Raw genomic sequence first — 65,813 nt, 5'->3', positions numbered from 1 at the left:
TATACAGTGTGTGGTGTGTGTGTGTGTGTGTGTGTGTGTGTGTGTGTGTGTGTGTGTGTGTGTGTGTGTGTGTGTGTCTGTGTATATGTGTGTATGCGCATGTTTGTGCTTGTGTGTTCTTGTCTCCTTTTTGTGAACACATAACTTTAAAAATTGTTCTAACTAGTACCAGATAGGGTTTCTTTGGTTCAATAAAGAACAACCCTTTTTGGGGTATGTAGAACCCTTTTCTATGGTTCTTTATAGAACCTTTATGGAGAATGGTTCTATAAAGAACCTGTCTCAATCTGCAAGGTTGTTTGTAGATCCTTTTGAAGAATCGTACAGGGTTTTTTAATCTGGTGAGCCATATTATAAAAATTCCATAGGTGGTATTGTGTTCATTGACGAGTTGAATCAAGTGAGCTACCTCTGAAACAGCTGGTGTCCCTGAGGAGGGGAATTGAGAACCACTGACTGATTTAGTCAACCATCCTCATTGATACAAGACTGACCAGAATAAATGGTGAGTCTTTCACAAGACACTATCACTGGCTATAGTCATATATAATATGCAATAAAATAACACAACACATTAGATAAACTGGAATGACACTCTCACTCGGTTGAACAAAAAGAGCTGTGAGCAAACCACGCACCCAAAAAATGTGAGGAACCCTCTTTTCTTAGTGTGTATCTGACTGTGTATATCAGTATCCTCTTCTCTCCTTTCTCTTTCTCTTCCTCGACTCTCTCCTCTCTCTCTCTCTCTCTCTCTCTCTCTTCTCTCTCTCTCTCTCTCTCTACTCTCTCTCTCTCTCTCTCTCTCTCTCTCTCCTCTCTCTCTCTCTCTCTCTCTCTCTCTCTCTCTGGCTTTGTGCGTGGGTCTGATTGAATGGGGCAGTGAGGCTGATTTACATATGTTACCATTGTTAGTGGGTTAGTAGATATCATGTAGCAGGTCTAGAGGGAGACGTCAGCGGCCCAGGACGAGAGCAGAATCACAAGTAGCTGCACTCTGCTCCTACTTTCATCTCTCTCTCTCTCTCTCTCTCTCTCTCTCTCTCTCTCTCTCTCTCTTTCTCTCTCTCTCTCTCTCTGTCGCTCTCTCTCTTTCTCTGTCTCTGTCTCTTCTCTCTCTCCTCTCTCTCTCTCTCTCTCCTCTCTCTCTCTCTCTCTCTCTCTCTCTCTCTCTCTCTCTCTCTCTCTCTCTCTCTCTCTCTCTCTCTCTCTATTTTCCTATCGTTCTCTGTTTTTCTCACCTTCCCTCCAGCCATCTTATTTACCCTGTCCCCATCTATCCTTTCCCAAGGCAGGTGTTGTTTAGTCTAGTCACTACACTCTTGGGTCCCAGGGTCCGGAAAACACACACACACTCACACACACACACACTGATGGGTTAGGGTTGTCCCTGCTTGGCCGGTGAGTGTCTGGGAGTGTTGGCCAATATCTGCTCAGTCAAGTGTTAAATTAGATTCCCCTGCCTCTCTGTCAGATCAGTGTGTGTGTGTGTGTGTGTGTGTTTGTGATGCATGTGTGAGCACATGCGCAGACATGTGCACACACACACACACGCTTACAGCACTCAACACACACACACAAAGAGACTAACACTGGATCACAGTTACACACAGAGCTCACAAGTGGACAATATTTATGCACTTTCATGGAGCTTCATTGAATGTTGCAGAGCCATTTCAGCCACTGCACAATGTTGGGTTAAAAAACAACCCAGCTCTGGGTAAATAGTGGACAGAACACACAATGGGTTATTTTCACCCAGCCAGTTGAGTCACTTAGGGCTCTATTCAGTCTGTATCGCTGAAGCGCTACAGATAGCATGCTAGAATTGTAAAGGTAATTTCCTATTGAGCCGACATCTGCACCGCTGTCTCCGCTAACGCGGGAACATTGCCTTTCAATTTCAATCACGCTGTAACACTGAACTTCCACGATAAGCATTGAAAAGAGCCCTTAGTTGGGTTTTCTTTGAAGACTGGAGGCGTGGCTTTCAGACATTTCTTTTTTTGCCACCTATGAGAGTAAATGTCATTCCAGTTCGTCTGTTCTGTTGTATTGTCATCATATGTTGAGGTCGAGCAAAGACTTTGTAGCATTATTGAGACTTACACAAGCGTATGAGTTTTTCAAGACTTTGTAGCATTAATGACATTACACAAGCATATGAGTTTTTCAAGACTTTGTAGCATTAATGATATTACACAAGCGTATGAGTTTTTCAAGACTTTGTAGCATTAATGACATTACACAAGCATATGAGTTTTTCAAGACTTTGTAGCATTAATCAGACTTACACAAGCGTATTAGTTTTTCAAGACTTTGTAACATTAATGAGATTACACAAGCGTATGAGTTTTTCAAGACTTTGTAGCATGAATCAGACTTACACAAGCATATTAGTTTTTCAAGACTTTGTAGCATTAATGACATTACACAAGCGTATGAGTTTTTCAAGACTTTGTAGCATTAATGAGACTTACACAAGCATATGAGTTTTTCAAGACTTTGTAGCATTAATCAGACTTACACAAGCGTATTAGTTTTTCAAGACTTTGTAACATTAATGAGATTACACAAGCGTATGAGTTTTTCAAGACTTTGTAGCATTAATGAGACTTACACAAGCGTATTTTTTTATTTTTTTTATTTGTATTATTTTTTTTGGGGGGGGAATGGATCAGCTTAATATTGCAGATAAATTGTATCTTCTATCAATGTAATTGTCTGCATCACTTCCAATCCCCCATGTTTTTTTTATTTTTTTTATTTTTTATTTTTATATATATACTCCCCGTTATTACTTTTCAACCCCACCATCCTTTCCCTACTTGGAGTAAATTAGTGAACAACAATGCCCAGGCCTCTACTTCCGGTCTATACTTACTATCTACATCTGATGGACATAGTTAATTTTACAATAATTCTATTATATTTATATATATATATATTTTTTTTGCTCCTGAACTTCTTCTACTCTCAACCTCTCCGATCATTTTCATGATGTCCATCCGGTTTGCTTCTATATGCCATATCTTTCTAACTGTGCTCTTTCCCAAAAGCTCCCAACATACAACCTATATACTTATTATGGACACAGTATGCTTACATTATTAGCTATCTTTGTTATTATTTGTTGTTATTTGTTATTAGTCCCATCCTTCAACTCTATTCAATACCTCCCATCTATCTCTTAACACCATCCATATAGGATTTCTATTTGCCATATATATTTCAACCGTACTGTGATGTTTTACAAAAGTTCTGAACCTTTCTATTCTCATTGCTTCTACAGATTGTGAATTAAAAATAAACATTTTTGCTAAAAGTATTATTATATTATTGATTGATTGACTATGACTTTTCAGATCACCCAGTAATGCTATCTGCAAGGTTAGTTCCAGGTAAATATTGCAATCCTTTAGCCATTCCTGGACCTGTGTCCAAAAACAAGCTACAAATGGACAGAACCAAAACAAATGATCTAATGATTCTGTCTCTTCACAGCAAAATCTGCAGAGCTGGGAAGATTGTATCCCCCATATAAATAACATTCTATTGGTAGCAATAATTTTATATAATAATTTAAATTGAAAGATTCTAATTTTTGAATCCGGTGTCGTTTTGCGTGTCAGTTCATAAACACTATGCCATGGGATCGGTACGTCAAAGATCTCTTCCCAACTATTTTGCAATCTATATGGGACGGCTGTCAATCCTTTGGTCCTTAAGTGAAACTGATATACTTGTTTTTCAAGACTTTGTAGCATTAATGAGACTTACACAAGCGTATGAGTTTTTCAAGACTTTGTAGCATTAATGACATTACACAAGCATATGAGTTTTTCAAGACTTTGTAGCATTCATGACATTACACAAGCATATTAGTTTTTCAAGACTTTGTAGCATTAATCAGACTTACACAAGCGTATTAGTTTTTCAAGACATTGTAACATTAATGAGATTACACAAGCGTATGAGTTTTTCAAGACTTTGTAGCATGAATGAAACTTACACAAGCATATGAGTTTTTCAAGACTTTGTAGCATTAATGACACTTACACAAGCATATGAGTTTTTCAAGACTTTGTAGCATTAATGACATTACACAAGCGTATGAGTTTTTCAAGACTTTGTAGCATTAATGACATTACACAAGCGTATGAGTTTTTCAAGACTTTGTAGCATTAATGAGACTTACACAAGCATATGAGTTTTTCAAGACTTTGTAGCATTAATCAGACTTACACAAGCGTATTAGTTTTTCAAGACTTTGTAACATTAATGAGATTACACAAGCGTATGAGTTTTTCAAGACTTTGTAGCATTAATGAGACTTACACAAGCGTATGAGTTTTTCAAGTGCCTATACATATCCCAATTAACCGTAATGACATTTACACTCACAGGTGACCAAAAATAACTAACTGAAAACCATGGCCCTACTAAGCTACGTCTCCAGGCTGCTGATCTGACCCAGTGGGTCATAGCTCAATAACCCAGCATAAATAACCTAACAACCCAACAGAGTGACCCAACTGGCTCGGACAAAATAACCCAATATGTGGTCTGTCCAATATTCACACAAATTGGGTTGTTGTTAACCCAGATTTTTTTTTGTAGTCTCACCAAGTCTTCTGGAGTTTAACAGTGATTCTAACCCAGAGCAGTTTCACAAAGTCCACCAAGTCATAGTCTAAGGCTGCGTCCTAAATAGCACCATATTCTCTTTATAGTACTTTTGAGAGTTGGTTAATGCAACCCCTTTGCTTCCTCAAATCCTGCATTGGTCACATAGCCTATAACATGCATTCATGACATGATACCGGGCTCCTAGTAACCACAGGAATTAGAATAATCTTCTCATTTTGTGTTTATTAGCTTGTTGATTTGTGCAGCCTTTCTCTCTTTCACTTTCCATTTGTTTTCTCCTCCCCTCTCTGTTTATTTAGCTGCTCATTTCCGCCATAATTACTGCAAATGGAGAATTAGCGTATTTTCATCAAGGGAGGGTTTAATTTCATGACTTTATTATGCCAGTAACAGATGGGGGCTATTTTACAGTACATAATATATTATAAAACAGAATATATGTGTGTGTGTCGACCCGTGTAGCTCAGTTGGTAGAGCATGGCGCTTGCAACGCCAGGGTTGTGGGTTCGATTCCCACGGGGGACCAGTATGAAAAATGTATGCACTCACTAACTGTAAGTCGCTCTGGATAAGAGCATCTGCTAAATGACTAAAATGTCAATGTAAAAAATGTGTGTGTGTAATGGGGGCAACCCTGTATTCAGGTGGTTACACACCATATAGGGTTCTTCGGTTTCCCATAGGCGAACCCAGTTTGGTGCTCTTCCTAGAACCCTCTATATCTTTGAAAGGTTCTTCCTATATCCCTCCATGAACGGTTCTACCAAGAACCAAACGGAAAATTCATACAAACTTCTTCACATCATTGATAGTCAGGAGTTATGAACATTGTCTGACAGTCTATATATTTCATGAAAAGTACAGAGACCTCACCCTGTAAAGTCTCAACTGAAATTGTCCATGATGAACTAGCTAGCTAGCTTGATAAGCAGTGCTGACAATTCCATTTGGGCTAGCTAGCTAAATTATACAGCTACCATGTTGCCTACATTGATGCTATTACAATAACCGAACAGTTGGATAAACAAATCATTTGTGAAACTATGATGTGGTGTATGACAGGAATGGATGTTGGATGCAATTTCAATGTTGTTTGAGTTGCTTAATCAGCAAATTTGCTTGAGATAATCTCACTGCAACACTGCATCCATGTTGCTTGACATAGGCTTTTTCAAAGAACCATCAGTCAAGGTGAGCTCCCGTCAACTCAGCATACTAGCTCCCTGCCCACTCTGTCTGTCTTTAAGATTTACTGATAGTTTGACATGAGAGAAACATTTATTTTTCTCACATTTTGAGTATTTTTTATCAGGAAAATATATTATGAGTTAAATTTCAGTCACTCAAAAGGCTATTTGACATTTTGCCATGTTCTTTTGGTCTGTTTTGCCCTGTAGTCGCTGTCAGTTTGGAAGCCTTTGTTATGGCCTCTAGAAGTGCAAGTGATATAAAACACCAAATATTCATTAATATGCTGTAATGTCTGTAAACACTTTAGCTAGCAGCCAACCTGCTTGCACCAATCCCTTAGAATTACAGTGAAATACTGTGAAATACAAACCCCTCCCCTCAACAAATTTCATTCATCCATCCATTAATTCATTAATTCCGAGCTGCCTGTAAGCTATTGTCAAAATCACTGTATCCCACTGACAGTGTGATGTTGTTGTCTTTTGCAAACCTTTTAGTGAAAGTGTGTAAACATGCAAGAAAGTTTCTGCATCTTTTGGAGATGATTAATATTGATGTGTACTGCAGATTTCAGACAGCCATGAAAGAGGGATAAAGACAGAGAGAGAGAGAGAACACCATTGTAAATACAACCCATATTTATTTATTTTCCCATTTGTAATTTAACTATTTGCACATTGTTACAACACTGTATATATACATAATATGACATTTGAAATGTCTTTATTCTTTTGAAACTTCTGAGTGTAATGTTTACTGTTAATATTTATTGTTTATTTCACTTTTGTTTACTATCTACTTCACTTGCTTTGGCAATGTTAACACACGTTTCCCATGCCAATAAAGCCCTTAAATTGAATTGAAATTGAAATTGAATTGAATTGAATTGAAATTGAAATTGAATTGAAATTGAATTGAGAGAGAGAGAGAGCGAGAGAGAGAGAGAGAGAGAGAGAGAGAGAGAGAGAGAGAGAGAGGTGGGGGGGGGTGATATCCAAAAACACTGCAGACATTTTGTCACTAAAAACAAAGTAAACAGCGTTAGTCTAGCTGGATCTATTTCAATTAGACAAATCTACAATTTTCCCTCCCTCTCCCTCCCTTTCTGTCTCTCTCCTTCTCTCTCTCTCCCTCTCTTCTTTGTCCTCATTTCTACTTGAAAAGTTACAGCATACACTAATTAAAACCCCAAAACACAGTTCCTCCACCTCTACCCCCACCTCACAAATAAGTGAGGAACAAATAGAACAGAGAGAGAAAGAAATAAAATATGAAAAATATTCTTTCTCTCTCATGATTAAGTCCAGCTTCAACAGTTGCAGCTATTCTCAATCCCGACAACTAATTAAAAAATGTTAAGCATATTAGTGACAACTGAAAGACAGATAGAGTGAGGGAGAGAGAGAGAGAAAAGCAGAATAGAACAAAAGAGTGGGATAAGCAGGGAAAAATCTGGTAGACAAAAAGGTAGTGTCCTTTCTTATTTACGCCCTTTGTTTTCAACACACTCCCTGTCTTCTTACTCTTTCTTTCTCTAGCATACGTACTTCCCTCTCTCTCCTTCTCACTGTCTTTCTCTAACAGACTTCCCCCCCGCTCTTCTTCTCACTGTCTTTCTCTAACGGACTTCCCCCCCTCTCTCCTTCTCACTGTCTTTCTCTAACAGACTTCCCCCCCTCTCTCCTTCTCAATGTCTTTCTCTAACGGACTCCCCCCCCCCTCTCCTTCTCACTGTCTTTCTCTAACAGACTTCCCCCCCTCTCTCCTTCTCACTGACTTTCTCTAACATACTTCCCCCCCTCTCTCCTTCTCACTGTCTTTCTCTAACTGACTTCCACCCCTCTCTCCTTCTCACTGTCTTTCTCTAACAGACTTCCACCCCTCTCTCCTTCTCACTGTCTTTCTCTAACATACTCCCCCCCCCCTCTCTCCTTCTCACTGTCTTTCTCTAATGGACTTCCCCCCTCTCTCCTTCCCACTGTCTTTCTCTAACAGACTTCCACCCCTCTCTCCTTCTCACTGTCTTTCTCTAACAGACTTACCTCTCTCCTTCTCACTGTCTTTCTCTAACAGACTTCCCCCCCTCTTTCCTTCTCACTGTCTTTCTCTAACGGACTTCCCCCCTCTCTCCTTCTCACTGTCTTTCTCTAACAGACTTCCACCCCTCTCTCCTTCTCACTGTCTTTCTCTAACAGACTTCCCCCCTCTCTCCTTCTCACTGTCTTTCTCTAACGGACTCCACCCCTCTCTCCTTCTCACTGTCTTTCTCTAACAGACTTCCCCCTCTCTCCTTCTCACTGTCTTTCTCTAACATACTTCCCCCTCTCTCCTTCTCACTGTCTTTCTCTAACGGACTTCCCCCCCTCTCTCCTTCTCACTGTCTTTCTCTAACAAACTTCCCCCCCTCCTTCTCACTGTCTTTCTCTAACAGACTCCCCCCCTCTCTCCTTCTCACTGTCTTTCTATAACAGAATTCCCCTCTCTCTCCTTCTCAATGTCTTTCTCTAACGGACTCCCCCCCCACTCTCTACTTCTCACTGTCTTTCTCTAACAGACTTCCCCCCTCTCTCCTTCTCACTGTCTGTCTCTAACAGACTTCCCCCCTCTCTCCTTCTCACTGTCTTTCTCGAACAGACTCCCCCCTCTCCTTCTCACTGTCTTTCTCTAACGGACTTCCCCCCTCTCTCCTTCTCACTGTCTTTCTCTAACAGACTCCCCCCCTCTCTCCTTCTCACTGTCTTTCTCTAACAGACTTCCCCACTCTCTCCTTCTCACTGTCTTTCTCTAACGGACTTCCCCCCCTCTCTCCTTCTCACTGTCTTTCTCAAACAGACTTCCCCCCTCTCTACTTCTCACTGTCTTTATCTAACAGACTCCCCCCTCTCTCCTTCTCACTGTCTTTCTCTAACAGACTCCCAACCCTCTCTCCTCTCACTGTCTTTCTCTAACAGACTCCCAACCCTCTCTCCTTCTCACTGTCTTTCTCTAACAGACTTCCCCCCTCTCTCCTCTCACTGTCTTTCTCTAACAGACTCCCAACCCTCTCTCCTTCTCACTGTCTTTCTCTAACAGACTTCCCTCACTCTCTCCTTCTCACTGTCTTTCTCTAACAGACTTCCCGCCTCCTTCTCACTGTCTTTCTCTAACAGACTTCCCCCTCTCTCCTTCTCACCGTCTTTCTCTAACAGACTTACCCCCCTCTCTCCTTCTCACTGTCTTTCTCTAACAGACTTCCCCCCTCTCTCCTTCTCACTGTCTTTCTCTAACAGACTCCCCCCCTCTCTACTTCTCACTGTCTTTCTATAACAGACTTCCCCACTCGCTCCTTCTGCTTTCTTTCTCTAACAGACTTCCCCCCTCTCCTTCCCACTGTCTTTCTCTAACAGACTTCCCCCCTCTCTCCTTCTCACTGTCTTTCTCTGACAGACTTCCCCCCTCTCTCCTTCTCAATGTCTTTCTCTAACATACTTCCCCCCCTCTCTCCTTCTCACTGTCTTTCTCTAACTGACTTCCACCCCTCTCTCCTTCTCACTTTCTTTCTCTAACAGACTTCCACCCCTCTCTCCTTCTCACTGTCTTTCTCTAACATACTCCCCCCCCCCTCTCTCCTTCTCACTGTCTTTCTCTAATGGACTTCCCCCCTCTCTCCTTCCCACTGTCTTTCTCTAACAGACTTCCACCCCTCTCTCCTTCTCACTGTCTTTCTCTAACAGACTTACCTCTCTCCTTCTCACTGTCTTTCTCTAACAGACTTCCCCCCCTCTATTCTTCTCACTGTCTTTCTCTAACGGACTTCCCCCCTCTCTCCTTCTCACTGTCTTTCTCTAACAGACTTCCACCCCTCTCTCCTTCTCACTGTCTTTCTCTAACAGACTTCCCCCCTCTCTCCTTCTCACTGTCTTTCTCTAACGGACTCCACCCCTCTCTCCTTCTCACTGTCTTTCTCTAACAGACTTCCCCCTCTCTCCTTCTCACTGTCTTTCTCTAACATACTTCCCCCTCTCTCCTTCTCACTGTCTTTCTCTAACGGACTTCCCCCCCTCTCTCCTTCTCACTGTCTTTCTCTAACAAACTTCCCCCCCTCCTTCTCACTGTCTTTCTCTAACAGACTCCCCCCCTCTCTCCTTCTCACTGTCTTTCTATAACAGAATTCCCCTCTCTCTCCTTCTCAATGTCTTTCTCTAACGGACTCCCCCCCACTCTCTACTTCTCACTGTCTTTCTCTAACAGACTTCCCCCCTCTCTCCTTCTCACTGTCTGTCTCTAACAGACTTCCCCCCTCTCTCCTTCTCACTGTCTTTCTCTAACAGACTCCCCCCTCTCCTTCTCACTGTCTTTCTCTAACGGACTTCCCCCCTCTCTCCTTCTCACTGTCTTTCTCTAACAGACTCCCCCCCTCTCTCCTTCTCACTGTCTTTCTCTAACAGACTTCCCCCCTCTCTCCTTCTCACTGTCTTTCTCTAACGGACTTCCCCCCCTCTCTCCTTCTCACTGTCTTTCTCAAACAGACTTCCCCCCTCTCTACTTCTCACTGTCTTTATCTAACAGACTCCCCCCCTCTCTCCTTCTCACTGTCTTTCTCTAACAGACTCCCAACCCTCCTTCCTCTCACTGTCTTTCTCTAACAGACTCCCAACCCTCTCTCCTTCTCACTGTCTTTCTCTAACAGACTTCCCCCCTCTCTCCTCTCACTGTCTTTCTCTAAGAGACTCCCAACCCTCTCTCCTTCTCACTGTCTTTCTCTAACAGACTTCCCTCACTCTCTCCTTCTCACTGTCTTTCTCTAACAGACTTCCCGCCTCCTTCTCACTGTCTTTCTCTAACAGACTTCCCCCTCTCTCCTTCTCACCGTCTTTCTCTAACAGACTTACCCCCCTCTCTCCTTCTCACTGTCTTTCTCTAACAGACTTCCCCCCTCTCTCCTTCTCACTGTCTTTCTCTAACAGACTCCCCCCCTCTCTACTTCTCACTGTCTTTCTATAACAGACATCCCCACTCGCTCCTTCTGCTTTCTTTCTCTAACAGACTTCCCCCCTCTCCTTCCCACTGTCTTTCTCTAACAGACTTCCCCCTCTCTCCTTCTCACTGTCTTCCTCTGACAGACTTCCCCCCTCTCTCCTTCTCAATGTCTTTCTCTAACATACTTCCCCCCTCTCTCCTTCTCACTGTCTTTCTCTAACAGACTCCCAACCCTCTCTCCTTCTCACTGTCTTTCTCTAACAGACTTCCCTCACTCTTTCCTTCTCACTGTCTTTCTCTAACAGACTTCCCCGCCTCCTTCTCACTGTCTTTCTCTAACAGACATCCCCCTCTCTCCTTCTCACTGTCTTTCTCTAACAGACTCCAACCCACTCTCCTTCTCACTGTCTTTCTCTAACAGACTTCCCCCCTCTCTCTTTCTCACTGTCTTTCTCTAACAGACTCCCCCCCCCCCTCTCCTTCTCACTGTCTTTCTCTAACGGACTCCACCCCCCCTCTCCTTCTCACTGTCTTTCTCTAACAGACTTCGGCTCTATCTCCTTCTCACTGTCTTTCTCTAACAGACTTCCCTCACACTCTCCTTCTCACTGTCTTTCTCTAACAGACTTCCCCACCTCCTTCTCACTGTCTTTCAATAAACAGACTTCCCCCTCTCTACTTCTCACTGTCTTTCTCTAACAGACTTCCCCCCTCTCTCCTTCTCACTGTCTTTCTCTAACAGACTTCCCCCTCTCTCCTTCTCACTGTCTTCCTCTGACAGACTTCCCCCCTCTCTCCTTCTCAATGTCTTTCTCTAACATACTTCCCCCCTCTCTCCTTCTCACTGTCTTTCTCTAACAGACTCCCAACCCTCTCTCCTTCTCACTGTCTTTCTCTAACAGACTTCCCTCACTCTTTCCTTCTCACTGTCTTTCTCTAACAGACTTCCCCGCCTCCTTCTCACTGTCTTTCTCTAACAGACATCCCCCTCTCTCCTTCTCACTGTCTTTCTCTAACAGACTCCAACCCACTCTCCTTCTCACTGTCTTTCTCTAACAGACTTCCCCCCTCTCTCTTTCTCACTGTCTTTCTCTAACAGACTCCCCCCCCCCCTCTCCTTCTCACTGTCTTTCTCTAACGGACTCCACCCCCCCTCTCCTTCTCACTGTCTTTCTCTAACAGACTTCGGCTCTATCTCCTTCTCACTGTCTTTCTCTAACAGACTTCCCTCACACTCTCCTTCTCACTGTCTTTCTCTAACAGACTTCCCCACCTCCTTCTCACTGTCTTTCAATAAACAGACTTCCCCCTCTCTACTTCTCACTGTCTTTCTCTAACAGACTTCCCCCCTCTCTCCTTCTCACTGTCTTTCTCTAACAGACTTCCCCCCTGTCTCCTTCTCACTGTCTTTCTCTAACAGACTCCCCCCCCTCCTTCTCAATGTCTTTCTCTAACATACTTCCCCCCTCTCTCCTTCTCACTGTCTTTCTCTAACATACTTCCCCCCCTCTCTCCTTCTCACTGTCTTTCTCTAACAGACTTCCCCCTCTCTCCTTCTCACTGTCTTTCTGTAACAGACTCCCCCCTCTCCTTCTCACTGTCTTTCTCTAACAGACTCCCAACCCTCTCTCCTTCTCACTGTCTTTCTCTAACAGACTTCCCTCACTCTTTCCTTCTCACTGTCTTTCTCTAACAGACTTCCCCCTCTCTCCTTCTCACTGTCTTTCTCTAACAGACTCCCAACCCTCTCTCCTTCTCACTGTCTTTCTCTAACAGACTTCCCTCACTCTTTCCTTCTCACTGTCTTTCTCTAACAGACTTCCCTGCCTCCTTCTCACTGTCTTTCTCTAACAGACTCCCCCCCTCTCCTTCTCACTGTCTTTCTCTAACAGACTTCCCCCACTCTCCTTCTCACTGTCTTTCTCTAACATACTTCCCCCCCTCTCCTTCTCACTGTCTTTCTCTAACATACTTCCCCCCTCTCTCCTTCTCACTGTCTTTCTCTAACATACTTCCCCTCCTCTTTCCTACTCACTGTCTTTCTCTAACAGACTTCCCCCTCTCTCCTTCTCACTGTCTTTCTCTAACGGACTTCCCTCACTCTCTCCTTCTCACTGTCTTTCTCTAACAGACTTCCCTGCCTCCTTCTCACTGTCTTTCTCTAACAGACTTCCCCCCTCTTTCCTTCTCACTGTCTTTCTCTAACATACTCCCAACCCTCTCTCCATCTCACTCTCTTTCTCTAACAGACTTCCCTCACCCTCTCCTTCTCACTGTCTTTCTCTAACAGACTTCCCTGCCTCCTTCTCAATGTCTTTCTCTAACAGACTTCCCCCCTCTCTCCTTCTCACTGTCTTTCTCTAACATACTTAAACCCCTCTCTCCTTCTCACTGTCTTTCTCTAACAGACTTTCCCCCCTCTCTCCTTCTCACTGTCTTTCTCTAACAGACTTAAACCCCTCTCTCCTTCTTACTGTCTTTCTCTTACAGACTCCCAACCCTCTCTCCTTCTCACTGTCTTTCTCTAACAGACTTCCCCCCTCTCTCCTTCTCACTGTCTTTCTCTAACAGACTTCCCCCCTCTCTCCTTCTCACTGTCTTTCTCTAAAAGACTTCCCCCTCTCTCCTTCTCACTGTCTTTCTCTAACAGACTTCCCCCCTCTCTCCTTCTCACTGTCTTTCTCTAACAGACTTCCCCCCCTTTCTCCTTCTCACTGTCTTTCTCTAACATACTTCCCTCACTCTCTCCTTCTCACTGTCTTTCTCTAACGGACTTACCCCACTCTCTCCTTCGCTCTGTCTTTCTCTAACGGACTTCCCCTCTCTCTCCTTCTCACTGTCTTTCTCTAACAGACTTCCCTCACTCTTTCCTTCTCACTGTCTTTCTCTAACAGACTTCCCCGCCTCCTTCTCACTGTCTTTCTCTAACAGACTTCCCCCTCTCTCCTTCTCACTGTCTTTCTCTAACAGACTTCCCCCCCTCTCTCTCCTTCTCACTGTCTTTCTCTAACGGACTTCCCCCCCCCTCTCTCCTTCTCACTGTCTTTCTCTAACGGACTTCCCCCCATCTCTCCTTCTCACTGTCTTTCTCTAACAGACTTCCCCCCTCTCTCCTTCTCACTGTCTTTCTCTAACTGACTCCCCCCCTCTCTCCTTCTCACTGTCTTTCTCTAACAGACTTCCCTCACTCTCTCCTTCTCACTGTCTTTCTCTAACAGACTTCCCCACCTCCTTATCACTGTCTTTCTCTAACAGACTTCCCCCTCTCTCCTTCTCACTGTCTTTTTCTAACACTTACCCCCCTCTCTCCTTCTCACTGTCTTTCTCTAACAGACTTCCCCCCTCTCTCTTTCTCACTGTCTTTCTCTAACAGACTTCCCCCCTCTCTCCTTCTCACTGTCTTTCTCTAAAAGACTTCCCCCTCTCTCCTTCTCACTGTCTTTCTCTGACAGACTTCCCCCCTCTCTCCTTCTTACTGTCTTTCTCTAACAGACTTCCCCCCCTTTCTCCTTCTCACTGTCTTTCTCTAACAGACTTCCCTCACTCTCTCCTTCTCACTGTCTTTCTCTAACGGACTTACCCCACTGTCTCCTTCGTTCTGTCTTTCTCTAACGGACTTCCCCTCTCTCTCCTTCTCACTGTCTTTCTCTAACAGACTTCCCTCACTCTTTCCTTCTCACTGTCTTTCTCTAACAGACTTCCCCGCCTTCTTCTCACTGTCTTTCTCTAACAGACTTCCCCCTCTCTCCTTCTCACTGTCTTTCTCTAACAGACTTCCCCCCCTCTCTCTCCTTCTCACTGTCTTTCTCTAACGGACTCCCCCCCCCCTCTCTCCTTCTCACTGTCTTTCTCTAACGGACTTCCCCCCATCTCTCCTTCTCACTGTCTTTCTCTAACAGACTTCCCCCCTCTCTCCTTCTCACTGTCTTTCTCTAACTGACTCCCCCCCTCTCTCCTTCTCACTGTCTTTCTCTAACAGACTTCCCTCACTCTCTCCTTCTCACTGTCTTTCTCTAACAGACTTCCCCACCTCCTTATTACTGTCTTTCTCTAACAGACTTCCCCCTCTCTCCTTCTCACTGTCTTTTTCTAACACTTACCCCCCTCTCTCCTTCTCACTGTCTTTCTCTAACAGACTTCCCCCCTCTCTCTTTCTCACTGTCTTTCTCTAACAGACTTCCCCCTCTCTCCTTCTCGCTGTCTTTCTCTAACAGACTTCCTCCCCTCTCTCCTTCTCAATGTCTTTCTCTAACATACTTCCTCCTTCTCTCATTCTCACTGTCTTTCTCTAACAGACTCCCCCCCCCCCTCTCCTTCTCACTGTCTTTCTCTAACGGACTCCACCCCCCCTCTCCTTCTCACTGTCTTTCTCTAACAGACTTCCCCTCTCTCTCCTTCTCACTGTCTTTCTCTAACAGACTTCCCTCACACTCTCATTCTCACTGTCTTTCTCTAACAGACTTCCCCACCTCCTTCTCACTGTCTTTCAATAAACAGACTTCCCCCTCTCTCCTTCTCACTGTCTTTCTCTAACATACTTCCCCCCTCTCTCCTTCTCACTGTCTTTCTCTAACAGACTTCCCCCCTGTCTCCTTCTCACTGTCTTTCTCTAACAGACTTCCCCCCTCTCCTTCTCAATGTCTTTCTCTAACATACTTCCCCCCTCTCTCCTTCTCACTGTCTTTCTCTAACATACTTCCCCCCCTCTCTCCTTCTCACTGTCTTTCTCTAACAGACTTCCCCCCTCTCTCCTTCTCACTGTCTTTCTCTAACGGACTTCCCCCCCCCCCTCTCTCCTTCTCACTATCTTTCTCTAACGGACTTCCCCCCATCTCTCCTTCTCACTGTCTTTCTCTAACAGACTTCCCCCCTCTCTCCTTCTCACTGTCTTTCTCTAACAGACTTCCCTCACACTCTCATTCTCACTGTCTTTCTCTAACAGACTTCCCCACCTCCTTCTCACTGTCTTTCAATAAACAGACTTCCCCCTCTCTCCTTCTCACTGTCTTTCTCTAACAAACTTCCCCCCCTCCTTCTCACTGTCTTTCTCTAACAGACTCCCCCCCTCTCTCCTTCTCACTGTCTTTCTATAACAGAATTCCCCTCTCTCTCCTTCTCAATGTCTTTCTCTAACGGACTCCCCCCCACTCTCTACTTCTCACTGTCTTTCTCTAACAGACTTCCCCCCTCTCTCCTTCTCACTGTCTTTCTCTAACAGACTTCCCCCCTGTCTCCTTCTCACTGTCTTTCTCTAACAGACTTCCCCCCTCTCCTTCTCACTGTCTTTCTCTAACATACTTCCCCCCTCTCTCCTTCTCACTGTCTTTCTCTAACATACTTCCCCGCCTCTCTCCTTCTCACTGTCTTTCTCTAACAGACTTCCCCCCTCTCTCCTTCTCACTGTCTTTCTCTAACAGACTTCCCCCCCTTTCTCCTTCTCACTGTCTTTCTCTAACAGACTTCCCTCACTCTCTCCTTCTCACTGTCTTTCTCTAACGGACTTACCCCACTCTCTCCTTCGCTCTGTCTTTCTCTAACGGACTTCCCCTCTCTCTCCTTCTCACTGTCTTTCTCTAACAGACTTCCCTCACTCTTTCCTTCTCACTGTCTTTCTCTAACAGACTTCCCTGCCTCCTTCTCACTGTCTTTCTCTAACAGACTTCCCCCTCTCTCCTTCTCACTGTCTTTCTCTAACAGACTTCCCCCCCTCTCTCTCCTTCTCACTGTCTTTCTCTAACGGACTTCCCCCCCCCTCTCTCCTTCTCACTGTCTTTCTCTAACGGACTTCCCCCCATCTCTCCTTCTACTGTCTTTCTCTAACAGACTTCCCCCCTCTCTCCTTCTCACTGTCTTTCTCTAACTGACTCCCCCCCTCTCTCCTTCTCACTGTCTTTCTCTAACAGACTTCCCTCACTCTCTCCTTCTCACTGTCTTTCTCTAACAGACTTCCCCACCTCCTTATCACTGTCTTTCTCTAACAGACTTCCCCCTCTCTCCTTCTCACTGTCTTTTTCTAACACTTAACCCCCTCTCTCCTTCTCACTGTCTTTCTCTAACAGACTTCCCCCCTCTCTCTTTCTCACTGTCTTTCTCTAACAGACTTCCCTCTCTCTCCTTCTCGCTGTCTTTCTCTAACAGACTTCCTCCCCTCTCTCCTTCTCAATGTCTTTCTCTAACATACTTCCTCCTTCTCTCATTCTCACTGTCTTTCTCTAACAGACTCCCCCCCCCTCTCCTTCTCACTGTCTTTCTCTAACGGACTCCACCCCCCCTCTCCTTCTCACTGTCTTTCTCTAACAGACTTCCCCTCTCTCTCCTTCTCACTGTCTTTCTCTAACAGACTTTCCTCACACTCTCATTCTCACTGTCTTTCTCTAACAGACTTCCCCACCTCCTTCTCACTGTCTTTCAATAAACAGACTTCCCCCTCTCTCCTTCTCACTGTCTTTCTCTAACATACTTCCCCCCTCTCTCCTTCTCACTGTCTTTCTCTAACAGACTTCCCCCCTGTCTCCTTCTCACTGTCTTTCTCTAACAGACTTCCCCCCTCTCCTTCTCACTGTCTTTCTCTAACATATTTCCCCCCTCTCTCCTTCTCACTGTCTTTCTCTAACATACTTCCCCCCCTCTCTCCTTCTCACTGTCTTTCTCTAACAGACTTCCGCCTCTCTCCTTCTCACTGTCTTTCTGTAACAGACTCCCCCTCTCTCCTTCTCACTGTCTTTCTCTAACAGACTTCCCTCCCCCCTCTCCTTCTCACTGTCTTTCTCTAACAGACTCCACCCCCCCTCTCCTTCTCACTGTCTTTCTCTAACAGACTTCCCTCACACTCTCCTTCTCACTGTCTTTCTCTAACAGACTTCCCCACCTCCTTCTCACTGTCTTCCAATAAACAGACTTCCCCCTCTCTCCTTCTCACTGTCTTTCTCTAACATACTTCCCCCCTCTCTCCTTCTCACTGTCTTTCTCTAACAGACTTCCCCCCTGTCTCCTTCTCACTGTCTTTCTCTAACAGACTTCCCCCCTCTCCTTCTCACTGTCTTTCTCTAACATACTTCCCCCCTCTCTCCTTCTCACTGTCTTTCTCTAACATACTTCCCCCCTCTCTCCTTCTCACTGTCTTTCTCTAACAGACTTCCCCCTCTCTCCTTCTCACTGTATTTCTGTAACATACTCCCCCTCTCTCCTTCTCACTGTCTTTCTCTAACAGACTCCCAACCCTCTCTCCTTCTCACTGTCTTTCTCTAACAGACTTCCCTCACTCTTTCCTTCTCACTGTCTTTCTCTAACAGACTTCCCTGCCTCCTTCTCACTGTCTTTCTCTAACAGACTTCCCCCCTCTCTCCTTCTCAATGTCTTTCTCTAACATACTTCCCCCCTCTTTCCTTCTCACTGTCTTTCTCTAACAGACTCCCCCCCTCTCCTTCTCACTGTCTTTCTCTAACAGACTTCCCCCCTTTCTCCTTCTCACTGTCTTTCTCTAACAGACTTCCCCCCATCTCCTTCTCACTGTCTTTCTCTAACATACTTCCCCCATCTCTCCTTCTCACTGTCTTTCTCTAACATACTTCCCCCCCTCTTTCCTTCTCACTGTCTTTCTCTAACAGACTTCCCCCCTCTCTCCTTCTCACTGTCTTTCTCTAACAGACTTCCCCCCTCCTTCTCACAGTCTTTCTCTAACAGACTCCCAACCCTCTCTCCTTCTCACTGTCTTTCTCTAATAGACTTCCCTCACTCTCTCCTTCTCACTGTCTTTCTCTAACAGACTTCCCTGCCTCCTTCTCACTGTCTTTCTCTAACAGACTTCCCCCCTCTCTCCTTCTCACTGTCTTTCTCGAACAGACTTAAACCCCTCTCTCCTTCTCACTGTCTTTCTCTAACAGACTTCCCCCCCTCTCTCCTTCTCACTGTCTTTCTCTAACAGACTTAAACCCCTCTCTCCTTCTCACTGTCTTTCTCTAACAGACTTAAACCCCTCTCTCCTTCTCACTGTCTTTCTGTAACAGACTCCCCCTCTCTCCTTCTCACTGTCTTTCTCTAACAGACTTCCCTCCCCCCTCTCCTTCTCACTGTCTTTCTCTAACAGACTCCACCCCCCCCTCTCCTTCTCACTGTCTTTCTCTAACAGACTTCCCTCACACTCTCCTTCTCACTGTCTTTCTCTAACAGACTTCCCCACCTCCTTCTCACTGTCTTCCAATAAACAGACTTCCCCCTCTCTCCTTCTCACTGTCTTTCTCTAACATACTTCCCCCCTCTCTCCTTCTCACTGTCTTTCTCTAACAGACTTCCCCCCTGTCTCCTTCTCACTGTCTTTCTCTAACAGACTTCCCCCCTCTCCTTCTCACTGTCTTTCTCTAACATACTTCCCCCCTCTCTCCTTCTCACTGTCTTTCTCTAACATACTTCCCCCCTCTCTCCTTCTCACTGTCTTTCTCTAACAGACTTCCCCCTCTCTCCTTCTCACTGTCTTTCTGTAACATACTCCCCCTCTCTCCTTCTCACTGTCTTTCTCTAACAGACTCCCAACCCTCTCTCCTTCTCACTGTCTTTCTCTAACAGACTTCCCTCACTCTTTCCTTCTCACTGTCTTTCTCTAACAGACTTCCCTGCCTCCTTCTCACTGTCTTTCTCTAACAGACTTCCCCCCTCTCTCCTTCTCAATGTCTTTCTCTAACATACTTCCCCCCTCTTTCCTTCTCACTGTCTTTCTCTAACAGACTCCCCCCCTCTCCTTCTCACTGTCTTTCTCTAACAGACTTCCCCCCTTTCTCCTTCTCACTGTCTTTCTCTAACAGACTTCCCCCCCTCTCCTTCTCACTGTCTTTCTCTAACATACTTCCCCCATCTCTCCTTCTCACTGTCTTTCTCTAACATACTTCCCCCCCTCTTTCCTTCTCACTGTCTTTCTCTAACAGACTTCCCCCCTCTCTCCTTCTCACTGTCTTTCTCTAACAGACTTCCCCCCTCCTTCTCACAGTCTTTCTCTAACAGACTCCCAACCCTCTCTCCTTCTCACTGTCTTTCTCTAATATACTTCCCTCACTCTCTCCTTCTCACTGTCTTTCTCTAACAGACTTCCCTGCCTCCTTCTCACTGTCTTTCTCTAACAGACTTCCCCCCTCTCTCCTTCTCACTGTCTTTCTCGAACAGACTTAAACCCCTCTCTCCTTCTCACTGTCTTTCTCTAACAGACTTCCCCCCCTCTCTCCTTCTCACTGTCTTTCTCTAACAGACTTAAACCCCTCTCTCCTTCTCACTGTCTTTCTCTAACAGACTTAAACCCCTCTCTCCTTCTCACTGTCTTTCTCTAACAGACTTCCCTCACACTCTCCTTCTCACTGTCTTTCTCTAACAGACTTCCCCACCTCCTTCTCACTGTCTTCCAATAAACAGACTTCCCCCTCTCTCCTTCTCACTGTCTTTCTCTAACATACTTCCCCCCTCTCTCCTTCTCACTGTCTTTCTCTAACAGACTTCCCCCCTGTCTCCTTCTCACTGTCTTTCTCTAACAGACTTCCCCCCTCTCCTTCTCACTGTCTTTCTCTAACATACTTCCCCCCTCTCTCCTTCTCACTGTCTTTCTCTAACATACTTCCCCCCTCTCTCCTTCTCACTGTCTTTCTCTAACAGACTTCCCCCTCTCTCCTTCTCACTGTCTTTCTGTAACATACTCCCCCTCTCTCCTTCTCACTGTCTTTCTCTAACAGACTCCCAACCCTCTCTCCTTCTCACTGTCTTTCTCTAACAGACTTCCCTCACTCTTTCCTTCTCACTGTCTTTCTCTAACAGACTTCCCTGCCTCCTTCTCACTGTCTTTCTCTAACAGACTTCCCCCCTCTCTCCTTCTCAATGTCTTTCTCTAACATACTTCCCCCCTCTTTCCTTCTCACTGTCTTTCTCTAACAGACTCCCCCCCTCTCCTTCTCACTGTCTTTCTCTAACAGACTTCCCCCCTTTCTCCTTCTCACTGTCTTTCTCTAACAGACTTCCCCCCCTCTCCTTCTCACTGTCTTTCTCTAACATACTTCCCCCATCTCTCCTTCTCACTGTCTTTCTCTAACATACTTCCCCCCCTCTTTCCTTCTCACTGTCTTTCTCTAACAGACTTCCCCCCTCTCTCCTTCTCACTGTCTTTCTCTAACAGACTTCCCCCCTCCTTCTCACAGTCTTTCTCTAACAGACTCCCAACCCTCTCTCCTTCTCACTGTCTTTCTCTAATAGACTTCCCTCACTCTCTCCTTCTCACTGTCTTTCTCTAACAGACTTCCCTGCCTCCTTCTCACTGTCTTTCTCTAACAGACTTCCCCCCTCTCTCCTTCTCACTGTCTTTCTCGAACAGACTTAAACCCCTCTCTCCTTCTCACTGTCTTTCTCTAACAGACTTCCCCCCCTCTCTCCTTCTCACTGTCTTTCTCTAACAGACTTAAACCCCTCTCTCCTTCTCACTGTCTTTCTCTAACAGACTTAAACCCCTCTCTCCTTCTCACTGTCTTTCTCTAACAGACTTCCCCCCTCTCTCCTTCTCACTGTCTTTCTCTAACAGACTTCCCTCCCTCTCTCCTTCTCACTGTCTTTCTCTAACAGACTTCCCCCCCCTCTCTCCTTCTCACTGTCTTTCTCTAACAGACTTCCCCCCCTCTCCTTCTTACTGTCTTTCTCTTACAGACTCCCAACCCTCTCTCCTTTGCACTGTCTTTCTCTAACGGACTTCCCCTCTCTCTCCTTCTCACTTTCTTTCTCTAACAGACTTCCCTCACTCTCTCCTTCTCACTGTCTTTCTCTAACAGACTTCCCCGCCTCCTTTTCACTGTCTTTCTCTAACAGACTTCCCCCTCTCTCCTTCTCACTGTCTTTCTCTAACAGACTTCCCCCCCCCCCCCCTCTCCTTCTCACTGTCTTTCTCTAACGGACTTCCCCACCTCTCTCCTTCTCACTGTCTTTCTCTAACAGGCTTCCCCCCTCTCTCCTTCCCTCCCTCTTTACCTGAGTAGTTCCATAACTCCAGTCTGTCTAATTCATTAAGTCTCTGTGACAACCCTTTTTAATAATGTTTGTTAATTAGGGCTGTCTACTGTGCTGTCACGCTGAGTATTATTTTATTCAGGCACCATTAGGCTGTCCTGTTTCACAAGCCTGGGTCCTTCCCATGAGAGGTGGCTACATGAGCAGCCATCGATAACTCAGCCCACCCCACCGCTCGCTAACACGGATAGCACACTAACAGACGCCGCCATGGCGACCATAAATCTGGCCCTGGCCCGGCAATGACAGCCAGTGGAATGAAGTTCCAGGCGACACTCTTAGAAAAAAGGTTTTGAAAAGGGTTCTTTGTAAGGCAAAGTGTTCTAACTGGAACTTTTTTCATCCTAAGAACCATTTTGTGGAAGAAAGGGTTCTTTGATGATTGTTTGGAAGGCAAGAAGGATTCTTTGGAAGGCAAGAAGGGTTCCCCATAGAACCCTTCAGAATCTGAAGAAGCAGTTTTATTTTATATTTTGGTCCTCTGTAGCTCAGCTGGTAGAGCACAGAGCTTGTAACGCCAGGGTAGTGGGTTCGATCCCCGGGACCACCCATACGTAAAAATGTATGCACGCATGACTGTAAGTCGCTTTGGATAAAAGCTTCTGCTAAATGGCATATCATATCAGGTGTTGGGTTTGCGCCAGACATAGCGTTTTCCTTGATGGCCAAAAAGCTCAATTTTTGTCTCATCTGACAAGAGTACCTTCTTCCATATGTTTGGGGAGTCTCCCACATGGCTTTTGGGGAACACCAAACGTGTTTGCTTATTTTGTTCTATAAGCAATGGCTTTTTTCTGGCCACTCTTCCGTAAAGCCCAGCTCTGTGGAGTGTACAGCTTAAAGTTGTCCTATGGACAGATACTCCAATCTCCGCTGTGGAGCTTTGCAGCTCCTTCAGGGTTATCTTTGGTCTCTTTGTTGCCTCTCTGATTAATGCCCTCCTTGCCTGGTCCGTGAGTTTTGGTGTAGCGGCCCTCTCTTGGCATGTTTGTTGTGGTGCCATATTCTTTCCATTTTTTAATAATGGATTTAATGGTGCCCCGTGGCATGTTCAAAGTTTCGGATATTTTTCATAACCCAACCCTGATCTGTACTTCTCCACAACTTAGTCCCTGACCTGTTTGGAGAGCTCCTTGGTCTTCATGGTGCCGCTTCCTTGGTGGTGCCCCTTGCTTAATCGTGTTGCAGACTTTTGGGCCTTTCAGAATAGTTGTATAGATACTGAGATCATGTGACAGATCATGTGACACTTAGATTGCACACAGGTGGACTTTATTTAACTAATTATGTGAATTCTGAAGGTAATTGGTTGCACCAGATGTTATTTAGGGGCTTCATAGCAAAGGGGGTGAATACACATGCACGCACCACTTTTCCGTTATTTTTTTGAAACAAGTTATTTTTTTCATTTCACTTCACCAATTTTGACTATTTTTTGTATGTCCATTACATGAAATCCAAATAAAAATACATTTAAATTACAGGTTGTAATGCAACAAAATAGGAAAAACGCCAAGGGGGATGAATACTTTTGCAAGGCACTGTAGTTGAAGACTCTTCTTTGAGTCATAAAAGTGCATTGAAATTACTTAGGAACTGTGCATATGTTGGAGAAGTGTGTGGCCACTTGGAGACACCAGTTAGTCCTCTCACTCAAAGCATTTTCATTTGTTTGTCTTATGCTGTACTTTCCCCACATTTTCCAGGAATAGTCTTATCATGTTACTGAATGTATCCAGAGGATTTTCAGATTTTGTTGTCAACAAATGCGACGAAAAGTACAGTAAATGGAAAATTCACATAAAATCAACCATGTAATGTTTGGATAGTCTTGTGCTAGGTGAACTGTTGTGTCCTCACCTTTGGTTTAACAATTTTCCCATAATCTCGAAACTGTTCCCTTTCAATTAAAATAAATAAATCAAATAAATCAAAAATCAAATTTTATTGGTCACATGCGCCGAATACAACAGGTGCAGACATTACAGTGAAATGCTTACTTACAGCCCTTAACCAACAGTGCATTTATTTTAAACAAAAAAGTAAGAATAAAACAACAACAAAAAAGTGTTGAGAAAAAAAGAGCAGAAGTAAAAAATAAAGTGACAGTAGGGAGGCTATATATACAATAGAATAAAGTGACAGTAGGGAGGCTATATATACAGGGGGGTACCGTTGCATAGTCAGTGTGCGGGGGCACCGGCTAGTTGAGGTAGTTGAGGTAATATGTACATGTGGGTAGAGTTAAAGTGACTATGCATAAATACTTAACAGAGTAGCAGCAGCGTAAAAAGGATGGGGTGGGGGGGGCAGTGCAAATAGTCCGGGTAGCCATGATTAGCTGTTCAGGAGTCTTATGGCTTGGGGGTAGAAGCTGTTGAGAAGTCTTTTGGACCTAGACTTGGCACTCCGGTACCGCTTGCCGTGCGGTAGCAGAGAGAACAGTCTATGACTAGGGTGACTGGAGTCTTTGACAATTTTGAGGGCCTTCCTCTGACACCGCCTGGTATAGAGGTCCTGGATGGCAGGGAGCTTTGCCCCAGTGATGTACTGGGCCGTACGCACTACCCTCTGTAGTGCCTTGCGGTCAGAGGCCAAGAAGTTGCCATACCAGGCGGTGATGCAACCAGTCAGATAGATCCAACCCCCAATTGCTGCCATGCTAATGCATTTTCATATTTTTTCTGTAAGAAACATTTCCATTTAGCCCTATCCATATAGGCCAATTCCCACAAGTGTAAAGGGTTAACCCTCTAGAATATTTTTTTTCTTCTCCAAACTGTGCCTGTATGGGAATATTTGTACACAGCAAATTGGCCAGTGTTATCTAGTGTTGATTTGTCAGTGTAACATTTCTAGAGTTGATTCAGGAGTTAAATTAACTCTGTAAATATGTAAATTAAAGGTCCTGAACAGTCATTCTGATTCCCATGTAAAATGGCGTTTTGAGCGACTGAAACGTCACCCATAATATTTTTTGGAAGTCTGAAAAGATAGACTAAGTGGGCGGGGAGCTAGTTGGCTGAGTGGGCGGGGATCTCACCTTGACTTACGGTTCTTTGAAAAAGCCTATGTTTGAAAAAGCCTATGTCAAGCAACATTGACGCAGTGACCAGTGTTGCAGTGAGAATATTTCAAGCAAATTTGCTGATAAAGCAAATTGCATGCCATATCCAATCCTGTCATAAAACATATCATGGTTTCACAAATGATTTGTTTATCCAACTGTTTGGTTATTGAAACAACATCAATATAGACAAAATGTTGGCTGTATAATTTAGCTATGTAGCCCAAATGGGACTGTCCGCACTGTCTATCAAACTAGCTAGATAGGACAATTTCAGTTAAAACTTTAGAAGGTGAGTTTTCTGTACTTTTTTATTAAATACATATATTCACTGTCAGACAATGTTCATATATCATGACTTTCAATGATGTGAAAAAGTTTGTATGAATTGTCCTATTGGTTCTTGGTAGAACCATTCATGGAGGGTTCTAGGAAGAACCCTTCAATAGATGAAAGGGTTCTTGGTAGATCCTTTTATAGATGGTTCTAGGAAGAGCACCAGAAAAAAAGGTTACCCTATATGGTTCTTAGCACCTTTTTTTCTAAGAGTGTAGCCTACTAAATGTAGGGCTGCCCCCATTACATACATACACACACACACGCACACACTCACACACACACACACACACACACACACACACACACGTGTGATCGGACACACCCACACATACACAAACACATGCAAACACACACACACTGATCATCTATCAGGCTAAGCCAAGCCCCATTAAATAATGATATTACACCTCAAATATACTGTGTTATAATACATTCTGTTTTATAATATATTATGTACTGTAAAATAGCCCCCATCTGTTACTGGCATAATATAGTCATGAAATTAAACCCTCCCTTGCTGAAAATACGCTAATTCTCCATTTGCAGTAATTATGGCGGAAATGAGCAGCTAAATAAACAGAGAGGGGAGGAGAAAACAAATAGAAAGTGAGAGAGAGAAAGGCTGCACAAATCAACAAGCTAATAAACACAAAATGAGAAGATTATTCTAATTCCTGTGGTTACTAGGAGCCCGGTATCATGTCATGAATGCATGTTATAGGCTATGTGACCAATGCAGGATTTGAGGAAGCAAAGGGGTTGCATTAACCAACTCTCAAAAGTACTATAAAGAGAATATGGTGCTATTTAGGACGCAGCCTTAGACTATGACTTGGTGGACTTTGTGAAACTGCTCTGGGTTAGAATCACTGTTAAACTCCAGAAGACTTGGTGAGACTACAAAAACAAATGCTGGGTTAAAAACAACCCAATTTGGGTAAATATTGGGCAAAACACACGTTGGGTTATTTTGACCCAGCCAGTTGGGTCACTCTGTTGGGTTATTGATGCTGGGTTATTGAGCTATGACCCACTAGATCAAATCAGAACATTGGAGGATTCGCTTAGTAGGGGTGTGGCTTTCCGTTAGTTTTTTGGGGGACACCCGTGAATGTAATTGTCATTTTGGTTCGTTTGTTCTGGTGTATTGTCGTTGGTATGTTGAGTACTGACACTTTTGTAGGGCTTACCCAAGACTATGAGTTCCTCAAGTACCTATGCAGTTACCATTTTGTTACGATATTCAAATAAGTATGTTATATATTTTACCCGACATTATACTGACTGGGCAGGGGGTGGGCCTGGGAGCCAGGGGGGAGCCAACCCCAGCCAATCTGAATGAGATTTTACCCACAAAAGGGCTTTACTACAGACAGAAATACTCCTCAGTTTCATCAGGTGGCTGGTCTCAGACGATCCCACAGGTGAAGAAGCCAGATGTGGATGTCCTGGGCTGGCGTGGTTACACATGGTCTGCGGTTGTGAGGCTGGTTGGACTTACTGCCAAATTCTCTAAAATGACGTTGGAGGCGTCTTATGGTAGAGAAATTAATATTCAATTATCTGGCAACAGCTCTGGTGGACATTTCTGCATCTTGACAAAGGAGAAACGCTCAATAACAGGGATGTAAACAAGTTTGTGAACAAAATTTGAGATAAATAAACTTTCTGTTTATATGAAACATCTCTGGGATTTTTATTTCAGCTCATGAAACCAACAGTTTACATTTCGTTTTTATATTTTTGTTCAGTATAGAATATTGGTAGGCAAGTGAAATTTGCAGTGTATAAACTTAACATGATGAACATGAATGACATTTACTCTTATGGGTAGCCAAAAATAACTATATCAAAGCCACGCCCCCAATAGGACACGCTTCCTGAAAATAACCCAATTACCCAAACATGGGTCAATTTAAAGGTCCCAAACAGTCATTCTGATTCCCATGTAAAATAGCCATTTGAGTGATTAAAATATCACCCATAATATTTGTTTTGGATAGAAATGCTCAAAAGTACTTTTTTCTCTCATGGTTAACTACCAGGAAATAGTGACGTTACGTTTGATAACGGAGCTCCAAGCCATGCGTCAAAATCGCTAAGCAGCTAACTTCGAAGCAGTGTGCCGATGCGTGTATCACTTTATCAGAAGTACGTCATCTATGACGTCATAAGCTTTGTTTGATCTCGTGCTTTTTCAAACCGTGTGTTGCAAAATGCAATATCCCACTGATTTCGATGTTGTTCCGGTGCTTTCTTCTATTCCAGTAGCTTAGCAGGTAGTGTAGGGAACTATGGAACATTCATGGACGTGAGGGTATGAATCCCGTTGAAGGCACACTATTTAGATTTTTTTAAATGTGAAACCACAATTTCTGCACTATTGTTCAAATAAGTTGTTTTATTTAGTATAGTATAGTATAGTATAGTATAAGCTTCTGTCTTAAACATCCTAAATAATGCCATAGGTTCCGTTTAAAAAAAATAGTAAACTTGAAGGCAAAAAAAGGAAGCATGATGTAAGATGTAAACCTGGTATTCCAACTGATTATAGGCTACTAAAGCCAACGATTTATCGCTGTGCCACGGAGTTTTGATGAAAACAGTGGAGAGAAAAAAACGTGTATCTGATAATCACACACTGCTCTTTATTGCTGACCAGCAGATGGCATTAATGTGCATTGTGAACTGATAATGAAGCTCTGAGTAATTAACAGTTTTTCGGCACAATTTGGTGAAAGCTCAGAAGCCTTCAGAAAACATTGGTTTCCCATCACTACCAGGAAGTTGGAAAAGACAGGCTGAGTGGGTGGGGAGCTTATATTCATGAGCTCGCCTTTACCGAAAGCTCTTTGAAACGCATACGTCAAGCAACTTGGATGCAGTGAGTAGTGTTGCAGTAAAATCGTTTCAAGCAAATTTGGTGATACACAAAGCAACTCAAGCATTGACATTGCAGCAAAGACGTCACATTTTTGGGGGATACATCTCCCATTTGGCATGTCTCTTGTTATGTGGTTAACAGAAGCACTGACGGATGTGTTGACTTGACAACTGCGTCTGAGTTTTGAACGACCCTTCCCACCTTGTGTACAGTGCTGGCTGAAGACCTAGCTAGCCATTAACTAGCTAACACCAGACACTGATGAATAAGTATCTTTGCCATAGATGAATAGGGTAAACTTTGTATTATATTTGCTGACACCCTACAGTCAGATTTTGCCACCAGCAGTGTAGCTATCTAGCTATATAAACCACGTCCCTCTGCAAACACACCTTCTCTGATGTTGGTTTACAAGGCAGGAGGTACTTATTTAAATTAGGTAATAGAATATCATGTTACCATTGGTGTATTCAAATGAGAGTTAGGGTGATGTCACCCTATCCCCTTATTATCCCGCCTCCTGAATCAAAGTGTTTGACATGGGGGAGGGGACCAGTAACGATGATCAAACTTTATCAATGTAGAAGCAACAGTAATTTTTCTTACTTCGGTCATCATACTCTGCTTTCATCCAAATGTCATCCACTTTCATGAAAAACATGATTTTGACTGTTCATAACCTTTAAGACTTGCTGCCACTCCAATCTGTCCCCTATACAAGTGGAGGCTGCTGAGAGGAGGATGGCTCATAATAATGGGTGGAACAGAGCAAACGGAATGGCATCAAACACATGGAAACCACGTGTTTGATGTACTTGCTACCATTCCACTTATTCTTCTCCAGCCATTACCACGAGCCCGTCCATCCCAATTAAGGTGCTACTAACCTCCTGTGCTCTATACACTTTAAATTGATGGGACATTATAACCACATTTGAGTTAAATTGTTACAGCATTCTCACTCATGGGTGTAACAAATACACTGAGTATACAAAACATTAAGAACACCTGCTCTTTCCATGACATATAATCTGACCACGTGAATCCAGGTGAAAGTTATGATCCCTCATTAATGTCACTTGTTAAATCCACTTCAATCTGTGTAGATGAAGGGGAGGAGACAGGTTAAAGAAGGACTTTTAAGCCTTAAGACAATTGAGACATGGATTGTGTATGTTTGCCATTCAGAGGGGGAATGGGCAAGACATAATACAGTGGGGAAAAAAAGTATTTAGTCAGCCACCAATTGTGCAAGTTCTCCCACTTAAAAAGATGAGAGAGGCCTGCAATTTTCATCATAGGTACACGCCAACTATGACAGACAAAATGAGGAAAAAAAATCCAGAAAATCACATTGTAGAATTTTTAATGAATTTATTTGCAAATTATGGTGGAAAATAAGTATTTGGTCAATAACAAAAGTTTCTCAATACTTTGTTATATACCCTTTGTTGGCAATGACACAGGTCAAACATTTTCTGTAAGTCTTCACAAGGTTTTCACACACTGTTGCTGGTATTTTGGCCCATTCCTCCATGCAGATCTCCTCTAGAGCAGTGATGTTTTGGGGCTGTCGCTGGGCAACACGGACTTTCAACTCCCTCCAAAGATTTTCTATGGGGTTGAGATCTGGAGACTGGCTAGGCCACTCCAGGACCTTGAAATGCTTCTTACGAAGCCACTCCTTCGTTGCCCGGGCGGTGTGTTTGGGATCATTGTCATGCTGAAAGACTCAGCCACGATTCATCTTCAATGCCCTTGCTGATGGAAGGAGGTTTTCACTCAAAATCTCACGATACATGGCCCTATTCATTCTTTCCTTTACACGGATCAGTCGTCCTGGTCCCTTTGCAGAAAAACAGCTCCAAAGCATGATGTTTCCACCCCCATGCTTCACAGTAGGTATGGTGTATTCTTTGGATGCAACTCAGCATTCTTTGTCCTCCAAACACGACGAGTTGAGTTTTTACCAAAAAGTTATATTTTGGTTTCATCTGACCATATGACATTCTCCCAATCCTCTTCTGGATCATCCAAATGCACTCTAGCAAACTTCAGACGGGCCTGGACATGTACTGGCTTAAGCAGGGGGACACGTCTCGCACTGCAGGATTTGAGTCCCTGGCGGCGTAGTGTGTTACTGATGGTAGGCTTTGTTACTTTGGTCCCAGCTCTCTGCAGGTCATTCACTAGGTCCCCCCGTGTGGTTCTGGGATTTTTGCTCACCGTTCTTGTGATCATTTTGACCCCACGGGGTGAGATCTTGCGTGGAGCCCCAGATCGAGGGAGATTATCAGTGGTCTTGTATGTCTTCCATTTCCTAATAATTGCTCCCACAGTTGATTTCTTCAAACCAAGCTGCTTACCTATTACAGATTCAGTCTTCCCAGCCTGGTGCAGGTCTACAATTTTGTTTCTGGTGTCCTTTGACAGCTCTTTAGTCTTGGCCATAGTGGAGTTTGGAGTGTGACTGTTTGAGGTTGTGGACAGGTGTCTTTTATACTGATAACAAGTTCAAACAGGTGCCATTAATACAGGTAACGAGTGGAGGACAGAGGAGCCTCTTAAAGAAGAAGTTACAGGTCTGTGAGAGCCATAAATCTTGCTTGTTTGTAGGTGACCAAATACTTATTTTCCACCATAATTTGCAAATAAATTCATTAAAAATCCTACAATGTGATTTTCTGGATTTTTTTTCCTCATTTTGTCTGTCATAGTTGACGTGTACCTATGATGAAAATTACAGGCCGCTCTCATCTTTTTAAGTGGGAGAACTTGCACAATTGGTAGCTGACTAAATACTTTTTTCCCCCACTGTATTTAAGTGCCTTTGAACAGGGTATGGTAGTAGGTGCCAGGCGCACAGGTTTGTGTGTCAAGAACTGCTCAACAGTTTCCTGTGTGTATCAAAAATGGTCCACAACCCAAAGGACATCCAGGCAACTTGACACAACTCTGGGAAGCATTGGAATCAACATGGGCCAGCATCCATGTGGAACGCTTTCGACACCTTGTAGAGTCCACGCCCGATGAATTGAGACTGTTATGAGGGCAAACTGGGGGGTGCAACTCAATATTAGGAAGGTGTTCCTAATGTTTGGTATACTCAGTATATATATATATATATATATATATATATAGAGAGAGAGAGAGAGAGAGAGAGAGAGAGAGAGAGAGAGAGAGAGAGAGAGAGAGAGAGAGAGAGAGAGAGAGAGAGAGAGAGAGAGAGACAGGTAGATAGATAGATAGATAGATAGATAGATAGATAGATAGATAGATAGATAGATAGATAGATAGATAGATAGATAGATAGATAGATAGATAGATAGATAGATAGATAGATAGATAGATAGATAGATAGATAGATAGATAGATAGATAGATAGATAGATAGATAGATAGATAGATAGATAGATAGATAGATAGATAGATAGATAGATAGATAGATAGAGTTTGTGTTCTGTGTGTGTGTGATCTAGCTGTCTACATAGTATGTGTGAGGACATGTAGTATGATGGCCCATTGATCCAGAGGTAAATAAACTCAATGAGGGAGAGATTGAGACTGCAGCTCACTGAGGAAGAGAGAGCGAGACGGAAGGAGAGAGGAAGGAGGCAGGGGGATGAAGGGATCAATGAATAGTAGGATTTAGCTCATAACATAAATAATTTACACAATTTGTCAACAAGAATGGGGGGATATTTAGTGTGTCACCTACTCAGTCACTTTCATAGTTTGGTGGAGAGGAAGAGAGAGATAACTTCCATCTACAGCGGCTTGCGAAAGTATTCACCTCCCTTGGCATTTTTTCCTATTTTGTTGCCTTACAACCTGGAATTAAAATGGATTTTCTTTCTTTTTTAATCATTTGATTTAGACAACATGCCTACCACTTTGAAGATGCAAAATATTTTTTTGTGTGAAACAAACAAGAAATAAGAAAACTTGAGCGTACATTACTATTCACCCCCCCCCCAAAGTCAATACTTTGTAGAGCCACCTTTTGCAGCAGTTACAGCTGCAAGTCTCTTGGGGTATGTCTCTATAAGCTTGGCACATCTAGCCACTGGGATTCTTTCCCATTCTTCAAGGCAAAACTGCTCCAGCTCCTTCAAATTGGATGGGTTCCGCTGATGTACAGCAATCAATAAGTGAAAACATTTAAATGTTTTCCCTTAAACCACTCAAGTGTTGCTTTAGCAGTATGCTTAGGGTCATTGTCCTGCTGGAAGGTGAACCTCCGTCCCACTCTCAAATCTCTGGAAGACTGAACTAGGTTTCCCTCAAGAACTTCCCTGTATTTAGCGCCATACATCATTCCTTCAATTCTGACCAGTTTCCCAGTCCCTGCCGATGAAAAACATCCCCACAGCATGATGCTGCCACCACCATGCTTCACTGTGGGGATGGTGTTCTTGGGGTGATGATAGGTGTTGGGTTTGCGCCAGAAATAGTGTTTTCCTTGATGGCCAAAAACTTCCATTTTAGTCTCATCTGACTAGAGTACATTCTTCCATATGTTTGGGGAGTCTCCCTCATGGCTTTTGGCTAACACGAAACGTGTTTGCTTATTTTGTTTTATAAGCAATGGCTTTTTTCTGGCCACTCTTCCGTAAAATCCAGCTCTGTGGAGTCTACGGCTTAAAGTGGTCCTATGGACAGATACTCCAATCTCCGCTGTGGAGCTTTGCATCTCCTTCAGGGTTGTCTTTGGTCTCTTTGTTGCCTCTCTGATTAATGCCCTCCTTGCCTGGTCCGTGAGTTTTGGTGGGCGGCCCTCTCTTGGCATGTTTGTTGTGGTGTCATATTTTTTAAATAATGGATTTAATGGTGCTCCGTGGGGATGTTCAAAGTTTCAGATATTTTTCTATAACCCAACCCTGATCTATACTCCACAACTTTGTTCCTGACCTGTTTGGAGAGCTCCTTGGTCTTCATGGTGCCGCTTGCTTGGTGGTGCCCCTTGTTTAGTGGTGTTGCAGACTCTGGGACCTTTCAGAACAGGTGTATATATACTGAGATCATGTGACAGATCATGTGATACTATTATTGCACACAGGTGGACTTTATTTAACTAATTATGTGACTTCTGAAGGTAATTGGTTGCGGCAAATCTTATTTAGGGGTTTCATAGCACAGGGGGTGAATACATATGCACTTTTCCGTTATTTATTTTTTAGATTTTCTTTTTTTCATTTAACTTCACCAATTTGGACTATTTTGTGTATGTCCATTACATGAAATCCAAATAAAAATCAATTTAAATTACAGGTTGTAATGCAACAAAATAGGAAAAACGCCAAGGGGGATGAATACTTTTGCAAGGCACTGTATCTTTCGCTCTCTTTCTTTCTCTTTTTCTCTCTCTCTCCCTCCCTCTTCTCTTTCGCTCCCTCTCTTTCTGTCTCTATATATCTCTCTCTTCTGCTCTCTCTCTCTCTACTCGGTCGCTCTCTCATCCTAACCATTGCACTTTCTTTCTCCGTCTCTCTTATTCTTTCTGTTTTATTCCAAATCCCATTCATCCTATTTTCTCCTGCTCTATTTCCCTGCTTTCTTGTTCAATTGCCTCTCTCTTTTCTCCTCTTCTCCTCTCTCCTATCTCCTCTTCTCCTCTCTCATTTCTCCTCTTCTCCTCTCTCATTTCTCCTCTTCTGCTCGCTCATTTCTCATTTCTCCTCTCTCATTTCTCCTCTTCTCCTCTTCCCTTTGTCCCTCCTCTCCTTTCACTTTCTATTCTTCTTCTCTTTTCACTCTCTTTTTGTTGGAGAGGAAGGTGTTTCATACTGCGACAGTAGCTTAATGTGTGTGTGTGTTTATGTGTGTGAGTGTGTGAATGTGTGTGTGTGTGTGAGTGTGTGTGCATTTGGCGTGCGTGCGTACATGTGTGTGTGTGCATGCCTGTGTGCATGAGTGTGTGTGTGCGTGCATGCGCGCCTGCTTGCGCGCCTCCATGATTGCGTGTGTTCGTGCGTGCAGCAGTAGCGCAGGCTCTAGTGTGAGATATCTTACACATCACTTTTCTGATTTAGGTTTATTAAAAAGAAAACTGCGGCTTTCACATACAGAGCTGAGTGCCATTTCTTAACCAAGCACTCAATGTTCTGCACTGAATGTTCTCATGAGCTCCATCTGTGTTAGGCCACTTCTCCAGTCAACAACTGGAGCACATGTAAAACTGAGTGTGTACAATTAGATTGGATGCGCAGAGAAAAATATTACGGTGATGTTATGGGGACGTTATGGTGATAACCGGAGGCAGACACATGACATAGGGTCAAATGTTTCCCTTAATCATATCACAGTCAACTTTTACCAGTTGAATGTAGACACAAATAGAACACTTTTTTTTGTATTAACATTTTTCTGAAATATTGTATTAAAATATGCAAATGTTGCCAAAGCTCATTCAATATTTGCATATCGCTCCCAAAAAAAATTCTGAACAATTAATGAATATTTTGGTTTCATTTTGTTAAGACACTCAAGGACCGGACTTGTCCAGGGAAGATTGTGGATAAATACTTGTTTTAATCTTTCTATCTGTAAAGTACTAAAGATGTACATAAAATGCATTTTTGGCACATTTTTCCAAATAAAATGTTGTCTAGAATAAAAATGTATAACATATCAACAATTCCCTTTGGGCAAGGTGGAGAATATACAGTATCTAAGGATAACTACACAACATTTGGTGAATGCAGATGCTTCTGAAGCTGAGAAAAATGTGTTGGCATGTGGGAAGTGTCTGGCTTTCGGGAAATGGCAGTTAAAGACAAGTACACGGAATTTAGACTACAAAACACCAAACAAACACCTATTTAGACCCAATCGCCATCTCTTCAAAGTAAGTTACTAAATGTTGTCCAGTTTGTAACATTCTCTATGAAATGAGCTTTGCAATTATGTGTAATTCAATGTAGTGAGCTTTAAAATTATTGATATACAGTGGGGGAAAAAAGTATTTATTCAGCCACCAATTGTGCAAGTTCTCCCACTTAAAAAGATGAGAGAGGCCTGTAATTTTCATCATAGGTACACGTCAACTATGACAGACAAATTGAGGAAAAAAAATCCAGAAAATCACATTGTAGGATTTTTAATGAATTTATTTGCAAATTATGGTCGAAAATAAGTATTTGGTCACCTACAAACAAGCAAGATTTCTGGCTCTCACAGACCTGTAACTTCTTCTTTAAGAGGCTCCTCTGTCCTCCACTCGTTACCTGTATTAATGGCACCTGTTTGAACTTGTTATCAGTATAAAAGACACCTGTCCACAACCTCAAACAGTCACACTCCAAACTCCACTATGGCCAAGACCAAAGAGCTGTCAAAGGACACCAGAAACAAAATTGTAGACCTGCACCAGGCTGGGAAGACTGAATCTGCAATAGGTAAGCAGCTTGGTTTGAAGAAATCAACTGTGGGAGGAATTATTAGGAAATGGAAGACATACAAGACCACTGATAATCTCCCTCGATCTGGGGCTCCACGCAAGTTCTCACCCCGTGGGGTCAAAATGATCACAAGAACGGTGAGCAAAAATCCCAGAACCACACAGGGGGACCTAGTGAATGACCTGCAGAGAGCTGGGACCAAAGTAACAAAGCAAGCCTACCATCAGTAACACACTACGCCGCCAGGGACTCAAATCCTGCAGTGCGAGACGTGTCCCCCTGCTTAAGCCAGTACATGTCCAGGCCCGTCTGAAGTTTTCTAGAGTGCATTTGGATGATCCAGAAGAGGATTGGGAGAATGTCAGATGAAACCAAAATAGAACTTTTTGGTAAAAACTCAACTCGTCGTGTTTGGAGGACAAAGAATGCTGAGTTGCATCCAAAGAACACCATACCTACTGTGAAGCATGGGGGTGGAAACATCATGCTTTGGGGCTGTTTTTCTGCAAAGGGACCAGGACGACTGATCCGTGTAAAGGAAAGAATGAATGGGGCCATGTATCGTGAGATTTTGAGTGAAAACCTCCTTCCATCAGCAAGGGCATTGAAGATGAAACGTGGCTGGGTCTTTCAGCATGACAATGATCCCAAACACACCGCCCGGGCAACGAAGGAGTGGCTTCGTAAGAAGCATTTCAAGGTCCTGGAGTGGCCTAGCCAGTCTCCAGATCTCAACCCCATAGAAAATCTTTGGAGGGAGTTGAAAGTCTGTGTTGCCCAGCGACAGCCCCAAAACATCACTGCTCTAGAGGAGATCTGCATGGAGGAATGGGCCAAAATACCAGCAACAGTGTGAGAAAACCTTGTGAAGACTTACAGAAAACGTTTGACCTGTGTCATTGCCAACAAAGGGTATATAACAAAGTATTGAGAAACGTTTGTTATTGACCAAATACTTATTTTCCACCATAATTTGCAAATAAATTCATTAAAAATCCTTCAATGTGATTTTCTGGATTTTCTTTTCTCATTTTGTCTGTCATAGTTAATGTGTACCTATGATGAAAATTACAGGCCTCTCTCATCTTTTTAAGTGGGAGAACTTGCACAATTGGTTGCTGACTAAATACTTTTTTCCCCCACTGTATATGTGGAGGCTGCTGAGGGGAGGACGGCTCATAATAATGTCTGGAAAGGCGTCAATGGAATGGCATCAAACACATGGAAACCATGAGAGAGAGAGAGAGAGAGAGAGAGAGAGAGAGAGAGAGAGAGAGGATTTATTATTTAGAGAGAGAGAGGCTGTGGGTGGTCTGGTAAGGTAGGGCGGTTGAAAAGCTGAGGGAAGAAAGACCCATGTCAGTGAAGAAAGCTGAGATATATTAGAAACCTGTAATTCAAATCAAATGTTATAATCCAAAATGTATCAGTTAATTGATCTTTGGTCGGTCTCTTTCAGGAGAGCCATTTAGACACCCCCCCCCCCCCCCCCCCCATTTAGAATGTGTGTGAATGTGTAGTTTTGTTTGTGTGCGCGTGTGTCTGTCTATCAAGCAATGTTCCACTAAATAAAGAGTCTGTGCTGTAATGATCGAACAGTCTGCTTATCTACCATGAGAGCTTATAGGATATCCCTCTCCAAGTAGGATCAAACACACATTTTCTCTATTTCATCAGCTATTTTCAAATTTTTGTCTTCTGTGTGTTACTGATGCGTGTGTGTGCGCGCGCATGCGTTTGTGTGCGTGCAGCTTGTGTGTGTGTGTGTGTGTGTGCGTGAAGCTAGTGTGTGTGACTGCTGTCTGTCTGCTGTGTGTGTTGATTAGATTTGAGCATCTCTCTCCTGGCATTTTATTGAGGGACAGAGAGACAGGGCATTTATTGCTTGTGTCATTTCTCATTCCTAACGCTTGTGGGTTTTTATTGCAAAACCGTGGGTGATCATTTAACTCAATTTAAATAGACAGACCAAACTGAGTTTTTGTCTCGTGTCTCTCTCTCTGTTTCGACCCATCCTCCTTCCCTCTCCCTTGCTTCTGTTTCTTCACTCTCTCACACTATAGCAGTAGTTCCCAACCCTCTCCACATTTGGGGCGTTTTCAGCAGGACGCAACATTTTGGAATGTTCAGATAGAAATATGCTATGCACAACAAACATGCCTCTCTGGCATGTATAATAACGAATCACGATCTCTCTATTGGTGGCATTTCAATCTGCAATGTTCGACAACGTTTGGCTACTAAACGTGGCCCTGCTGGTCCCTGAGGACAGGGTTGGGAAACCCTACACTATAGTGTTGTATATCATGTGTAGTCTCTTATTTTAAACGGTACACACACACACATTTGTTCTATATAGTGCCAAATAAGGGTTATTTTACTTGCAACCATAGTAGATCCCTTTTTGGTGCTATATAGAACTACAGTTTTTCCTACGGTCCTATAAAGAACTATTAATAAAATATGCTATATAGCACCAAAAAAGGGTTCTGCTATGGTTACAACCCTTTTGGGGGATATGTAGAACTCTTTTTATGGTTCTTTATAGAACCTTTATGGAGAATCAATCTCAAAGGTTCTTTGTAGATCATTTTGAAGAACCATACAGGGTTTTTTATTCTGGTCAGCCATATTATATTGTTAATATTCCATAGGTGTTATTATCGTGTTTATTGTCAAGTTGAATCAGGTGTGCTAGGAGAGAATTGAGAACCACTGATTTAGTCAACTGTTCTCAATTGACGCAAGACCATATGCGAGTCTTTCAGAAGACACCGTCACTGGCCATAGTCATATCTAACATGTAATTGCATAACACAACAGATTAGATCAACTGGAATGACACTCTCACTCAAAGATGCATAAAAACAACTGTGAGCAAACTTTCCGCTGCCGCCACAACATTTTAATTATCACTAAAAGAGTAAAGAACCCTATTCTGAACTGCAAAGAACCATTGAAGGGCTCAAAGGGTTCTTTGAGTCATTACGGTTCCACATAGAACCATCACCCTTCCCAATGAACCCTTGAGGAACACTCTTTTCTTAGTGCGTACTCAGCTTTGTACACTGCTTTGCCAACAATAATGAACCATTCTCTCTCCCTCTCCCTCTCTCTGTCTGCCTCTCTCTCTTCAGGGTAACCAAGTGGCACCAGCCCCCCCTGAAGCGATGGCCCAGCCCTACCCACCAGCCCAGTACCCCCCTCCCCCCCAGAACGGCATCCCAGCAGAGTACACCGCCCCCCACCCTCCTCACCCCCACCCGCCGGCAGACTACACGGGGCAGAGCGCAGTGGCTGAGCACGCCCTAACGCTGTACGCAGCCACACAGACACACAGCGAACAGCCCGGCAACGAGAACAACACACCCACCCTCAGCGCCACAACAGTATCGGTGAGTGAAGAGTGTCACACACACACATAAACGTGCATGCAACTACAGACACATGCATCCGTGCACACACACACACTCTATCTCCACCCTAAAAAGGCAATATCTTTGGATTTAGTAGGTCTGTGAAAGCTGAAAGAGGGAAGAGAAATAAGGGGATAAAGCTTCATCCTTGATAAGGCTCACTCTTCCTCTGCCATCTTTTTAAATTGCCGTTAAATTTAATTTAGTTCTCGTTTTCCCCCACCGCTGTCTGGACAGATCTGCCAGGCACTGGCTTAATGGAGGGAGAGAGAGAGAGATGGGGAGAGAGAGTGATGGGGAGAGAGAGAGACAGAGAGAGAGAGAGAGAGAGAGAGAGAGAGAGAGAGAGAGAGAGAGAGAGAGAGAAGAGAGAGAGAGAGAGAGAGAGAGAGAGAGAGAGAGAGAGAGAGAGAGAGAGAGAGAGAGAGAGAGGGAGAGAGAGAGAACGAGCGAGAGACAGTGGGAGACAGAAAGAGACAGAGAGAGAGAGAGAGAGAGAGAGAGAGAGAGAGAGAGAGAGAGAGAGAGAGAGAGCGAGAGAGAGAGAGAGAGAGAGAGAGAGAGAGAGAGAGAGAGAGAGAGTCAGGACAGGGCTGACCATGGCCAGTCAGTCTTCTGAAGCCTCTCTCTTTCTCTATTTCAGACCAGAGTTCAGACAGCCTTACATTAAATATTCACTCTGCCCCAAAAGCCTCAACTTCAAATCAGAGTAGAGAGATGGAGAGAGAAAAAGAAGAGTTGAGAGAGAGAAGAATAAGAGAGTTCTGTTAGTAACAAGCTTTAGGGTTTATGTACTTGGCCTATATGTACTGAGCTACACACACACACACATACACACACACACGCACACACACACACACACACACACACAAACACACACACACACACTAATAACTCAGTAGAATAATCTCTAGGTATATTTATATTCCGGACTCTGACGTTGCTTGTTTCTTAATTTCTTGCTTTTTTTTCTTGGGATTATTTGTGTATCAGTATTGTACCATTTACTGCTGGTGCTAGAAACACAAGCATTTCGCTGCACCTGCTTTAACATCTGCTAATCTGTGTTCGCGACTAATAAACTTTGATTTGATTTACAGCACAGCCTTATGACAGGCTATAACTCGCCAATGAGGTCTTCTGTCGCTTTCGCTCTTGCTCTCGCTCTCACACACGCACACTCACACGCACATTCACACACACACACTGCTCGTGGGCATCCACGGTTTTCATTAGCGTCACCCGTCCACACATAATATGTTCTGTTCCTTTTCTCCATAACTGGTTTAGGAGCCTTCCAACTGTTTTAGTCCACAGACCAGTGCTTGACTTGGACTAAAATAGGTTCTGGTACTTATTTTGGGTTCCGGTACTGTTTATATTTAGGTGCAGGAGCTCCACAATACTTTTGAGCTAGGATTCTATAAGAGGAACAGGAGCTCAAGCAGTAGAACATTTGAGGTGCCGGTACTCGGCTCCAGTGAGCTCGTGCCCAAGTCAAGCTCTGCCACAGGCAATATAGAAGCTGGAGAGTAGGAGGCTATTGTAAGCGTTTGTCAGACTGTTTTAAATTGACAGTCACTTTAGAGAGTTTGGACATTGTAAGTGCAGCAGAATAGAGGAGCAGTGTTCTGAGTAGAGTGGTCACTTTACAGATATTTGGCCATTGTGTTTTACAGTTGGAGAGAGAGCGTGGGAGAGAACTTTGAGTCAGGGAACAGAGAGAGATTGGAGTTGTAGTGAGAGGCTGCAAACGAGGCAGAAAGAAGGGATATCGTGCACCATCTAAGAGATATGGGGTAGATATGTTTGTAGGTGTTTTCGCCTCTGTGAGTCTCCTCCCTGTGGACGGACAGACAGGTAGACAGACCAGGCAGGCAGACATACTGACAGACTGCACACGGACGCACACACGCACACACAGGCACACTCACACACCGTTCCGGTGGTGGCAGACAGCCTGGGCTGGTTGTGTATGATAATGTTCATGTCATTACAGACTCGTGCCGCATCAGTGCTCTCCAGCTCTCACAGTGGAGATTGGGGAAGAACCAAGGCACAGTTCAGCACAAGGGCCTGTGGTGAGCTGAGGTGGAGAGCTATAGGCACTGTTTTGTGTGGACCCTTTCAACAGGCATCCATCATTCCTGTCTGTCTCTCTGTCTAACCCAATCAGATAGTGTTAGCAACGGTTCCATTACATAGCTTCTACCTATCCAGTCATTTAGGGGTAGAAAGGATGCATTCAAACAGAGGTATTGTTTCCCTCTGCTGATGGAGAGGAGAAAGAGAGAGAGAGAGAAAGAGGGAGAGAAGTAGAGAGAGAGAGAGACATGGAGAGAGAGGGAGACAGAGAAAGAGACAGGGAGAGAGAGGGAGACAGAGAAAGAGACAGGGAGAGAGAGGGAGACAGAGAAAGAGACAGGGAGAGAGAGGGAGACAGAGAAAGAGACAGGGAGAGATAGGGAGACAGAGAAAGAGACAGGGAGAGAGAGGGAGAGAGAGAAAGAGACAGGGAGAGAGAGGGAGACAGAGAAAGAGACAGGGAGAGAGAGGGAGACAGAGAAAGAGACAGGGAGAGAGAGGGAGACAGAGAAAGAGACAGGGAGAGATAGGGAGACAGAGAAAGAGACAGGGAGAGAGAGGGAGAGAGAGAAAGAGACAGGGAGAGAGAGGGAGACAGAGAAAGAGACAGGGAGAGAGAGGGAGACAGAGAAAGAGACAGGGAGAGAGAGATACTTTACTTCCCAACTCCACTTCTCCTCACAGGAGAGAAGCGAGGGAGGGAAGAGAGAGGGGGGGGAGGGGAGGGAGAGAAACAGTGTGCTATAAAACAGATGTGGCGTGTTCTAGCTGCAGTGTAATTAACATGCAATTTACACTAATTAAAAGGCAAATTGTGCGAAGTGAGGCCTCTGAAGATCGCTCCTTAGTGTGTGGGGGGGAGAGGGAGGAGAGGGAGGGGGATATGAGTGTAGGTGATGAGGAAAGAAGGGAGGAGAGGGGGGAGCAGGGTGAGGGATATGAGTGTTAAGGTGGCTACAAGCTTCACTCCGTCGATCGACGTGCATGCATGCGCAAGGGGGGCAGTGTGCACTTTTGTCCACATGGTCGTTGCGTTCCACCCAGAGAGGAAGTCCGCCTTGTGTAGTGTATATTCACTCGGGTGCTTGGGGAGCCAGATTAGCTTACCAAGCAAGAGCGGCCGAGGCACTCTTTGACTCTAGCTAGCGACAACATTTGTACTTCTGGATCTGGTGTTATATGCCTTTTTGTTTACAAAAAGCTAGTCTGGTATTCTATGCTTTTCGACTGTACTTTTCAGCCACAGAAGCAGAAGCAAACATGTCTCTCTATGAATTGCAATTGCTAGAGCTTCAACAGCAAGCGCTTGAACTGCCCTTACTACTCAGGAAGAGAAAGGGAATAAAAGGACTGAGAAAATGGCAAGTTCGTCCACTGAACACTACGATGAAGAATACATGTCTCTTGTCCAACCTGTGCGAAGCATTGACGAGGAAATACATTTTCAATTATTTCGGATGTCAGTTGCCAGATTTGACTACTTGCTTCAGCGGCGTTGGAAATGTCAATTTTGTGCAGGAGCTCAGGCAGCGAGTACTAAGGGCTTTTTCTCAATGGTCCTGATGGCACTCTGCGATGCAAAGTACCGCTTCACCATGATCGACGTGGGCGCATATGGTCAGGAGGGAGATGCGGAAATCTTCTCACAAAGCAAGTTCGGCTCCCAACTCATTGCAGGCCAGCTGCCGCTACCAAAGCCAGAGTGCTTGCCGGGGGCCCAAACGCCGAGCCCATATGTCTTCTCGAGAAACAAGGCATTCCCTCTGAGGGTAAACCTGATGCGACCATATCCAGTTAAGATACGCTCAGTACATGTAAATATACATATGATGGGACAATTATACCAATATACACATTGTAAATGTATGCCTCACATAAAAGTGGTCTAACATCCCAGTAAGAGGATGGGGGCCTATGTCCAAAGCATAGGCTACACAGCTGTTGCAGGACACAATTGATTACCTTCATGTTCCTTTCCCCATAATGTCAAAGTGGAATTACGTTTTTCTAAATTTTTACAAATTAATGAAAAATGAAAAGCTGAAATGTCTTGAGTCAATAAGTATTCAACCCCTTTGTTATGGCAAGCCTAAATAAGTTCAGGAGTATAAATGTGCTTAACAAGTCACATAATAAGTTACATGGACTCTGTGTGCAATAATAGTGTTTGACATGGTTTTTAAATGACTACCTCATCTCTGTACCCCACACATACAGTGCCTTGCAAAAGTATTCATCCCCCAGAGTCTGCAGCACCACTAAGCAAGGGGCACCACCAAGCAAGCGGCACCATGAAGACCAAGGAGCTCTCCAAACAGGTCAGGAACAAAGTTGTGGAGAAGTACAGATCAGGGTTGGGTTATAAAAAATATCTGAAACTTTGAACATTCCACGGAGCACCATTAAATCCATTATTAAAAAATGGAAAGAATATGGCACCACAACAAACCTGCCAAGAGAGGGCCGCCCACCAGAACTCATGGACCAGGCAAGGAGGGCATTAATCAGAGAGGCAACAAAGAGACCAAAGATAACCCTGAAGGAGCTGCAAAGCTCCACAGCGGAGATTGGAGTATCTGTCCATAGGACCACTTTAAGCCGTACACTCCACAGAGCTGGGCTTATTGAAGAGTGGCCAGAAAAAAGCCATTGCTTAAAGAAAAAAATACGCAAACACATTTGGTGTTCACCAAAGGCATGTGGGAGATTCCCCAAACATATGGAAGAAGGTACTCTGGTCAGATGAGACTAAAATTGAGCTTTTTGGCCATCAAGGAAAACGCTATGTCTGGCGCAAACCCAACACCTATCATCACCCCGAGAACACAATGTTTTTCATCGGCAGGGACTGGGAAACTGGTCAGAATTGAAGGAATGATGGATGGCGCTAAATACAGGGAAGTTCTTGAGGGAAACCTGTTTCAGTCTTTCAGAGATTTGAGACTGGGACGGAGGTTCACCTTCCAGCAGGACAATGACCCTAAGCATACTGCTAAAGCAACACTCGAGTGGTTTAAGGGGAAACATTTAAATGTCTTGGAATGGCCTAGTCATAGCCCAGACCTCAATCCAATTGAGAATATGTGGTATGACTTAAAGATTGCTGTACACCAGCAGAACCCATCCAACTTGAAGGAGCTGGAGCAGTTTTGCCTTGAAGAATGGGAAAAAATCCCAGTGGCTAGATGTGCCAAACTTATAGAGACATACCCCAAGAGACTTGCAGCTGTAATTGCTGCAAAAGGTGGCTCTACAAAGTATTGACTTTGGGGGGGGGGGGGGGGGGGGGGGGGGGGGGTGAATAGTTATGCACGCCCAAGTTTTCTGTTTTTTTGTCTTATTTCTTGTTTGTTTCACAATAAAAAATATTTTGCATCTTCAAAGTAGTAGGCATGTTGTGTAAATCAAATGATACAAACCCCCCAAAAATATATTTTCATTCCAGGTTGTAAGGCAACAAAATAGGAAAAATGCCAAGGTGGGTGAATACTTTCGCATGCCACTGTAATTGCTTTGTAAATTCCATACCACCCTAACGTCAATAATAATCATTTTCAAAAAGCAATTAAAGAAACATGTAAACCAGCATCTATACAAATGTGTTTAAAACACCAGTTTTTGGGGTGAGATGGAGGACTCTGTCTAATTTCAGAGCGGACGGAGCAGACACACAGCACTGATTGATCGTCCTGTGAAAGTACATCATCATGTCCCTGATAAACGGGATACATTGATCAGGAGGAATAGCATGACGTCGTAGACAGCCTTTGCTGGACATTGCTGCTGTTTCTCTAACTCCTGCTGCCGTTCTTTAACTCATCGACCCGCTGCTTAATGTCAGTGTCCAAAGGATCCTCGGCTGTCTTCCTCTTCCGGCCACTGGAGCTTAGTCGGGGAGATGGGGCGAGGTTGATGGATTTGCAGGGCAGAGGGCAAGGGTGCACCTAGACGGTGCGTTGGGTGTTGGTGAGAAGGGCCTGGACTCTGGGGAGAGGGGCCGGGGAGGTGATGAACCAGGCCGGGGAGATGGTGAACCAAGGGGCAATGAACCACCTGTAGATGGGCCCTCGGGGCTCAGCTCTGTCTCTGGGCTGTCCAAAACACCATCCCCTCCAACACCTTACAAGCAAATGGTGAATACATTAGAATACATTGCAAGCAATCTTAAAACATCTCCATGAGCTCCTTTGAGTTAAAATACTGACTCAAAATAACTGATTTCATAAGCATTTAAATCTAATTAGCACACACACACACCACAGTGTGTGTTTTTCAGACGTTTGAAATAGATAATCATTATGATGACATCACAGGCACTGAACATTTCCCGACGCACAATTTCTCCCATCCAGAAGGAGCTGATTTCACATGTTCTAACTACTGTAGGTCTGCTAAACATAAGCTCAAATCAAATCAAATCAAATTGTATTTACCAAATGCGCCGAATAGTGAAATGCTTACTTACAAGCCCTTAACAAACAATGCATTTTTTAAATAATTTTTTGTTTGTAAGTGTTAAGTAAAAAATTTAAAGCAAATAACTAAAGAGCAGCAGTAAAATCAAATAACAGTAGGGAGGCTATATACAGTGGGTACAGGTGCAGAGTCAATGTGCGGGGGCAGCGGCTAGTCGAGGTAATTGAGGTAATATGTACATGTGGGTAGAGTTAAAGTGACTATGCATAAATGCAAATAGTCCAGGTAGCAATGATTAGCTGTTCAGGAGTCTTATGGCTTGGGGGTAGAACTGTTGAGAAGCCTTTTGGACCTAGACTTGGTGCTCCGGTACCACTTGCCATGCGGTAGCAGAGAGAACAGTCTATGACTAGGGTGGCTGGAGTCTTTGGCAATTTTGAGGCCTTCCTCTGACACCGCCTGGTATAGATGTCCTGGATGGCAGGAAGCTTGGCCCCAGTGATGTACTGGTCCGTACGCATTACCCTCTGTAGTACCTTGCGGTCGGAGGCCGAGCAGTTGCCATACCAGGCGGTGATGCAACCAGTCAGGATGCTCTTGATGGTGCAGCTGTATAACTTTTTGAGGATCTGAGGACCCATGCCAAATATTTTCAGTCTCGCAAACACACACACTGTACAAAAGGACTTGGCTGCATGACAAGAGTACATACCGTATCTGGTAAAATGTAAAAAAAAAAAATAGGTACTCACAAACCCCAATGCAGTTGTCAGACAATTGGCGGGACTCACTTTCTCCATGTTCCTTTGATATCAGTATCGGTGTTCAAATATCTTGATATCTACCTCCAGCTGTTGTCTTTGCTTGCTTGTCCAAATACAACTGCATCAAAGGGTTGTAGAGGTGCTCATATTGTCTCACCAGCTCGCACAGACGCTCCTCCAACCTGGACAAAGACATACAGTAGACATAATTATGTGCAGCAAATCTCAAAATAAAAGCACAAAAAAAGGAAGTAGTAGCAGCGAAGTAGCAGCACGTCCCACATTGTTTTCATGTTTATACCAGAAGGGATACTGGAAAAGATAGAGTTTTAAAACTCACTGATTATTCCCCTCAGTCTTCGCAAGGAATGATATGTCGGGTCTCAATTTCCAGGTAGAAAAAAACGGTGTGGAATGCCTGCACGTATTACAAGGAGCCGCCCCTTATGTGAGGAAAAATGACATTGCAACTATGCACTATGCTCCGTAGGGTCCATTTCTGTTGGGTATAAATTGGCCTTTAGTGATAAGGGAGTGTGTGTGAGCCTGTGTGTTGTGATGGCTAGGGGAAGACCTAACGGTCTTCCAGTGTCTGCCAGCCTCTAGTGATCGACATACGGCCACTTTGCTGTTAAACATTCACCACCGACACACATACACACACACACATACACACACATACACACACACACAGGGCCGTGGGGTTTTGGTGCTGTGTCAACAAACTCTCACAGTCTCACTACATAATTTGATGTTTTTTTCCATGTTTTCTCCAAACGTCAAATTTCGAAGTTGCTCCTAACGTCAAATTTCTATATTGAATCTGGAGTGATCTCTCTGGCCTGTAACCAGGATTTCCTAACACCACTGTGTGAGGGTATAGCTAAGCCCTCAAAAAAAGGCCTTATGATATATGTAATGTATCGTCATAAATAATTAAATTTTAAAGGCTAATACGGCTGGTGGAACCATTCATAGAGGTTGTAGAAGAACCTTTAGATGATAAAATGGTTCTTGGTAAAACCCTTCATAGAGGGTTCTACGTATAACCATATACAGAGGGTTCTATAAAGAACCCTAGAGGGTTTCTAGGTAGAACCCTCTGCAAAGGGTTCTACCTAGCACCAACAAGGGTTCCCCCTGTGGGCGGTGATGGGCAAAAATTACAAAATACAATTACAAAATAGAGATAGAAAATACCATAAAGATCATTGTATCAAAATTAACTGTGATGTATTCAAATACAAAAATAAATTTCCTAGTAGCCAGCCCGAACAACAACAACAATCTCAGTATCGGTTACAAAAACGTTTTACTTGCTATGACTGGGATATGTTGTTGTTTAATTACCTTAGCTGAGCAAGTCAGTCTGGATAAGAGCATCTGCTAAATGACCAAAATGTAAATGTGTATGTTAAAATGAACATACCAAAATTAACTGCAAAGCACACTGTGTATTGTTTTGGGGCGGAGCTCATTAGAATAATACTCAGTATGATTTGCAATTGTTCATTTTTACATATACATTTATATTTAGTTAGTTTAGCAGACGCTTTTATAACACCATAGTGCTATCAGACTTCTGTTGCCAATACAGGGTGAAAGTGGGGTGGGGGCCACAAAATGTGAACCACTATAAAAAAAAAAATGTATAGAAAAGTATTCTGTATTTAGAAAATACAAATTACAGTATTTAGAAAATACAAAATACATTGGAGTATAGTTCAGCCCAGTGTAATTCAAATGACAAAATACTCAAAAGTAATTCAAATACTAAAATATTGAAACGTCACATATATATTCAAATCTCTGCCTATGGGGACAAACCAAAGAATCCTATATGGTTCTACTTAGCACGCACGCGCACACAAACCCAAGCGCTGGGATAGACAGAAGCTCAATCAGTACCCCTTCTCTCTCTTTTTTTCTCCTCTTCCTCTCTTCTCCCTCTCTCTCTCCCCTCCCTCTCTTCCTCCCTCCTCTTCTCTCTCTCTCTCTCTCTCTCTCTCTCTCTCTCTCTCTCTCTCTCTCTCTCTATCTCTCTCTCTCTCGCTCTCTCTCTCTCTCTCTCTCTCTCTCTCTCTCCTCCTCTCTTTCTCTCTCCCCCTCCCCTCTCTCTCTCTCTCTCTCTCTCTCTCTCCTCCTGTCTGTGTGAATGGCGCTGCCTTCAGCACTTCTCTCTCATTGATCGTGCTCTAAACCCTGAGATGTTTAGCTGACATCATCTCTTCATCTCTTCATCCCTCCTCCTGAATGTTTCCTAATTAATTATGTGCATGAACTCCTCCAGCGTCCTCTCTCTCTCTCTCTCTCTCTCTCCTCTCTCTCTCTCTCTCTCTCTTCTCTCTCTTCTCTCGCTCTCTCTCTCTCTCTCTCTCTCTACCTCTCTCTCTTCACCTCTCTCTCTCTCTCTCTCTCTCTCTCTCTCTCTCTCTCTCTCTCTCTCTCTCTCTCTCTCTCTACGCTCTCCCTCTCTCCCTCTCTCTACCTCTCTCTCTCTACCTCTCTCTCTCACTCTCTCTCTCTACTTCTCTCTCTCTACTTCTCTCTCTACCTCTCTCTCTACTTCTCTCTCTACTTCTCTCTCTCTACCTCTCTCTCTCTCTCTACTTCTCTCTCTCTACCTCTCTCTCTCTCTACTTCTCTCTCTCTCTCTCTACTCTCTCTCTCTCTCTACTTCTCTCTCTCTCTACCTCTCTCTCTCTACTTCTCTCTCTCTACCTGTCTCGCTCTACCTCTCTCTCTCTCTCTACCTCTCTCTCTCTACCTCTCTCTCTCTACTTCTCTCTCTCTACCTCTCTCTCTCTCTACCTCTCTTTCTTTACCTCTCTCTCTCTCTCTACTTCTCTCTCTCTACCTCTCTCTCTCTCTACTTCTCTCTCTCTACCTCTCTCTACCTTGCTCTCTCTCTACTTCTCTCTCTCTACTTCTCTCTCTCTAACCTCTCTCTCTTTACCTCTCTCTCTCTCTACTTCTCTCTCTCTCTACCTCTCTCTCTACCCCTATCTCTCTACCTCTCTCTCTCTCTCTCTCTCTCCTCTCTCTCTCTCTCTCTCTCTCTCTCTCTCTCTCTCTCTCTCTCTCTCTCTCTCTCTCTCTCTCTACTTCTCTCTCTACCGCTCTCTCTACCTCTCTACCTCTCTCTCTCTACTTCGCTCTCTCTCTACCTCTCTCTCTATCTCTATACCTCTCTCTCTCTCTACCTCTCTCTCTCTCGATCTCATTCTAGTGCTTTGTCTCTTTCTCACCCTCTGTCTCTCTGTCTATCTGTCTCTCTCAGTTTCTCTCTCTCTGTCCTCTCTCTCTCTTCCTTCCTTTCGTTCTCTTTCTCTCTCTGTCTCATTCTGCCTCCTTCCTAGTTGCTCCTTCATATGAGAATAGAGTTGAGCATTTCGAACAAAAACAAAGTAAAAGGAGTTTATTCAACATCTACCTACTGATAATAGAAGGCTTTCCTTCTGATAGTATAAACCCACCTGGTAGTTTCATCTCAGGTAGGCTTAAGTTGAGATAACTGTCCTCCAGAGGAGGCTGGTGAGGGGAGGATGGCTCATAATAATGGCTGTAATGGAGTGAATGAAAACATTTCAAATAAACTATGTTTCAAGCCATTAATATGAGCCAATTTAAAGTGCCACTAGCCACCACTGGTGTCCTCCCCACAATCGAACTCTGTTTCCCAACAGGCGTGTGTCTGTCTTATCTCAGGGCCTGTTTAGAGTGGTCCCCCGGGTGTTAGTAACAGAGATCCCCGTCGTCACGCTTACTCTGATAACTGTGAAGTAAATGGAGGTTGTCACAGCGACACCTCAAAGGGCCGTCACTCCCGGCGACCCATCGCTGCCACTTTCTGCCTGTGATGGACAGAGGGTCTGAGGGATGAGAGGAGGTCTGGATGAATCTCTCTCTTGCTCTCTCTTTATGTCACCCAACCATTTCTCTCCGAAATTCCTTTCTGTCTTTATCCCTCTCTCTCACTTTCTTCATCTTTCTCTCTCTCACTTTCTTCAACTTTCTCTCTCTCACTTTCCATCCCTTTCTCTCTCTCACTTTCCATCCCTTTCTCTCTCTTACTTTCCATCCCTTTCTCTCTCTCATTTTCTTCATCTTTCTCTCTCTCACTTTCCATCCCTTTCTCTCTCTCACTTTCCATCCCTTTCTCTCTCTCACTTTCCATCCCTTTCTCTCTCTCACTTTCTTCATCTCTCTCACTTTCCACCCCTTTCTCTCTCACACTTTCTTCATATTTCTCTCTCTCACTTTCCATCCCTTTCTCTCTCACACTTTCTTCATCTTTCTCTCTCTCACTTTCCATCCCTTTCTCTCTCTCACTTTCTTCATCTTTCGCTCTCTCACTTTCTTAATCTTTCTCTCTATCTTTTTATTTCTCTCTCAATTTATTTGTAATATATACTGTAGTCTAGACCTTTTTAGGTTGTTAAATCTGTGTCCACTCCTCCCAGACAGCTTTCCTAATCTCCTGTGCCACAAACAAATGCCAAGAGAGCAGCGAGAATAACAAATACATGACCCCTCCAACCCGACCCTCACACTAACCTATGACTAAGACATATTCACGCACTCTTAGTCTGTGTCCCAAATGTCACTCTATTACATTTATAGTGTACTACTTTTCACCAGAGCCGTAGGGTTCTGGTCAAAAGTAGTGCACTGTGTAGGGTACAGGGTGCCATTCGGGATGCTGTCTAAGACATATTCACACACTCTTAGAGAACAGAGGCAGTTGAATATTAAATGTTTCTTTATTATTAAAAACCACTGTGTTTTGGTTGGTATTGCATTATCATGTTTAAGTGTTTTAGCTTCAATCAAGGTGCTTCAAGGTGTACAGTATGAGTTATGACCAGTGAGGTTTCGTGTCCCTCTTACACTCTTTTTTTTGTGGTCTGTGTTTCCCTCCAGCAGGCAGATGAGGTTGCGCAGACGGAGGGCTCTCAGCAGCTCCACCTGCAGCAGTGTGATTCGTCAGAGAAGCAGCAACCCAAACGGTTACACGTCTCCAACATCCCTTTCCGCTTCAGAGACCCAGACCTCAGGCAAATGTTTGGGGTGAGTAGCTAGCTATTACACACAAAATATATTGTAGTGACCTTAACCCAACACCTAGCGACTCGTCTAAAGGTTCGGACCTCTTGACGTAATGGGTAAGGTGATGGCTTGACAGTCGCCGGACCTGGGACTGAGTCCTGATCGGGGCTACCACCCCAAATTCTTTACAATATGTGGCAAGTGATAAATTAGAAATACCTGAAGCTGAATAAGCATCACAAGGCCTAATTTCACTCATGCAATACCAAGGTTTACCAGTACACAGGTTTGACCTACTACAGTGGCTATGTTGGTGTACATACCAGATTGTGTGTTCTCACTGTTCAGAACGCACAGACCTGACAATGGTTAACAGAACACACCAGTCTGGGACCCCAGTGTTGAGCCGACCATGTCTCAATCTCTCTGCATGTGGTTGTGTAATCGTCCCATCTACTCTTAGCTCTACAGGAACATCAAGTGCCACTTTGAGACCGTCCCCATTAAAGACGTATTGGCCCATCACACCTTTTAGAGAGGAGGCCTAAATGATTCACGTCCTAACCTCCACATACCCTCTCCTCCTCAAATTAGAGACAAATATGAATCTTTCATCTCCTGGACCGTTACAGGGCCATCGTTCTTAACTGTTTCTTGGAGAGAGAGGACATGTCACAAGACATGTTTAAATTCCCAAGACTGTTGTAACGGTTCCCAGAGCATAACACGGTTCATTCACAGGACTGTTTTAGAATTACAGAATGATTCTAGAATATTTCTATTTTATTTTCTGCTTCGTGAAAGGCTTTGAAAAAGGATTAATAAATATCTGAGAAGGAAATATCTGACCCTGTATTGTTAGTGGCAACTTCTTCTTACTTACTTAATAATTTTTTGTTCCTGGAGGAACATAGTTCTAAAGATTTCCGACACTTCCAGTCTTGAGCTGCATTTCTTGCCTCTGGCCTTACAACCCAAACATCAACTTGTATCTACTCCTATGTAGTTGGAGTAGCAACTAGTGCAAGTCTGTCATGTTGTTTCTGAAGCGACTGCTTCTTATTCCAACAAAGTGACCAAGAGGTCCCCACAGGCATGCAGTATGACCGTAGAGCACAAAGTCAGCTAGCTTCTTCTCCCTGCCACATACTTTGTGCATGTATGATGAGCACAAGAAACAGAAAGCAAAGAAAAAGAAAGACAGAGAACACCAGGGGCTAGAACAATAAAGAATGACAGAGCGAGAGAGGACAGAAACAAACAAACAACAGGCCATGCAGGAGGGAGAGAGTGAGAGAGAGTGAAAGAGAGAGGAGAGACCCACTGACAGACCGTTCCCTAATGGCCCAGAAATAGAAACATTGTATCATGGAAATCCCCCCAAAGTGTTTGTTGCTCTATAGCTTGTTAAAACCAAACCAGTCTTTACAGTACAGTGTTTACTGGTGGCAGCCCATATATACACACTACACTCGACACTAACTTTTTAAATAATAGGAGGCTGGAGATTTCTCCCCTGGTCCCCTGGCTTCTCAAATGGAGTGGAACATCTGTTGCGTGCGTGCTTGTGTATGTGTGAAGGCCTGGGACTCCTAACTCTCCAGTAACACTCCCCAGTCACTTAGTGAAGTCTCCAAGGCACTGAGCTCTGCACCACAATTAACCAGAGACACTGAGAGAGGAGAGAAGGATTAGAAGAGACAGAAAATCTGGTAGCACTCACTACAATCAGCGATGCTCAGAGCGCGTCTAACCCTGTTAACAGTGGGTCGCACTGACATAGGCCCTGAAGACTTGGTGTCAGGAGGACTGGGCTAGAAAAGTTGGTCCATCAAAACAAAGTCACATGTTTAGCCCTTTTTCTTGCACTTTAGAAACTGAGAAACTCAAACTGTCCACTTTAGGTTTCCCAGGCAAGTTTAGTCTTGAAAAGTTAACTAACCACTTTGGTTCTTTGTTTCAATACTACAGTTGCAGACAAGGCAGTTAAGCCGTTTGGTTGGTTAGTTGTGGTTGTTCGATTGTCTCTAGGCTGGTGGGATAGGATACGAAGGGAATGTAGAAGCTTGTCAGAGTTTACGCACGCACACACACACACACACACACACACACACACACACACACACACCTCTTTGTCGATGGTCCAGTTTCAAGGATTAATCATTGTGGGCAGGACTGAAGTGCTGCAGACCAGATTCCATCAGGGTTCTGCCATCCCCACAATGGGCTCTAGTACCGCCCTCTCCCATTGCCTGTAAATGCTGCAATGAGAGACTGGCTCAATCTGCCATTACGACTCCGCTTGAGCACCGCCACAATGCAAACAAAGGCAATAGCCAGGCATTATAGCAAATGGAATTTCCTTCCATTATAGCAAAAGGGGGATATTGGGATATTATAGAAAAAGTGAAGGCAATGATAAGGCATTGTTATAAAGCCACACAAGGACGTTAAAACCAAGGGAATAATGCAACAATCAAGTGTTTTCTCAGTGGCTTCTTTTTAATGGTCCTTATTGTGACAATTTAGGTCCTTATCAGAAACTGGACAGAAATAATAATAATATAGATTAATAACTCAGCTGTGTGGTCAGGTGCTTCTACAACAGTATTTCTGTTACTTTTGAGTAATTTGTCATTTGTATTTCACCGGCCTGAACTACATCCAATGTATTTGGTAACAAGATACTTTCGAGACCTATAATTTGTATTTTCAAAAATAAATAAAATATAAATTCTATAAAAATTAAAAATAAATATATAGCGGTTCACAATTTTGTGGCCCCCTCTCACCCTGCATTGGTATCAGAAGTCTGCTAGCACTATGGTGTGCTAACTTACCAAAATGTCAATGTAAATGTAAAAATGAACACTTGCAAAGCATGCTGAGTATTAGGGCTCTATTCAATCCGCATCGCGGTTCAGCTTTACAGGCAATTTTCTCGCTTTAGCGGAGACTGCATTCAAGGTAAACTCTGCATATGTTGCCTAAATAGGAAATTACTTAAACATTTATTTAGCGGAATCTGATTCAGATTGAATAGAGTCATTCATATAATGAGCTCCACCCCCAAAACAAGGCCAATAATAACACCCAGTGTGCTTTGCAATTGTTCATTTTTACATTTACGTTTACACTTTGATCATTTAGCAGACACTCTTATCCAGAGCAACTTAAAGTCAGTGCATTCAACTAAGCTAGATAAACAACCATATATCACAGTAATAGCAAGTAAAAACAATTAAAATGTTACCGTTACTGAGAATGTTGTTTTAGTGAAGGCGTGTAAAATACCTCAACGTACCAGGATTTTATCAAACTACAACGCTTTGCAAAGTTTTTTTTATGCATTAGTCTTTAGAGTATCTTGTATTTGTAACAAGATACATAACAAGAAACATTTTGCCCATCTCTGACAAGGACACAAAAAGAGGGAATATATAGAAATAATAAAATAGCAGGGGATCAATACACAAACTTATTTGAGTTTAATTCATAATTAGAAAAACACATTTAGGAGGAAAGTACAGCGATGAGTATGAGGGCTTAATGGTAGAGTGATAATTGGGATTCAAAGCCCCACTTCACTGATTCAATTCTCTCATTCTCTCAATGGCGTGTCAGAGATCTCTTATCTCAACGTCTGCATCCCAAATGGCACCCTATTAGGATGCCATTTGGGATGAAACCAAAGCTTAATACCTTGGATATATCAGCAAGGGGTTGAGACTTGCCTACATGCATTGAGGCCTCCTTTAGTATTAAAGTGTTTGATAGCTCTCTCAGAAGATCAGAAACTCTGAAGCTATCCAACTGGGAAACTCTGGAAGTTCGGGTGCTGCTTTCATATCTCGGAATGATCTGAAATATGAGATTCCATATTCCAAAACACCAGGCACCTGGCCTTCAGATATGTAGTCTTAGCGGGGGTTTTACCCCCAATTCTCCCCATTGTCAGTTCTTCCGATTTCCAAGGAGCACATGAACACTGCATGACACAGGGAGCCAGGATGGCTTCCCACTAGACCCTAGCAATGCCCCAGTCGCTTCAGGAGCCTGTTCATTTTGCACCACACTGAGAGAAACAGGCTAATGTACTGTCCCCAGTGGCATCGCTATGTTTAATTAATAACTAGACACTTAGAGAGCCAGCCGCAAGAGGGTTCTTCCTGTCCCACTCCCAGAGGTAGGGTCCTAAATTAGTCATTACTGTACCGTGTGCATGCTCCCCCCGACACACAAACCTTTGGCCCACCTCAGCAGTGTGTGTGTGTGTGTGTGTGTGTGTGTGTGTGTGTGTGTGTGTGTGTGTGTGTGTGTGTGTGTGTGTGTGTGTGTGTGTGTGTGTGTGTGTGTGTGTGTGTGTGTGTGTGTGTGTGTGTGTGTGTGTGTGTGTGTGTGTGTGTGTGTGTGCGTTTCTCTCTCTCTCTCTCTGTGTACGAGGCGTACATCAACGGTCCTCTAATGGACTTTTAATGATACCTTCCTTCCTCTGCCTAATCACCTCTTTTAGAAGCCCCAGACTTCCAGGGAGAACCCCCATCTTTGCATCATGCTGCAGAAGCATTCCAAACAGAACAGGGAATCATGTCAGTCGGAAGCTTCTTACGTTCTGATTAGCCATTTTATTCCATAAGGCTCCATTCCATCCTGGTCCCTTGGATGTTCCACCATTTGGCCTTTGAGATTGTGTGTAATTATAATTCCTCCATGTAATTTACAATAACAAATCAGTGTAGAGATGAACATGTGTGCAGTAATGGTATCAGAGGGGGATAGATAGGACAGCTAAACCCATAGCTTCTATTGCAGTCTCCCCATGCTGCCAATTCATTAGTGGCCTGATGAAAGTACATTTACTACAGTGTTTATTTAGGAGGAAGAATACTTTATTATTGCCTGTTAAGGAGTAGTTCCCTCTCTTTTTCTCTCTCTCTTGCTCTCTCTCTCACACACACACAAACACACACACAGAAAAATCACTTTGTTTACACTGCATTTAATCTGCACCCCAGGCCCATTAGCACAGGTATAAACTGTTACCATCGTTAGCATCATTAGCTTCTACAGAGTGTTGGGCTAAACAAGTCATTCACTATGAGAGGAGGATGCTACGAAGCTAACCAGTCATAGTATATGAGGAGCACCATCACGCTGCAGTGTGTGTTTGATTTACTGCTCCTCGCAAGGAAAACAGCTTTAATCTGAACTAATGGAGGAGACTGAGTCGAGCAACATCTGTGAGAGAACGGATGAATGTGAATTGAGGAGGAAGAGAGGAGGTGAAGGAAGTGGAGGAGGAAAGTGCTGCTGTGCGTGCCTGAATAAAGTGATGGAGAACCAGTGATGGAGAAAGGAGGATGATTTTTCTAACATTTCTAGTGTTGACTCAGGTGTTAAATTAACTCTGTAAGTGTTACATTAACACTCATTGGTGTAGAATAACCCGAGTGTTAGTGTTAATAACCAGAGTTATTGTTTTACACTGTGGAGAGTAAAGCAGTCCCATCAAAACCACACCCGTCATTATCATATTTCCCAGCATGCTCTACTGCAGGTAAATGTTTAAGGATTGTTTATATTATATGTGTTTTGATTAATATTTTGCTACACAAAGATAAATAACATGCATTTTTATGAACACATTTTTCTGAACTAATCCAGTTAGTAAGATTTATTCCACCCGCTGCTGAAGTGGTTGTTCCAGTTTAAATGGTTTAGGTAGTCTCCTTTTTCAATGTTAATGACCCTAACAGTCATTCTACATTTACATTTACATTTTAGTCATTTAGCAGACGCTCTTATCCAGAGCGACTTACAGGAGCAATTAGGGTTAAGTGCCTTGCTCAAGGGCACAACGACAGATTTTTCACCTAGTCGGCTCGGGGATTAGAACCAGCGACCTTTCGGTTACTGGCACAACGCTCTTAACCACTAAGCTACCTGCCGCCCCAAATGCAGGTTGTGGGCGAATGAAAATTCCAGCTGTTGGATATCCTAACTCTGGCTAGATTTCAATAGGAATTGTACATCACTTTACAAGCCAGCATAATATGACCTGTAAACAAGGACTTTCAGGCCACTGTACTAGGCTTAAAAAAAAAAGAAGGCCTTATGAGATATGTATTGTCTTGGGGCGTTTCATTTGAATGATAAGATTCACTTAATAACTGATTTGGAAAGGTGACGGGACTGAAAACTAATGAATTGAACAAACATGTCTCTGTCATTAGCAATTACAGTCATGGGTGGTAACTCTACGATTCACTCGAAAAGGCAAGGCACACTGGGATATTATATTGAAGGCGTGGCTTAGTGGGGGCTTGGCTTTCAGTTAGTTATTTTTGGCCACCCCTGAGTGGAAGTGTTGTACCAGTTTAACTGGTCTATGGTTATGTTTGGACATATTCAGAAGTCTTTGAAAAAGTGCTTACGTAAGAGAATGTGATACTAAACAGGTGCAAATAATATTGTCATATCTGTAAATCTTCAAGGGATCTCATCAATAAATACTGACCTCTTGGCGTAGGTTTTAATGCATAACAGCATTGGTGTAGACTATATACGCTTCCTATTCTTAGAAATACTAAAGGAGGTGTTATTGCGTAACACTATATAACAGCACTAAGCACATTGTGTTAATTTAACACTGAAAAGTGTGGACCTATATACACATTGGCCCAGTGTTACATTTAACACTGTCAGTTTTGAGTCGACCCTGGATAATTTGCTGTGTGGAGTTGGAGAGTGCCTGCCTGAAGAAAGTGATGGAGAAGGCGTAATAGAGAGAGGAGGAGGTGGAGGAGAGTTCTTGCCTGAAGAAAGAGATGGCGACCGGACAAACTTTATATAGGGGAAGACGGGACTGTCTTTGATTTGAGTTAACATGCTAGAGCACACACCTCTCTCTCTCTCCATCTGTCTCTCTTCCACCATCCAGGTGATCAATTCCATTGAGCTTGCGCTTCTGCTGAGTGAGGCGGGACAAGGCTGTGTGTGTGTGTGCGTGCATCCATGCGTGTGTGCCTGTGTCCATGCAACGTGATAAACAGCCTCTTGGCCTCTCTCTCTCCGTCCCTCCTTTTGTCTGACAGGGTAATTACTTAGAATGAAATAATGTGGCCATTGTAGACAACAATTAACCGTTGCTTTCATCCCAGTCATTAGGAAGAGTGGAGGTTTTCTTTCATTCTGCTGTGTCTCTAATGATCCCGCAGCCTGCCCACTTGCCAGTTTGAATGTTTAAGCCCAGTTAAAACGCCTCTCGCACACACAAAGCGGACCACCAATTATGTGTTTTTGTCCTTTTGAGAAAGAAAGGAGAGGGATATGGAAGTGAGGGAGACATACAAATCAGTTGTTCACTGGGCCATGTTTTTCTTCTTTTTTTCACCCCCAATTTTGTGATATCTTGTCTCATCGCTGCAACTCCCCAACAGGCTTGGAAGAGGTAAAGGTCGAGTCATGCGTCCTCCGAAACACGACCCGCCAAACCACGCTTCGTAACACCCGCCCGCTTAACCCGGAAGACAGCCGAAACACTGTTCAACTGACGTCAGCCTGCAGGCACCCAGCCCATCACAAGTAGTCGCTAGAGCACGATGAGTCAAGTAAAGCCCCCACACCAAATCCTCCCCTAACCCGGACAACGCTGTGCTAATTACACACCGCCCTATGGGACTCCCTGTCACGGCTGGTTGTGACACAGCCCGGGATCGAACCCAGGTCTGTAGTGACGCCTCAAGCACTGTGATGCAGTGCCTTAGACCGCTGCGCCACTCGGGAGGCCCGTGTGGTTTTTCTTATTTCCACTCAGTCTTAGTGGAGACTATCTGCAGTTAGATGGCTGGCAGGCCACAAACCGGCATAGGGCTCTTCACTTCTCTCCTCCTGCAGATCGGTGCTACAGCACTACTCCCCTCTCTGTTGTCCGTATGTACAGGGCGTTGCACAGACCTTTGGGGCCCCCGAAGCTCGTGGGCCTTGCGGCGGCAGCGGGTGTTTGTGCTACGCCAGTGGATGGAGTTGGGTCGGAGGGTGATGGAGGTCAGGGGTCAAACATGCAGCCACTTCTCTCTATGTCTTTCTTCCTCTTTCTGCTGCGCGTATCAGCCAATCAGAACTAATATTGATGATGATGTAAATCAAGTGTTAATTAAATGTTATGCAGCTGTCCCAGTACTGTTGATATTTTAACTAGGTAGCTAGCTACACACACTTGACCGGTGACCGCATCTCAAGCAATGCATGTTTGGAGACTGGGTGTGCGTAATCTCAGTATAGGGCAGGCTGGGAAACAGGCGCAATCGGGCGCACAAGCTCCGTACAGGGCAGAGAAACATATGCAACCATTGGACAGGGTGGCGAACTTGACGAAGTCACTACGACTTGCGGGCAATGGGTTCAGAACATCAACGACAAAACGTAATACAAAAAAAGTATATATATATATATATACCACCACCCAAAAGGGCACTTGGTGAGTGGCAGGGCAAAGAGGCATGTGGTGGGCACAGGTTGCCTCCTATCTGTGAAATTGGCTGTGTATGTACCACCATGTACCCACATACACTGACCTCTCCTTTCACCCTCTACTTACCTCTTAGAATCCAAATTAATGTATTTTTGGGCTGATGATTGTTGAGTTTAGTATGTTTGGGATAGTGGACGGTGGTAGCGTGTGTGAATGGGCTTTTCTCAATTGGCTTTGCTCAACTCCTGCATCCTCTCTCATGCCCTCTCTCGACTCCTTTTGAAAAGGTCTAAAGGCAATCGTGGTGAAGCAGCGCTGAGGGGGAATGTGGACGAAAATGTGCTTGTATGAAATGAGACTCTCCTTCTCCACTCACGCGTCATCGGGCAATTGATGTTTACAGGGGGTGGAGGTAGTACGGTGTGAGGTGCGGTGGAACACGCTGAGACGGTGACCTTGCCAGTGCTCTGCTGGCGCTACCTCAGATTAGATGCCATGTTTATTTATTTATTGAAATCAACTACTTGATTCAAGGTCTTGTTATGAAGAGACCAAGGCTGTGGCTGCATTTCCATAAGACTGGGGAGAAGAGGGTGGGGAGTAGGGAGAGGGGAGGTGGAGACTGGGGAGAAGGGAGGTGGGGAGAAGGGAGGTGGAGACTGGGGAGAAGAGGGTGGGGAGAAGGGAGAGGGGAGGTAGAGGCTGGGGAGAAAAGGGTGGGGAGAAGGGAGAGGGGAGGTGAAGACTGGGGACTGGGGAGAAGAGGGTGGGGAGAAGGGAGAGGGGAGGTGAAGACGGGACTGGGGAGAAGAGGGTGGGGAGAAGGGAGAGGGGAGGTGGAGACTGGGGAGAAAAGGGTGGGGAGAAGAGGGGAGGGGAGTTGGAGACTGCTACTGCTGCCATTAGAAGTGTGATCAGATAACGGCCTAGAGGATCCACCCGGCAACCACCCGGTGACCAGGCGAGATGATGACCAGTATGACAGCTAATTACGACCGTCGTATTCATCACCCCGGATAATAAACAAATGTATGGTTTATCATTAGCCTTGATGGGCTATTCCCTTCACTCCACCACTGCTCATTTCCTATTTCCTCTCTCTCTCTTTTTAATTGGGAAAGGGTTCTTGTGGCCTCTAAAAATAGGTTCATATAGCTTTTTATCAGGAGGGAACACAGAGAGAGGCGGTAGAAAGAAAACAAGATGATGACTGTCATTAAGACCACTGGTGCGTGCTGAGAGCTTTGCTATAGTATGCAGATTTACACACCAATGCTCATTAACGCTACGGCTCACATTACACTGCCTTTCTACCCTTAGCCGTGACGCAGAAAAATAAGTGTATTTTTTTATTACGAGAGAGAGGGAAAAAAACATAGCATTTAAAAGTGAAGGGCTTTTTTATTAATCTCATTGTTAGTAGATGAAAGGAGTTTGTTAATTCAGAGGGATGAGTGTTTGACCTTTGCAGTCTAGTTTTAGCAGTGTTCGAGGTGTATGGTGCTGTGTGCTTTTTATTACGTTTGGGTTCACTGTGTAACGGAGTGTGCCAATGCCGCAACCAACCGGTCGAAACTCCTGCCAAATGTGACATGTTCTAATGATTTTCTCTTCTCTCTCTTTCTCTCTCCTGTCTCTTTCTCCCCTCTACTCTTTTCTCCCCCACTCTCTTTCTGCAGCAATTTGGGAAGATTTTAGACGTGGAGATTATTTTTAACGAGCGAGGCTCCAAGGTAAGTGTTCCGTAACTAGTGTCACTTCATCTCTCTCTCTCTCTCTCTCTCTCTCTCTCTCTCTCTCTCTCTCTCTCTCTCTCTCTCTCTCTCTCTCTCTCTCTCTCTCTCTCTCTCTCTTCTCTCTCTCTCTCTCTCTCTCTCTCTCTCTCTCTCTCTCTCCTCTCTCTCTCTCTCTCTCTCTTCAGGTCCCTACCTTCTCAGTGTAATAATTACTTGGCTCTCTCTGGCTCCTCTGCCTTCAGGCGACGTTCCCTAATGCACCCTCCTGCCATACATTGTGGCATACAGTACCACGCTGCCATTTAGCTCAATGCTGACACTTGCCTAGTTTCCATACATACAGCTTGTCCAGTAAGCTTCATACTGACAGTGTTAAACCTGACTTACTGAGCAGTATGACTTTCCCAACTCCCCTCCTTACCACTCTATGGTACAGTACTACTCACTTCTCAAACAAGAGTTGTCAGAGAGTACTTTTTTTTTTTTAAGTCTGTATTTTCTGCACCACCTATGCAGAAGGAGAATTACAAATACCCTTTTCCCCAAAGGAACCGGAAAACAATTCCTGATTACTTATCTAATTATAGAACAAGAATCTAAGATATCCATGGCAACCACAGGTTGTATTATTCCACTACCCACAATCCTCTCCTTCTGCTTGGCATAAAATTAACCCACCTTAGCATGAATAAACAATCTATTTCCGTAAGAAGCTCTCTCAAATTGCATTCTATATGTTTTCACTCATTGAAGAATGCCCACTCCTCTCTCTCTCTCTTCGTGTAAGCTAATTACTTGTGCATTATAAAAAGGAAAAAACACAGTAGACTAAGACAGTGAGAGAGAGAGGACGAACTTGCAGCAGCCACAAAATGTGAAAAGGATTAATTTTGCCATCAAATCCCACTTTAAATGTATTAGTTGTGTGTTATTTGCATCAGGCAGTATACGCTGGGATCCCCTATACAGGATCACGCCGCAGTGGGAAGCGTCTGGTTCACACACATTATCTACCAAGGCAATTAATTACAGGGCCCTACTAGCACAGGATGGCCCCCTTACTGACCTGGGCCTCCTGAGCGAGCTTCAGGATCAGGCCTACATAGCAAATTCTCCAGTGTAAAAAAAATATATATATCTATTTTACACTGAGAGTGCTAAATCAACACAGTGTTAAATTAACTTACTGCTTAGTGTAAAGCCTTATTCAAATATTTCCCAGATTGCCTTGCCTTTCGAGTAAATTGTAGAGTTACCACCCATTACTGTCTTTTTTTGTGACAGAGACATGGTGCATTCATCCATTTTCTGTCCTATGGACTTCACCGAGTTAGATCCTAAGTGAATATGTTATTAATAATAATAATAATAATAATAATAATAATAATGTAACACAATAACATACATATTTCATAAGGCCTTATTTTGAGGGCCTAGTTTTACCCTAATACAGGGGCCTGAAATGCATGCAAATCATGTTGAACCACAATTGTTTGTTTCAATATCTATGTTTGTGCATCTACATTGATTGATTTATTAGTTAATTAATCTCATGCTACTCAAATATAAATTACAAAAAAAAATCCAATATGTTACTTGGACTTAGTGCACCCGTTACTGAAATTGTTGTTACAGTTTTGATGCTTTAGGTAGTCTCATAGCTTAGTCTTCCCAACCTTGGCAGTCATTCTGATTACAGGTTGTGGGTGATTTAAAAAATATAAAAGTTGGATGTCTCAATAGGAATTATATATCACCTTACAAGCCAAGCATAATTTGACTTGCAGACCTGATGTGGCTTGTAAACCATGAGTTTCAGGCAATTGTATTACACTCTAAGAATAAATGGGTTTAGATTTGTTCCTAAATGGGTACAAACACTTGTCGCTGTAGTAGTACCCTGTAAGGTCATCCTTTGTACATTTAGCAATAAGTACTTAATTGAACCCCAGTTCACACCTCAGGCCACATCAGGTCTGCAAGTGGGGTTGCAAAATTCAGACATTTTCCATTAATACTGGTTCCATTTCCAGGAAACATCCAACCAGGAGTTCTGTAAAATCCAGGAAAACTTAATTTTACAACCCATTACACTGGCTTTCAAAGTGATATGTAACTCCTATTGTAATGCAGTCAGAGTTAAGCTATCCAACAGTTGGCATTTGTATTCAGCTGCAATCTGCATTCAGAATGAGTCAGAGTCAGGAATATTGTGCGGAGACTACCTAAGGCATTTAAACTGGAACAAACATTACAGTAACGAGTGTAAAAAATTCTAACTAACTGATTGGATTAGTTTTGAAAAATGTCTGTTATTTATCTTTGTGCAGAATAAGATTAATCACTAACATATATATTGAAACAAACAATTTTTAAAAATCGACCTGCAATAGAGCATGCTGGGTAATATGATAATTGTGGGTGTGGTTTTGGTTCAAAGTGATGTGTATGAGTTTCAGGCCCCTCTATTAGGGTAAAACTAGGTTCTCAAAATAAGACATTATGAAATCCGTATGATATTGTGTAAGTCTGTTTTTTTATGATAACATATTCGCTAGTGATGGGGAAATGAAGCTTCCTGAAGCATTGAGCATTTCCAGCCAATTGTGTTGAAAAGGTGTTCATTACGCAAGGCTTTGGTCAACACGTTGTACAATAGTGGCACCTGCTGGTTAAAATAATTTAGAACAGCCAAATTATTATAGATGACGTCACACACGCCGTAGCGCATGCACAGGGTAGCCTTTTTGTCTTTTACCGAAACCAATACCAAACCACCAATCAGGTGGTTGTTCGACAAAACGTTGATCACCTGCTTCTGATAAAGTGATACAAGCATCTTCACACTGCTTCGAAGTAAACTATTTAGCGATTTCGACGCATGCTTCGGCGCTCAGGTATCAAACATAACATCACTAATATTAGCTTTGGATTTCACTTGGATGAAACAACCATGTGTCAAACATGTCTCTGTCCATAGCCACAGGATGTGGGGTGCTGAAGCACCGCCTGAAAAAATCATAATAATAACAAATATTGATACATTAATTTTATTTCTCCCAAAAGTAGTGCACTGGGACTTTCCTAGTCCTGTATTAGACCAGGGACCGATATAGCCATCTGTAGCGCGGACAAACATTTTTCCAGCCCACAATTGACCAAAAAATATATATAATAATCTCAGACCACCCCTCCCCATGGCTACCCCTCCCCATGGCTACATCTCTGTCAATAAGAAATCATGGTCATGGGTGGTAACTCTACAGTTAACTTGAATGGTAAGGCACTCTGGGAAGTATTTTAATAAAGCTTTACACTAAGCACATGTTAATTTAACACTGTTCCGGTGTCTGTATGGGTCCACAGACTCAACACTTTCAGTGTAAAATTATTTATTTTTTTACACTGGAGAATTTGCTGTGTAGTATTCTCAGGGCTGCCTGAGTGAGCTGGGCCGCCTGTACAAGCTGCAGTGTGAGGCCCAGTGTGTGGGGCTGTGCTATGCTGTGGGGATGGTAATTGTGTAGCACCTGTCTCCTCTCCCACAACGCCACACAAAGTGTGTGTGTGTGTGTGCGTGTGCGTCTCAGCAGGCTTTCGCTCCCTCCACAAATTAAATTACAGTATGTTCAACTGATCCTTAACAAAATGTTTCTAAGGATGACTACTGTCAGAAACCTCTGGAATAAAGATCTCTCTCACACTAACACACACACAAGACTGTTGAAAAGTGAATGTGCATTCACCTGGTAAACAAACGTGTGTACGCACACACATACAGTTGAAGTGTATCAGGTTGTGTTTCTGAATGCTGTGTTAGTTATTTTTCATGCTTCTCCTCTTCAGCACAACTCTGACCGTGTGTTTCTCCAGTTTCACTAACCTGCTCACATTTCTCTTGCTTCTGCTGAATACCTCTCTTCCTCTTCCAGATGCTTACCTTGTACCTGTTATTTCTTCTTCCTTCTCTCGTTCTCTCTTATTTCATCCTGCCTCTCTCTCTCTCTCCCTTCTCCTCTCTCTCTATCTCCTCTCTCTCTCTCCTCTCTCTCTCCTCTCTGTCTCTCTCCCCACTCTCTCCTGTTTCTCTCCGTTCCTGGTGATTTCAGGGTTTTGGGTTTGTAACATTTGAAACGAGTGCAGATGCGGACCGTGCGCGGGAGAAACTAAATGGTACAATCGTAGAGGGACGCAAAATAGAGGTGCCTTCTTTTCCCTCTCCTCAACTCACCCCTTCCTCCCTCCCCCCGTTCTCTCTCTCCCTCTGCCTGATGATGCTTGCCTGCCACCCCCCTCTCCTCTCCTCTCCTCCTCCACCATCCTTCTCTCCCTCTGCCTGCTGCACCTTGATCGCTGCATG

The 65,813-nt window shown here is 43.8% G+C and overlaps 1 protein-coding gene across 1 annotated transcript; it reads left to right on the top strand.

The window, feature by feature from the left end:
• Positions 1-38,654: 38,654 nt before the first annotated feature.
• LOC311125973 (RNA binding protein fox-1 homolog 3-like) lies at positions 38,655-65,655 on the top strand (the record flags this gene model as incomplete). The annotated part of the gene is made up of 4 exons (XM_084199997.1): positions 38,655-38,909; positions 51,119-51,265; positions 61,397-61,450; positions 65,563-65,655. Coding segments are annotated over exons 1-4 (519 nt in total), but the record flags the coding sequence as incomplete, so codon positions are not given.
• Between the last annotated feature and the right edge of the window lie 158 nt (positions 65,656-65,813).

The sequence above is a fragment of the Coregonus lavaretus genome (assembly GCF_964263955.1).
Source record: "Coregonus lavaretus genome assembly, contig: HAP1_SCAFFOLD_3263, whole genome shotgun sequence".
Lineage (NCBI taxonomy): Eukaryota > Metazoa > Chordata > Actinopteri > Salmoniformes > Salmonidae > Coregonus > Coregonus lavaretus.
This window is presented reverse-complemented; position numbering and strand designations above follow the sequence as displayed.